Source organism: Lasioglossum baleicum, chromosome 6, assembly GCF_051020765.1.
Source record: "Lasioglossum baleicum chromosome 6, iyLasBale1, whole genome shotgun sequence".
In the NCBI taxonomy this organism is placed as follows: Eukaryota; Metazoa; Arthropoda; class Insecta; order Hymenoptera; family Halictidae; genus Lasioglossum; species Lasioglossum baleicum.
This window is the reverse complement of record NC_134934.1, coordinates 12,024,410-12,096,498: the sequence shown is the minus strand read 5'-3', so window position 1 is coordinate 12,096,498 and position 72,089 is coordinate 12,024,410. Positions and strand designations below refer to the sequence as shown.

The 72,089-nt window shown below is 47.0% G+C and overlaps 1 protein-coding gene across 2 annotated transcripts; it reads left to right on the top strand.

The window, feature by feature from the left end:
* Positions 1-33,150: 33,150 nt before the first annotated feature.
* Positions 33,151-71,478, top strand: Cph (BCL11 transcription factor chronophage). 2 transcript variants are annotated; one of them, XM_076424873.1, is made up of 3 exons: positions 33,151-33,286; positions 53,783-54,232; positions 66,235-71,478. In XM_076424873.1, the coding sequence occupies exons 1-3, from the start codon at positions 33,250-33,252 to the stop codon at positions 68,412-68,414; spliced, it is 2,667 nt and encodes an 888-aa protein (XP_076280988.1). In that variant the 5' UTR covers positions 33,151-33,249; the 3' UTR covers positions 68,415-71,478. The 2 variants fall into 2 exon arrangements, with proteins under 2 accessions (XP_076280988.1, XP_076280987.1); XM_076424872.1 differs by lacking the exon at positions 33,151-33,286 and adding an exon at positions 33,300-48,033.
* The last annotated feature ends 611 nt before the right edge of the window (positions 71,479-72,089 follow it).

Here is a 72,089-nt window from a genome sequence, read left to right as displayed (position 1 = left end):
TGACCAGTGGTTACAGAAATCCCCCTTTTGTCGCGGCGAAAAAAATCGGCAAAACCGCTAAGAGCGCAATCTGAATACCGCTTCGCCGCGTCACGATTCGGTCGGAGCCGTGGCTACACGAGGCGGCGCCGGTCTTCTTCAACGGAGCAAGGCGATCGTCGAGGAGATCTGCGTCGGACAGACAGCCTCGTGTGACAGGGATCACGCAATTTTCATTAAACATTGTGATTTCGCGTAATGTGCTTTGCCGATTTTTTCCGGCGTCGACGCCACCGACGCCGCCGCCTCGCCGTTTTGCTTCCTACTTCTATTATTCTGCCGGTTTAAGAGTTCTACGCCGACCCTCCTTGGCTCGCCACGGAGGATTCCGAGACGACGAATTCTGTCTTTGCGGCTCTCTCTTTCGCGGGACAATGCCGATTGCGAACACCGCCGGTAGGAACAGCTCCAAGGAAATTACTGGCCTATCAACGACGCCTCTCGCAACTGTCCCCTGCGTTTCGGACACCCTCTAGACCTATTAACACTCGCACGGCCGTTACCTGTCTTTTAGACCCAGAAATCACAATTTTGCTATCTACGCTTCTCTGTGATTTTGAACAACCTAATTTTTAGTATCTAGAGGCTTGGTACAGAAAAAAAACAGAGGTCAAGATTTATACCATTAATTACTCTCTTAATCCCCTTACATTCATCGAAAATGTTCAATTTAGTACACGTAATACTTCATAAATGAAGACATCGACAATCTTGGTAGATAGTTCAATAAAGCCATAAATCCCCGGTCTAATATCTCGGTAGAATCCTGCTTGAAAGATTATCTCCGAGCAACTTCATGACCAACTGAATCATTTTCAACGATAATACGTGTTCCGCAATGTAAAGGAGCAAATTAATAATCCAAATTGGGGAATTCCTCGCCTTTAATCAACAAGAACGCGTTTTCTCTTGAAAAATGCGGAAATGCCTCGCTATTTCACCGAAGATCCGCCGATCTTCCTTCGAATCCGTGCGCAACAGTGTTCGCTATCACACAGCATTGTGTTCATCATAAGATACGAGTGTTTCCTAATGAAGCTAATCTTTCGCTAAACTAATTAGGGACAGTATCAAGATCGGGAAGTCTAATCTTAAATGAAACGGACTCGCAAACAATGAGCTACAAAATTCAACCAAACAAAACGGCCGTTGCAATTACCGTCATTAAAAAGCCACGCTAAACACTCGAAAACTGTTCATTTCGGAAAAGGCTCCAACGAAATACTTAGAATCTATTCACGTCAGGGAAGGCGCACAAATGATGTACTCCAGAAATTCTCACATATTTATGAACTCAATAGATATAGTTCAATAAAAATGCTGTGATTACCACCGTCAGAAATCCAAACGCAAAGATAGCGTCTGTCGAAAGGTATGAATCTCTCCCAAAATGAAGGGGCACAGTAGCATTCTGTGTGTTGGAGTGTTGTGGGTTCTCGGAGCCAAAGCAATCTGTAGCGGGGGCATCGTTCAGCGCGGCCTCATCGAGTCGAAAAAGAGGAAAAAAGCGAGCCAACGCGGGGGGCGTCGTCTCGCTGACAATTAATCCGATAAATTTCGCGGTGAGATAGGGTTGCGGCGGTGCACTGGGCGAATATAGGAAGGAGAGCGAAGGAGGAAGAAGAAAAATCAGGCGAGGAGAGCCTGGATGAGGAGAGGAGCGGAGAGGAGGAGGTGGAGGAGGAGGCGGCGGAGAGTATGCAGATGAATAGCTCGCAGAAACCGTGAGACTCTACGGTTGCCCTATATATCGGGGAGCGGAGAGCTATGGAGAACTCGAGGCTGCTGCCGAGCGTTCTGCTCGCTCACGACTCTCGTGTGTTGTGTCGCCCGTGTTTTAAAACTCGAACTCGGTCGGTCTCTCTACGACGACCACGACGACGACGACGACGACGATGGTAGCGGAGGCTATGGTTGAGGCTCTGAGGCTGCGACGAAGGCAACGAGGAGGAGGACGACGTCGCTGAGAGGCAAAGAGCCACCGGCTGCCGCGAGAGAGACCCGGGGACTTCTGTTTCGCCGAGGAGACAGAAGAGGAACGAGCAGCTCCCTCCACAGTCGGGAAAGATCGGCGAATGCTCGAGAGGAGGACGAAGGAACGAGGACTCGTGGCTCGCCGTTCAAACCGTGAACTTTTGGCTCCAGGCATCGGGACGCGGGCCAGTAATGACCCTCGACGTCGATTCCGTGTCCCGTGACACGCTTCCACTACCCGTAATCAGCTCCCCGACTAATTTAACCCTTGCCACGCTCGATACTAATTATTACGATTCGACCTTATCGCGCCGACACACAAAAAACCAGGTTTATGATTACGCGTCAAGAGTCTCGTTTCACGCTGCGATTACAAGCCGATTTTTGGACACGTCCATGCAATAAGTATGCACTATGTCTGGAAAGCTTCAAGTCGTTTGGTTCATTAGTTATTCAAGTATTATGTTCACCAGGTTGGAAGAAGCTGTTTTGAAAAAAAATACATCTAAATTTTTAGATGTTGATTCTGTGCATCCATCAATTCCGGCGGTAAAATTCCATCGGCAAAATTCTGTTAAGATATGAAAATGCAACATCTGCAGCATCTTCCGAAACCGTGTCACAATGGTCAAATACAGAAAAAACTATTGCAGCAAGAAACGTCGGCGATAAACAGAACCGTGGAACTTTTTGCGGAGGGCAATAATAAATCTTCGCCGTTCGCCTAGACATTTAAGACAGTCCGGACAGATTCGACGTCAGAAAGCGAGCTTGCCCAAGCCTTTCTCGGACGGAACTGCAGAAGGGTTAATTGACTAATGCCCCGTGCAAACCGTACCGGAGGCTTATTAAATGTTGCCCGTTCGCCGAGGAAATTTGCTTGCTCTTGGTCACATATCGTTAATTGACGAGACCGGCGAGCATCCAACCGAGGCCTAATTGACCCGATTCGCTCGGAAAATTGAACATCGCGAGCACCGTGCACTGGAGAACCGCGACACGAAGCGACGCGACGACGCGACGGATCCGTCTCTGAGACCGGAGAGACGAGCCGGGGTTTTTGATGGTTTTTAAATGTTTCGACTCCGGGTCTCGGCTTGAAAGGGCCCCCGCGGACGACGTTTCGAGTGCTCGTCTAGATGGCAATCGGGGGCGCTTCTTGTTGCGCGAATTATCGGTTTCCGAGTTGTTCAACCTGTTCGTTTGCATCCGCCAGGAACAGCGCTGCTATTTTTTTCAAAGTGGCGCCCGAGGAGCACAATAATTGACTGATGAAACGATCGACTCGCGTTCCCATGGCGCTGCGAAATCTTCGCTAAAAATAAGAAGCCGAGTGATACTCGAATTTTATTAACTGGCAGAACGATCCGCCGATTTTCATTCCTTAAATATTCACACTTGTCCGGGGCTATCGTTCCTTGCGTATTTTTTATTCGAACCCTCTCCCTTTAGACAAGCAGTTCCTGTTTCCCATGTTCGTTACGAGTAATAATAGGTCTACTGTTGACGAAGTATGATCATGTTTATTGCAGTCAAAAGAAATCTAAAAGGAAAGCAAAATATAAATTTATTGAGCCTCTATACATCCACTTCAATATCGACAATGAAAAAAGATTAACATTCATGCTCAATAGATTTTGTTTGACGTTTTCTTCACCAGTCTGACTCGATGAGGCAACGGGTTGAATTGATATGATTTAGTTTGATTCCAAGTGCAAATTAAAGTGTGGAATTGTTGAAACGCGGACCACTGTGCCGGTCCAGGATCGAGGATCACGGATCGTCGTTTACGAGCGTCCCACGCGGATCGCCGGATCGCGAGCAGCCGATCGTCAAGCTGTCAGCGATCGCGGGCGAGCCTGGCGAAGGGTTAAAGTGCCTGGCCGTGGCGTGTTTTCACCTGGAAATACTCCCGTGCCACTTAGCGGAGGGCCTCGGTGCCTATGCGCCGCGGTGCCTATGTCCTTTGAAACTAGAACTCGGCCGACCTATACAGCCGCGAGCGGCTGTGCACCGGAGTCAAAGAGTCAGCGCGCGACTAGAACGGGGATAAGAAGACGGACGGCACAAGGAAGACGGTCACAGCAGAAGAAGAGACAGAGGACGAACCAGACAAGCGGAAAATCAGCGAATCCTCATAAGGGAAACGAATCCACACTGCGTCTTGCATTTAAAGAAATAGAAGCTAGAATGTGTATGCTCCTAATTATCAAAAATTTTAAGAAGAACCGTGCATTAACATTTGGATAGTATATACTACCTTGTTCTCTTAAGACTAACACTTCTGCGCCCACGCCTTCCTGGCAGATAATGCCTGAATTGCTATTCAAAGGAATCGAATACTGCAAGAATGAACGGAATTAGAAGACATTACAAAAATTATGCTACATAGTCTTGGTTGCAAAGAGAGATCTGAAGAATCCTTCATAAACAGATAGGTGAAGGAGTCGAATCTGGCTTGATCGTCACAAAGAAGTTGGATGACCAAGTGAAACATTTTCAGCGGAGGATCGCAGGGTAGAGAGTGTACGCGAGCGGCGTAAGAGGACGAACAGGACAAAGAAGAAGAAGAGCCGTGCCTATCCGTGCCGTGCCGTGCCGGTTAACCGTACCGATGAACTTTCGGCTCCCGGCGAACGGCGATGAGTAGTGACCGTCGTCCAGCTCTATCGCTAGCGTATGCACACGTGTGCATTGCCGGCGTACTTACACACAGCCGCGCGTTGTCCCGATGCGCGATGCACCGATGCACCGACGCGCGGCCAACGGACCCGGCAGCACCATCGTGAGCCCGACCACCTACGACACAGGCGAAACCTTCACCGTAGGTGCACCGCGAGAGGTCGTGCCGAAGGTGGCCCAGCATCGAGGATCGTGCGAATGCGGCCTAAGAGGGCCGCGCGGAACGGTGAACAGAGTCCGACCGACAAAACGTGAACAGAGCCGAGAGCGAGAGAGCACCTACCTATTCGCTTCTAGGAGGGAGGGGGGCCACTGACGGATGGAAAAGTGGGGACCTTTTATAGACGTCGTTTGTAGGACTCGATATATCGGACACGATTGACGATCGATCGGACGTGGCGAGGAGGTTGCGAGGGACGGTCCTCTCCTCTCCTCTCCTCTCCTTGGGACGATTAGCGGAACGCGGTGATTCATTTCGGACGCGAATTACGAGGTCCTTGGTCATGGGAGTTGCGTCGCGGACAGTAGCCAGTTTTGTGGGCGAATGATACGGTTCGCTGCGAAACTGTTTGGTCAATTGTGAGACCAGGACTGACCGTGTGTCGGTTGGGTTTTAATAGAATTTCTCGAGCTGGCTTTACCGATTTTAAGGTGAAGTGTTGAAGCCTTGCTTTATGGACTCGTCCTGGAACATGGTGATTAACCCAGAAGAGGACTTGACAGATCCAGTGTCAATTAGGTTCTGATAGAATTTTTGGAACTAGCTTTGACTAGTTCCCGTTTTACGGAGTCGAAAAATCGTTTATGATTTCACGAGTTCGGGAAGCTAATGGGAAAAGCTTCGTAGGATCGCAGAAGCTAATGCGGCTGAAAATCCTAGGTATCCTAATCGCGCGTGAAGAATTCGAGGCGGTGTTTAAAAAGGAAACATGGCAGGAAGGGAAACTTCGCGGTAAACAGGAGTATGTTTGCCCTGGTCAGCGGAATTCCGGCGGATACGCCGAGAAAAAGGTGGCAACTATGAGGGTTCGTTCTCCCTGGGCGAGAACGTGCTGGAAAAAGGAGAGGAAACGTCGGGGGCTGGTTAGCGTGGCCAATCGATCAGCATTGCCGGTTTTTGCGCTACCCATATGTCATAGTCGGCCTGGCCAGGAACATGCCGCAGCATAGAGAGGCCAGCTTGGGCCGTGTCCATTCATGATATGTGGGTAGCAAATTTTGTTGGGTGGGCGACGATCGTTTCCTGTCTCTGTCTATCTGTTCCACCCTTCGCTCGTTCCTCGTTTCGGATTCAAATCAGGAAAAGGCACTTTCGTTCCCCGACTACTATCGGCGAGGAGCATCGCTCGTAATTGAATCCAAAGAAAACGTCGCGTCGTAATTACGTGGTCCTTTGGCTCGGGAACTGTTCTTTGGGATATTTAAACCTGAACGGACGAGACGATGACTCCAAAGCGGCACTATCACCGGATTATCCAATCATTAACTATCTCAATGCGCACGATTTTGATAATTCTGCATTTCGTATAGTGATTAGTAGACTGCGGATCTTCATGCAAAATAAAAATTGTCTTCATGAAATTTCTTTCTTGCTTCGATCATTTTAATAAGCTGAAAATAACACATAGATGTTCTTAAATTCTTTTAATTTTCTTACCGTTTGAAGTTTCGCACACTCATTTTTTTTCATAAATGCATAAAATCCGCAGAATAGTGATCAGATTCTTTTACATCTTCATTTACAAATTTTCTGTACACTTTTTAGGAACCAAGAAGGTAGATGACATTTTTAAAGCTCTGGGCCAAACGGACACGATTATTGCAAACAATTTTTTCATTTTTAATGTCTAGGCAAAATGCTGTGGACTACGTCTCTTGCTCAGATTTTCCGGAGATATGAATTGGATTGTTTTGTTTTGCTTTGAAAGATTATTTTAGAGCGGTCATTTTTGGATAGTGAGCTTCGAGCACTTTAACGACGTTACTGTCAATCCGTAAAGTTATTTCCGGGACTTCGCTGGAGTTCCAGTTTGTATTTGAGCTCTCCTGGAATAAATTATATATTTTGGGACGTTTTACAAACCTGCCAACCGGAATTCAACAGTTGTTTAATCCCTACAGGTCGGAAAGCGTCATTCTTGGAGCTGCTAACACAATTCATCGATAATTGGTGGATTATCAAATACAGGGGTCGACAAGATGTTTACTCAAATTGGGACAAAATTAGAACGAATGAAATAGTAGTTTGTCTAGCATTGATTCGATTTACAGATGTTCCGTCGGGTTCCACACTTAATAACGACGGCAACGATTGGTCTGGATTGCACATTCAATGAAATAAGTACAAAACCGCAATATTTAATGTTTGCAAATTAATGGACGATTCGGTATGACGAATTTGAATAAGGAGAACATTAATTCTGCCGAGTAAGAGACTCCCTGTAGTAAAAATCCGATGCGAGTGCCATTAAAGTAACTGTGTTTAGTGGTATATAAATCTTCAAACGCTGTCATAAACACATAAAGATCCTCATGAACTCGTACGGATTCGCAGTCTATTAATATCAAAGCAGCTTTTAAACCGCACTATGGCGAATTCAGTTAGAACCGTACGAAAGTATAAATTAATTTTTCAAACCTGACCGACGAAAGCCACGAGGATTTACACATACGCACACAGAGTCGATCAGCTTTCGCCGGGGTCTAATCCGCGCGAGTGCAATCACCGTTCGAAAAACGTTATCTCGCGATCGAGGAGGATCGAGAGACACGGTCTCCGTTTGGCCGGAGGCGAAACCGATCGACGATCCCAAATATTTCCGGAGGGTTAGCGACTTTCCACTCTCTCTCCTAAGCGCTGATCGGATGTAGCAGCCGGTTCCATCGGCGCTGGATCACCGAATCGCGTTTAGGATCGCGGAGCCATGAGATCATCGGCCGCGAAATCGAAGAGCGGCGAGCAATCTCGAATTCGACACCACGTGACGGGACAATGGCTAGAGAGAATGACGCGGAGAGACAACGGTGAAACGCGGAGGGGAGGACAGCGGAGCGAGAGGATCGCAGAGGAGGTTCGCGAGAGGCTCGAGGAGGAAGGGAAAGAGGCTAGCCAGGACGCAGGGGCGTGTGAGGGGGCCCAGGGGGCGGGGGCTAAAGGGGGGCCGAGGCGAGAGTACGTGGGTGCAGCGCGCACACCGCTCCGCTAGAAAGTGTCCCAGACCGAAAGGAAAAAAAGAGTCCGGGTCAGTTTGAATAATTTTGACCACACCTCTCGTCAAAGCAATACACGAGCGTATGAATACATACATTTAAATGTACCCCGAGACGCCCGGGGAAGTATTGTCCGAATTTTTAAGCAGCCACGAGACGACGCCGAGCCCCTAGATTCTCCTCTCGGCCCTCGGGTGACCGATATTTCTCGGCCCCGTGCAACCACCTGACTGTTTTCACCAACCCTCTCCACACGATCCACCCCCGTTCATCCCCCGACTCGCCCTTCCTTCAGCCGACGGGCGAGTCAACGCGCCGGGTTTTACCTGTTTCGTGAAAGATGCAAATTTATGCGCGCCGCGGAAAGGGAGAGAACCAACCCCCTCTGCACGTCCCCGCGCGCACCATCCCTCCATCCACCGACGTCGCCAGTCGAGAAGTTGTCGAGACACGAGGGTAACCCGCGAAGTTTTCATTAAGGACGATCCCGACTCGAAAGAGACGCTCGCCAGGTGGAAATCTGAATTTTATGGCGACACCTGTTCGGCCGCCGCACAGCGGTGACCATTCTCGAATACGACTGTTTTATGAAATTTAAATTCTTTATTCATTCATTGTACGTTTGCTGCCACATAAAAATATATATATATATAGTTTTCTCATCGCATTATACATGGGTTTACAGTAGTGGTTCCCAATGGCGCCTCAACGGGGATAGTGGACTGCAAAGAAATCCTAATTCATTATAAAATATAAGGAAGAACAGAGAGATGAAGAGAGACAAAATGGAATCCATGTATGTCTAGAAAAGAAAGGGGGAATTTGGTCCGGATGGATCGGTTTTAGGGAAACGTCAGTCGGCTGAGGCGCAAACAGTCAGTTCCGTGTGCGGGGGCGTCGGGATCGCGGTCGAAGACAAATTTTTATCTCCCGATATGATTTTGGTGGAGCGACGGCATCGGATCTCGTACCGTTAAGAGCAGGCTTAGCGTTCTCCCGCGATTTGAATATCAGAGCGAGTCTGTTGGAGGAAGAAGGAGAGCCGAGGCGGATGGTGTCGAGGGGGCACCGTGTGCCCTGATCGTTGCGCGCGTGTGTGTACGTGAAGATCGATCGTGAAAGATCACCTCGTACGTTACCCGGAACGTTAGGCTCTTCTTGTGGATTCGATCGTGCCACGAACGCGAGCCGGCGAGTCCAGATCTCCCCAATATAATATCCACTCGGGCCGGCATTCGAGCGGACGGCCGTGTGCCGATTTTCCATCGTATCGGCGCAAAACACCGACCAATGGAATCCGACTAATCTCGAACCGATCGCCGCGCACCGCCGCGGAATCGGTTAAAATGCGTCGGTGTGAATCGTATGCTTGTTCGCCAAAGATCCCTGAAAGAAACGAGACGGTAGACGCGCGGAATCGCGCTGTTGTGGCACGATTTTCCTCTCGCGGGCGATAACGCTTCGCTCGCTCGCGCCAGACTCCGCGACCGCCTTTTGCCTGGCCGCGCGCATTCCTATTAGTGGGTGTGAATGTAGCGCGAATGTTATGCTACCCGGTATGAAGCTAGAATGTTACTCTCCTACCGGTAGACCGCGCGATATGACGCGGAGAAGTGCCTCGTTAACGGCGCTCGGTTATGTGTTAATTCAATTAGGTTCCGAGAATGGTGGGGCTCGATCTTGAGAACCCGCCAGGACGAAGAAATCATTGCTTTCTACTTGTTACCGCTTCCTACCGAGTGGACTAACGAGACCATGGAACCGCCACCGATCCGACGCTCGTTTTTACGATGATCCAATTTCCTACCATTGACGGTTTAATCCTTCCTGCTTTCTTTCGCACTCTTTATTTAGTCTGGCATCAGGAGGCTGCGTTCAGAGGCCGGAGTGAAATTACTGACAGATACTGCGAAGTTATTGATAATTGTATTAGCGACATTGCAATCGACGAAGTTTAGGCACATTCTATATGATTTATACATTTTTCGAAATTTCTAGAATTCCAAACATTTTTGTCAATCTGGCCATATTTAATCAAATTTGAGAGTACTTAATTGAACTAATTCTACGAATATTATTATTTAAAGTTGTAAGGTGCCGTGTAATGCCGTCAACGTTCGAGAGAACAATCAGATTCTTCTTTGTTACCTCCCTTCAACATTCAGAATATATAAAATTTAATAAAATAACGTAACTACAGAAACCTTACCAAAAGGAAGTGGTACAATGATAAATAGTGCGATGAGAAACACATATTAATCCTAGAAACGTAATGATTGCATTATTAAAAACAGTCGTAGAAACACAACGTATATATACACGTGTCATGGAGAGAAGAGCAAAAACGTGCGAAAAAACGCCGGAAGCCACGAACAACAATTCGTCGGACGATAATTCTGGTTCGAGAAGTTATTCGGACTTTTACGGTGCCGTAGTCCCCGAAGACATTATCGGTGACATTTGTCCGCGCCGGACAAAACATGTTCCGGTCCGGTAGGATGACCCTAACGCCGCGCCTTTTGTCGAGCGAAAGGTACCCAGCCGACCCGGCGTGTCTTTGTCATTATATAACGCCATTGTGGCCACACTTGCCCGGCGTGGAAGTCGACTATACCTTTGCATATTATTAAAATGACGATGATTGTCATTTTTCTCCCCTCGCCCCCGTCGGCCCCTCCTCCTCCTCCCTCTTCTTCTTCGTCTTCTTCTTCTTCTCCGGGGCAGCACCTCCTCCACGAATACCTTTCTTCTTCTATCCGCAGGTCTCGATTGCTCTCTCACTCTTCGGAACCAACGCGCGTTCCCTCGTTCCACCGTTCCATCGTTCGTTGCACGACCGCCACCAACGCTTATGGTCGTCGTTGCGTTCGTTTCGCAGCGATACTCCGAGACGACGTACAGCGGTTCAAGGGTTATGCTCGGTCTAGAGCGTGAAAGTGATTTTCTTAAAAACTGTAAAAGACTTTAGAAAATGTTTTTCTATTTGAAATGGTTATTACTAAGTACGAAGTTAAAAATAGCGATCATTGGCTGCTGGTTCATCTGAAATTGAGAACTCAATACGATTTGTGTAATATATCGTCTTAGTGATGTGATGAACAGCAAAGTCTAAGCACGTTCAATTGTTTATCAATTTTTCTTGGACTTCGATGGTGTTAACCCACAGCACTTTCTAATGTGTGGTTTGCAGTGTGAGTGCATTCTGAACTACCCTATTGATTCATTTATTAAAAAATTCGTACTAAATTAAATGATGATAGTCCAGAAAGAAATGATACTATCTTTGGCAGGGAATAAATATGTTTACAAGAATTTCATTTTGAGCGAATATTCCTCGCGTAGGGCAAGCAGACAAGGCGACACAGAGAAGAACACACTCAGGAATTTCTTCTTGTCCCGTTTACCCTCTTCCTTCTCGCCAGCCAGCCTCTTATTTTCACTCGGCCATCCTTCCGTCCCGTTTTCACCGTCTCTACAGCCTCCTACGGTGTCTAAACCCTGCCTTCGTCCCACCTGGACCCCTTGCCCTCGAGTTTTCGCACTGATACGCTCTCCACGCCCCTCTAATCCAAGCTACACACCTTTAACCTCCTCCTCCTCCTCCTCCTCCTCTTTCTCTTCCTCTTCTTCTTCAACGAGTACCACTTTCTTTCAGCTCGAGGAACAATCCGCGGCATCCGCCGTCGTAATGGTAACGTCTTCCTACGTGGACGTTGCGTGAGCCTACAAGTACGCACGAAAACGATAATCGTAACTTATGGCGACGATGATGGCTGGAACGATCCAACGCGCCGGTCGAGGTGTGCGCTACCTGGGGCACGCGAACCGATGCTCATTCAGAACCCACGGGAGGAATCGATGAATCGAAGATGTGCTTGGAGACGATTGATTTTGTATAAACGATTTGTTTGATGAAATTATGATGGGTGAACGATGGAACCACTGGAAGGGTGAAAATGGCACACAGACATGTTTTACGATTTTCGAAATTTCAATAATTTCATTTTTGTATAAATATACAATTAGATTAAATTAAAGAAAGTCTACTTTCTATGGAAGTATCAAAATTTTTATGTATCGTGTCGAACAAAAGGTTGCAAAAAATGGTTGAAATATTACACCATTTTAATTCATAGACGGAATAAAGAAGTTAAAGAGAAAATAGTAAATTGATTTTATGTTGTGATCAAATCAGATTTCCATTTAATTCGTGGCATAAAGAAATTGGAAACAAGGTAGTAAATTGATTTTACATCGTGATCCAATTAGATCTCGTGTCCGACATTTCGTAGCATAATTCGTGCAACAATTCCTCTCGTGGCTGTCCATAGAATACACAAAGTGGGATCGCTTAGCAAAGGGGCAGCCTGTATTCACGTCGGCTAATAATTTCCAAGAAGATCTCGATTCATTCGGGCCACGCGTCCCAATAATGCACGACCTTCTCCTTGTCGGAGAGCTCGGAACAGAAATTTGCATAATTACGTGTTTTCATGTACCCTACGGTCATGAGGGTCAGATCGAATTTATCTCATTGGCCCTCACCTGTCCTGCACGATGCGGGCCAGCCCGGGACACAACTGACCACCTGTACAGTCGAGGCAGGCAAAAAGGGGAAAAAAAGAGGAACAGGAAAGAAAAGAGCGGAAGGGCCCGAAGAGGCTGCTGATGAGAGCCACCGTGAAATACTCGACGACTCTCGAAGCGATCGTGGTTAATTTAATGGTCGCTTCTGACAACGGGAATCTATTTATCGGTCGTAAATTGAAATCAATCCGTGTAAACTTGTAAACCCTTCTCTTACCTTCTCTTACCTTCGCGCCCTCCAGCCGTCGAATCGAACCGGATCAAAATGGCCTCATTAATTAACGACTTGTTGCATCTGCGCTCCATTTTTCGATTGCACTTCCAAGCCTCGTAACTTTAAAAACGTACTAAAAAAATTGATTCGTGAAATATTACATTATTCGGGAACACTTTAAATTGTAGACTATTTATGTTTGTGTTTACTGAATTATATTAATAAGTTGTTCTTCTCTGAGAAACGTATCAAGAAAGAAATCCATGTAAAAATTGGTCGTGTGAAAAATGATAATACAAGAAGATTCTCCGGTGTATTTTGATAGTCGGAGCTCTCGTATCAAGAGTCGCGGCTCATTTCGAATTCAGTCGCATTAAAGACAATGAGGCCGGCGTTAAAACTCGGTTTGAAGTTCATCAGCGATGCGGCGACGTTCCATCAGGAGGCCCGTAGCAATAAAAACCTAACAATATAGCAAATGGATCGTCGGATGGTTAAACAAAGGGGCGACTCGGTGTTCCAGCGAGGTCATAACATAACGTTCTCCTGGCTGGTCTCCGGTCTGTCGTTACATCTCGAGGAAGGAGACACCGCTCCGCTCCGCGCGGAGGCTCGGCGCGATGCCCCATTCAAAAACGACGATCCCGCAGGTCGTAGCAGCCGCGCGAAACAATAGAAAAGCCATAACTTTCTCCGGCGCGGTTGTCGCTACATCCTGTGTGCCGGAGCTGCTACGAGACGTGTCCAAAAAATCGCCTCGCATCTTTCGAACGCTCTTACTGCGGTCATTTTTCCCAAAAAACATCGACAAAATTCACATCTGTGATCAATCCTGAGTCAAGGACTTGTTACCATTCCCGATGCTGTCTCTGATAAGCTCAGGGAATTTCTGGTACTTCATGGATCTAGGTCATACCGTTAGGAACGTATGAAAAAATTCTTATACATTTTCAACAATAAATAACTTCTAAATTTCATTTGAATAGAGAAATCGATAGCTAACTACTATATGAAAATATTGAACTCAACAACAAATTATGACCAGTTAACCCATGTGCTAATAACATTAATCATTTTTATTATATTTCGTCTATGTTTTTCGGCAAATTGACCTCAGCGGCACTCGACTAAAAACACGTGAGGCCCGTCACCGTTTTAGATGACTGTAGACGAGAGGCGAGGGCTGAAAGGAGGAGTTAAATTCGGTAGGCAACACCGTTACGTCGTCTAATCAGAAAATTGAATCGTCTTCTCTCGTCAACCTCGTCCTTTATTCTCTCTCTTGCTCCTGTTCTCTTTTTCATGGTAGCCCCCGGTCGGATTCTCGATCTGTTTTTTCTTCGTTCTGTTCCTTCTTTTTTTCACCGTTCGTTCGATGTTGGACTGTACCGACCCGCATGTCGTTACGAGACGAGAGGTCCCCGGAACGCGCGTGTCTCCTCGCCTCGTATCGTCCCGTGGATCGGCAGGCTACAATAGGGACACATGTCAAAACAATTGGCACACAGGTGTATCGAATTTACCGGAGAATCGACGGAGGCCGAAAGAATCGTGGCGGTGTTGCGTCACTTGGAACCTCCTTGCGTTGACGATGAGGACACGACGCCATTGTTGCTTGATCTTTGGTCAAGGAATCAATTCCACAAACACAAAATTATCTACTCGTGAATTTTTTCAAACTCGATTCCCTCTCTAATGTATCACTAAACTGCGATGACGAATGATGTGACGGGAACGAGCAAGTGATGTTTAAAATAGTAGGTAGATTTAAAAAGTTTCAAAATATTGGTCAATACAAAATATTGAAATGATTAAAAACAGAAATAGTTTTAGATCGACTCTTGCTTCTTGCAACTGTTCGTAGAATATTTTGATTTCACACGAAGATCAAGGAAATGATTACCCTGGTAATCGTTTGAGTAAAATTTATTTTTACAAATTTCTCAAACTCTAATAGACACCAGTGAAAATTTCAACAATCAATTCTCTGAGCCATAACCACATTTATTTACACTTTTAAATCCCGTGAACAATATCCGAGAAAGTCGAGATCCATTAACAAGCCTCTTAACGTCGTTACATATTTTAGGAGTATTTATTATTACGTTACAGCCTTGTGCATATTGTATCAACAAGAATTAAGCAGGATATAATTACGTTACCTCAGGTTGCGTTATTAATAGGCTACGCAATCTAAAGTATTTATAGCTTGCAACAATCTTCCGAGAATTATTACACAAGACACTTTAATAATGTTCCGATCGTCTACGAACAAAACAGAGTTCCATTTAATGCAAGTTTCTTTAAATTTCTCCACGAACTCGGCGAATTTGCATAATCTTCCGCAGTCTAGCCATTAGTTTCCGATCGCAATTTTCTGTCGTGATGGGAAAATTTATCAACGAGTTCCTGGCTGTTAATCGGGAGTCTTAAAATGCCTATTAAATAACTTCCGGTGGAAGATGCGCCTGGATATTTACTTCGCTGACCGTTTGAAGGTTGGGAGAAGCTATAAAAGCATGCTTCATCGCAGCCACCTCATAAGTGATTAACTTCTTACGCGCGAATTGCACCTTCGACTCGACGCGATACTGATCCAATGAATTATATGATTTTTATTATTGTTTTAGCTTTCCAAATGGGTTTATTGTCTTTGGATTGACTTACAACTAGAACACATTTATGCTTACGATTGAACGGACGCGCTAGCGGGACAGCTTAATAAACACGTAAGAGGAAAGTTTTCAAAAAATCCTTCAGAAATGCGACACCCTAAGTTCTGAAAAGTTCCAAAATCCGAGAGCAGGGGCAGGGAAGAGCATGATCCCCGATCGTTGTCTATAAATCACAGGTAACGCCTGGCCTTTGTGCCGGTATTAGAACGGGGCTAAGAAAAAAGGTGGAAAAAGAACAGGAAGAGGAAGATGAAGAGAAGAGAAGCGAAGCAGAGGAAGTGGCGCACACGCTGGTGGCATCGATATCCTCGCAGTTAGAGTCGTCGCCGTGGTCCCGGGCGAATCCGACAAATCGTCCGAGATAAATTTCGAGATTTCCCGGCCGATGCGTCGTTTCGCATCAATCCACGCTCGGCCTGGCATTCTTCCGCTTGATCCTCAGACACCGGCCACCCTTCGGATGAAAAGCCAACCCCCGGCGAGCTGTGCACGTGGAACGTCGGCGTCGCGGTGGCCTAATCGTTTTACGAGGTATAACGTTCGCGCACGCCGCGCCGTGCCGGCTCTTTCCTCCTTCTTCTCCACGGCCAAGGAAAGTACATGAACCTTGCGAAATTTTCGTTTACACAGCCGCCGCACAGGCCCGTGAACGCAGCGCCGCGCGGCCGCCCGTATATCAAAAGTTTAATTGAATTTTCGACCGAGGCCCTGGCCCCCGAGGAGATTAGGATCGTTCGCTCCTCTTTCGACGGTTCCCTTGTTCAACAGCCCGCGCCGACGACTGTCTCCTGGCCAGGCGATTCCTACGGCCCTGATGGTCTTCTTCCTCTTATCCTCTTTATCTGGACGGCGTACATCTTTACGCGAGTATTATTCTAGCTGGCCCCTTCAGACTCGCCCCTGGACCCCGGACTGATTTGAATCGTTCGCGTGGCTCCTCGTTTTAGACTCCTTGGCTTTACACAAGTTCGTCGAGCGACCATTTGTTGGCAGTTCCTCTCGATTTTAAGAGTCTACCATATTTAACCCCTCGGTTTGCAAGCTCTTTCGCTACTGTGCTATTCAGATATTTTATTTTTCGTGATTCTGGATTTGTAGACTTCTGGCCAGTGAAATTTTTCATCACTGTACTCTTCGAACATTTTGTCTTTAGTAATTTCATAGACTGAACGAGAATCTTGACTATTGACCACAGAAAAGAGAGATTTGGATTTTAGTAACATTAATACATGTTATTCCTAGTACATTTATTCGTAGACAAGTTCCGATATTCGAAAGGCTATATTAAGGTCCAGAAAAGTTCGGGGACACATTGCGTCGGTTACACGTACTGCCACAGGTTATTCTCTGCTCTGCATTATTTATGAGAATTGAAATTCCAAAATTCTAAAGGGGCTCATGCAAAAAGCATGGAACAATCTGTACATTATGCCCGCGTCCTTTAATAGCTGTCCGTATATTTAAGAGTTTTGGCAAATATTTATACGTCCGCGAGAAACGTCATCGTATAAAAAGTATATACGGCGTCGACACTTGGAAATTAATGCTATATTTACTTCAAATTACCCTCATTCCCTCGAAATATCCGCTTCCTCTCCCTTACTGTTTTCTTTTCTCTTCGCAGCTTCTCTCTTTCTACAAAAAATGATCGCTGACAGTTTGTGTACGCAACGTCATGAGAAGTTACTCGTACCTTAGCACGACCTACGCGGCCCGAATCGTTTCCAGCAATCTTCAATCCAGAAATTATTACAAACAATCTGGTCTGAAACCTTCCTACAACATAGTACAAAAAGACACAATTATAATTTTTAAGAATATTAAATTCCCGAAATCAATGAATCCATTCACTTATTCCTATTTACTACGAACATCTTCTTGGTGTAATGAAAACATGGTTCTACTTTTGACTATTGCAACTAACTAGTTTTATTAAAATGTCCATAAATACCTCATTCCGCCGTTCAATTTTTTGGTTAAAATAAAATGAACTCTATTGAGCCAAATATTTTACGCATTTACTGCAACGTCGTGTTTAAAGATAATGCTTTCTTCCTGACAAAGCCCATTTGCGTCGAGCCGCTCATTTCCAAATTTACACTGGCGAGGCAGCAGAGCAGCTTCCTTTCGTAGTAAACCAAAGTCGTGTTGCAGAGGTTTAGGGCCAGAAGAAGGGTGCCGTGGCCTCGTGAGCAGCGTCGCAGATAGGAAGTACCGATTCCGAGTTCAAATATAGAAGTGTCCAGATGCGGCGGCGTGTTTCGATCGGCCGAGGAAATGCCTCGGACGCGACACGATTTATTTTTCGACGCCTTGCGTCGTCGTCGAGGGGCGCGCGGGAGGGAAGCGAGGGAGACAAACTTTTACAAGGAAAAGGAGCACAGACGACGGGGGCAAAAAAAGGCGAGATCAACCGAGCGGTCCCGACCAAATTGGACTCGCTGATCCGAGGAGCATAATCAGGAATCGGTGTGGAATTGCCGAAATGTGGTGCGAGACCGGGTCCCGTTCCCAGTGCATTCTCTGAATAAGAAAACACGCTCGTCATCCCCGGGAATCTGTTTGCCGGTGTCGTTGAGTCCTTTCACCGATGAATCGTCCATCATAGGCAAATATGACAACCGGGCAGCGCCCCCTACAAAGGGGATCGGCACCGTGAAAAATTTGACAGAACTGACGGTGCAGATTCGGACCTCGCAATCGGGGCCCGTTGAGGTGACGCGAAAGGAGGTGCGCATTCACCAAGTTGCAGAGGAACGCGTTCAATGGGCCCCAGAACGCGTTCAGAGCAGACCGGAGACGATCTTTGGGAAACGCCGGAAATCGTGACCGGCTTTCTCGTCGACGAACCCGTTTCCTCGCTCTTTTTCCCCTCTTTCTGCCGCGCAGATGACCATCGCCATTCTCCCACCAGTTTTCCGCAATTAGAGCCTAGATTTTACGTGTTTGCGAGCACAATGAGCACGTGAACCACGGAGAAGTAGAAACTCCAAAAGAATTTGGGGACGAGATAGGAAACGAGTTGTCTACGTAACTCGCGCGTTTCTTGAAATTTCATATGCATCGAATGAGAAAATATTTTAGATAAATAAAATAAATTTTTGTTCAAAATCATGAAAGATGTCTTTCGACAGCTTAGGTGGAAATAGTGACAATCGGCGACGAATCGCGGAGAGGAGCAACCAGTGGTCCGCCGGTAGCCTCAGCATCGGGTATCCAAGATTTCAGCGTGATTCGCCGGGGAGGAAATTATTTTTTCCGTTTTGCCGGCTATTTTTGCGGCGCGGTGTTGCGCCCAAGGAGTGACTGACCTCTGGCCAGTTCGCGGTACGGCGATCGCCTATTTTTAAACGGGCGAAAAATGCATAGTCTCCCTTTCGAAAGAAGTCGACGGAACGAGGGTCGTCGGACGGGGTGGGCGGAGAGGGCGGCGAAGAAGCCGAGAAAGATGAGACGGACGAGAGCGAAAACAGCAAAGAGAATGGCGGAGAGAAAAAGAAAGAGAGAGAGAGAGAGTGAGAGAGAGAGAGAAAGTCTGTCGTCGTTGATCGTCGCCGATGCCGCGAGGAAAAATTTATTTCGTGGCGGGCGCATGCCACGGTCAAGAAAACCGTCTCCTTTTCCTGAATTCCTCCGGCTCTGCCCAGACGTCGTTTATTTACTCTTTGTCTAAAATATGCCCGGTGGCGTTCACGGGGAGACAACGGAGGATTTTATTAACTGTGCTCGCGGAGAACAAATTGGCCCCGGTTTCCTGAAAAACTCGTGCCTTGTTAACAAACGGCGGCGTCCGATCATCCCGGTAAAGTGGTGTCAATGTCGATCTATTTCCAGCGGTATTTTGTCGCCGAGCTGCAATCCCGTGAATGACGCATACCGCATAAAAAATAGACGTCCCAGGCCAGTTGTGTTGTCCGAGCGAAATTTACTGGTCCTCGTGAGATTTATCGTGGACAGTGTATATGGTAGCGCAGAAATTGTTGGTGGGACTTCGAGGGGATGGAAGTCAAACTGGTTAAGCTCGTGAATGTGCTCCGCAGCTTTTTGGAGATATTGTGCTCGCGTGATCTTCAGTTGAAGTCATTCCATTGTCTGTTAGCTTCGCGACCATCTTTTATCGGTATTTCTTAATATTTTCGAAGCTGCTCCTTCGAAACATGGTCACTTTATTATTGCATTTAATATGAAGATGAACATGTATTATATGTGCACAGAAAAATTGATAAATATTTCTCAATGATTCAGTGAAGTATAAGAAAAATGGAGAAAGCAGTCCCCAATAAATTAAATAGAGGAAGTATAAACAGAGTGAACCGAACAATTGCAAATTCGGAAAGGAATAGAACGCATGAATGTTTCAAGAAACAAGTGATCTTGCCAACGATTGTCGAAACCTCGTGGAATGTGGAAAAGTCGAAACAGTATCGTGGAGGATTGGAAAGATGGGTGTCGTTGATTCTCCGGGGTCGGTCGATTTCAGGAAACTAAAACTGACCGGTGTTCTACCTGTTAGGATGCATCTAGGCGGTGGCTCGCCAATTTAAAAGTAATTTCCTCGAGTCCCTTCGAGAAAAGGTAGTCGGATCACCTCTTCCCACGGCTGGTCAGCTGGCCTGCGCGTCCACAAGCGACGATCTTCTGTCTGTCTTTCTTTATCATTTCACCCCTGCACGCCCTACGTTCTCCGTTCCTCTAGGCTTTTTTTACGAATTTCGATTTTTCTACCTGAGATCTGTTCACGGGTCATCCGAGGCCGGGACAGGCCGCCACTTATGGTCCTTTACAGTTACGTAAAGAGATTGGTCGGGACAGATAAAGGGAAAAGGTTTATTATTCCATCCACGTGGAACGTAAATATCAACCTTGTATTTTGGCCAGTCCTGGAATGCCCAATTTCCAGGTCAGAAGCGCAAGAATAATGAGTCGATGTCCGTATTCTCGTAGAGTAGAGTTTTCAGTAACCTCTTGATGAAGAGAATATTTCGGAAAGCTGTGCAGTGTGTCAACGTCGCGAAAACGAAACTATGCTGTTCGCAGCTGATCGGAGTCGGTTTTTCGGCAAGCGGAGCGTCACGTGAGCCGCCATCGCGATCTCGATGCCGAAAGCGATACCGAACATGAACTGGAGCATATAGCAGGGACGGCAGAGGGCAACTGCAGAAGAAGGCCGATTGTCGAATCGATCCGATGAATGGCCGAAATTCGATCAAAGGACGAATCTCGTCGGACCCGAGGAGTTGACGAGCCGCCTCTCTCTCTCACGGAGAAATTTTCAAGAACACACGTGGTCCATCGCCCCCGGCTGTCCCCCCTGCCTTTTTTCCAGCCCGCTTTTTATAAACCTCCACCCTTCTTTTTTTTCCGTGGGCCCTAGGATTTTTTTCTTACCCCTTGGCCGGCCATCTGCCGCTACGGAAGGAGCGGCCAAGATGCAGGATCCGCAACAGGGGTGAAACGGAGGGGGACAAGGAAGAAGGATGCGCGTTCGACTCGTCGGACAAAGATGGAACTATGATAGAAAGGAAGAGATGAGTCCGAGAGGAGCTCCGTCACCCTGGGGTAACGGATTAAGTCCCAGTTTCGGGTCGCAGCGGTTCTAGGGCGTTCGTTGCGCAGTTTCCACTTCCAGCGAACCGGGAACCGAATGGCCATGGGAAATTAGGCGATCGGTGACGATGGGGAATGGAAAATTGCGCCAGATCGATGGTCTGGTGATCGGTGAATTATATTGTATTTATAGTCTTGTACTTATAGTCTCACGACTAACAATGACAATGTATAATATCTTTTATTTGATCTACAAGGAATCGTCTAGTCAATTTAGTCACCGGTGACCAATTTTTCTGCAACTTTCGGTCACGATCAAGGCTCAAGACAATAAAACGAAATCCCCGTTTTCCATCATAGTCACGAGAGTCCTGGCAACAAGACAATATTTCCAACGTCCACCCACCGTCTATCAACGCATCAATATTAAAACGCAGCAGAATTTCGAATTCGTTGTAAAGCTGCACCCCGCAGTAATAAAATACGGCGACTACACGGCTGGTAGTCCCGGCGGTGTGAGTTTTTAAATGAACAGTACCCCGGGGTCCGTTCTCACGGGCTCGCTCGCGAGAATTTTCCCCAAAATGCTGGAGGAAATTTCTCATCCTGCGTTTCCTCGCCGGGCGCGCACCAGTATTTTAACTTTTTTCTCTTGTCCCGATATGTTTTTTTCCCCGTGGCCTGTTCCGTTGCGGAGGAATCCGTGCCACTCATGGGGTACCGTAAACCCCTCCCCATCGGAACCTGCCCCCTCTTTTCGCTTTTTTTACATCGCACAAGGTGTTTCCGTCCTCGCGGCTGAGGTTCCGGCCGTTCCCTGTCTTCCTGGATCCCCAACCCCACACCCGGAGGATGGAAAAAAATAGACAGCCCCCTCTTCTCGACCTAGGAAGTCGCACGTACGCGATCGTGATCGAAGGAATCCACCTAGCCGCGACGTTGCCCCCCCAGGGACGTTTTTTTAATCCAGGGGCCCCGATCACCCTCCCGTTCTCGCAGCGTACCGCTACCTGGAGGGTGAGAATTTTTTTATGCAAAACTGGACATGGGAAAAAACGCGGCTGCAGCCTGTGTACTGGACCCGTGAGACGGAGGATGAGGTCGGGATAGATAAATCGCGAGGTGACCTGCAATCAGGCCCCGGGCCTTTTTATGCGGAGTCGGACATGAGAAAGCGGACGCCTAGGATCGCGAGTGGACTCATTAGGGACGCGCTGGAAAATCTGTGTGGGAAATGAACAGTCGAAACAAATGGAACACTTATGACATAAATATAATATTCTTCATTGCTTGTGAGAGCAACAGAATTTTGTATTCACTGCTAAAAGAGATCTTGATTACAGCATGGATCTCTGAATGGGTTGATGGAATATTAAGAAAGCAGCGGATGGTGTACTTATTTCTAGGAAGGTGGAAAATTGTTTTTGAATGCACTAGGGAGATTGAGAGCTGGAGTAATGAAGAATTTCCGAAGTGTAGAAAAATAGTTTTAGTCAACAGAGGAGATTCGTAAATGCTAATGTAGAATATCAAAGAAGAACTCACGATCCTGATGAAAACCTTCTTAGCAAACAGTAGATTTGTTTCTAAAGGAAGGTAATTTTAGTCAAAGTGGGTTTGCGAATGGCAATGTAGAACATTCGACACGAGGACCTACGGTTGCGATGACAATCTTCTTATCAAAACGTAGATTTACTTCTGAAGCACGGAGAAATAGTTGGGATCAATATAGAAGGAATTTATGAATGGATTTGTGGAATATTAAGGAAGAAGGATCTGCGGTCGTGACAATTTTCTTGTTGCGAGGTAGATTTACTTCTGCAGTGCGGGGAAACAGTTTTTAGCTGGGTAAAGAGGATTTCTAAGTGGGTCTGGTCTGTAGAATATTAGCCAACGTACCCTGTTTCTTCGGACTGGAGAATGCCGCAGTAAAATCTTTCCTAAAATTTAAAAAAATTTCAAGTGTACAGTTTGAGGCTACAATATTGAATTGCGAAGAGGGAGCTAACAATCATCTTATCAAAAGATGAGCTGTGAAGATCGACAGGATTCTCGAGTTCTCAGTCAAGCTAGCTCCAAAAGTGGCAGAATTGAGGATCGGTGGCAAACCGCGCAGGATCCAGAGTCACCCAAATAAATCGCGTTGGAGATGCAGGTCTAGGTGGACCGGTGGTTGCCGTCGCGGTGATTTAGAGTGCCGATGGATCATCGATAGAGCGTGGCTGCCAGTAATTCGCGAAACGGGAATCCCGGAAGCCACCGAAACGTTAATCATCAGGACGCAGGGAGGATTTATAGGGTCCTGGAGTCGATCTGAAAATTTTTCGTGGCCGCCGGTTGTGCCAAGGAAAACAAGGAAACTGATCTTTCTCTCCTGACGTTCCGGAATAAGACGTGTTCTCGCGGTTCAACGACCCCTGATGGACCGAACTGTCACCCGCCGATCGAGCAGCTGCAACCTTCCCGCTGTAAATTAGTGATCGGCCGCGCTGCAAATTTTAAAAGGAGACCGAGCCTTTAAATAGCCCCTGGTTACAAAATCCCGAACGAAAATATCTCCGAGAACAGGGAGGATTGAGCAAGAGAGAGAGAGAGAGAGAGAAAGGGCGAAGGAGGAAACGATCAGCCGGCTCCTAGGAGGACGATTTTCCTTCGTCTGCGACGCCATCACCGGAGGAGAACGTTCGAACGGTGCCCGAAGCAGGACCAGGGCTAACCCTTGCGAGGAAGATGGTCCAAACACCCTTGGCAAGGGGTCTGTCTCCAGTTATATTTGGTGTCTGACTCCTCTCGGGCACACATGCCGCATTGGCGTCGACATCCACGGTCCAACTCACCGGACAACACTGTCTGTTTTTTTACTGACGACTTTTACGTACTGTTTATTATCGATTTATCTGTGTTTTATAATGTGGGCAATTTTTTTAGAAGCTTTGCTCGACGAGTTTCATAACATGTTTTACAACTGTCGCTTATATCTCGGACACACCCCGGGTTCAGCAATCGAATTACACCCGAGCCCGATTCTCTTTTAAATTCCTACGTTACTTCGGATCCATCCTCCTTCAGGCGCCAAATCTTAATAATCAAGTAAACGAAGAACTTCCAAACAAATAACTACTTCTGCCGACTTGTCTGTGACCATCGTGTTATTCTGACAACTGCACTTTGACCTGCCACAGGACTAACAACTCCCCATCAGTTAAATTCAACCAGCCAACTTGGATTTTCAATTATTTAGGGAGCCAGAGACCCAATCCCTCAAACTCGAACGTACAACCAAGTAAATAAATAGTGCTGGAAGACACACTGAATAAATTTCAACATTTGCCACATTGTACAGAGCCCTACTGTACTCGAAGCTTTGATGAAATTAAAAAAGAGAGAGGTTCGATTTTTTGGATCGTGAGGATGATCTATCCCGTGAAGGGGTTAAGACCATAGCCATCGACAAAGACATTCGGCAAACCGTGCCCGGAGCATCGCTATCAAAGCGCCAAGAGTCCTAACCCCCCTAGGAAGTTAACACCTGCAAGAGATTATTGCATCCTGTACGATTCAATCTTTTTCCGTTAGATAGCCGCCGTACCGCGCCGGTGTCTGTCGCGGAAGTTGGAAACGGAGAGAAAGAGAGAGTGAAAGAGATGTAGAGAGCCTGGAGAGACAGGAAGCCTGCAGTGCGGTTTTAGGCGACCTCTTGACCATCTCCGGTCACCGATATACCAACGCGGCGCGCAGCCGCTTTGGAGACGGATGTTCGCTTTTATCTTCGGACCTCTTCGTCCCTCTGGTTTACGAGTCGTCCAGGGAGGGAAGAAGAGGGAAGACGAGGACCCATCTGAGCTGGGGTAGGAGAGAAGGAGAGGGGCATAGAGACAGAGGGAAAGAGACAGTGGGAGAGAGAGAGGGAGAAAAAGAGATAAACTCCCACGAAGAACTGGACACGGGCAACGAAAAGCGCACCGAAACCATTCGTCCTCCGGCGTCGTCGTCTTGGTCGTCTTCGTCTTCGCGGTCGTCGTCGTCGTCGTCGTCGTCGTCGGTGCCCGGCACATGTGCACGTCGCCGAGTCGCCAGACAGATCTTTTTTGTCCCGAAGTAAAAATAATCTTTAAAACCCCGAACAGGATGCGTTGTTAGGGGACGGGAGAGACTCGGGGAGAGAGAGAGCGTCCGAGAACGGCCCGGGCCGGGCATCGTCACCAAGATGGTCCACGCTACGTTTTTTCACCCTTTGGACGAACGCGTTGATCTAACGGGTGACGGAAATTCCGGATACAGCACTGCACATTTCAAGAAATGCATCTTCTTTATTACCCGGTTTTGAAAGACGGTTGTATATGTGCACATTATAAAAAGATTCATTTGAATATTGTTGTATTTCTAAAATCTTCCAAGCTCATTCCCCAGCGTCCAGAAGCAGTAAGCATCTGACGGAAGTATAACTGCGATCGTGACGTCCTATAAGATTTTCGGCTTTGCATGTCCCATCGTAAGAACGATGATCCCAGAAGGATCGTCAGAAAGGAGACTCGTTAGGTCGAGGATTGTTAAGCGATTTTTACATCAGTCATGTTTCCCGGGAAATTGGAACGTGTTGCAATCTAGGGACATGCAGTCGGTTGTAAATTATGTGACGACCGCCTGACTATGCGCTCCTCGCTCCGCGTTATCGCGGCCTGCTGTTTGACTTAACTAGGCGGCCGCGTTACTGAATGGCACACGTGTCCACACATGGCGCAACCGGCGGGGCTTGTAACGGACGAAATGAAGAAATCGAGCGAATTGTGTCTCGGATCGCTTTTGGGACTCTCGAGTCACTTGAATCATCGATTCTAATTATTCTAGGATGATTTGTGTGGGCGTAGATGGGAAGCGATCTCTTGGATTGAAAGAATGTTGAAAGAGCTCATAGGATTTGTTCGCAGAGCTCTATTGTAGAGCAACGTTTGAAGAGACTCAAACCGTAGTGAAGCATCCGTAATGTTTCTTTAAAAAATGCAAGTGAAATAGGAACATACGAAAGTCTGTGACTATATGTACGAAAGTGAGTAGGAACTCTTCTCGACTGGTACATTAAATGTCACGACGTTCATGCTGTTTATAGTTTTTGAAGTTTGTCACTCTTTTTACCAAAGAAATCAGACAACTTGTGTAAAATGAGTAAAATTTCCATAATAAAAGTTCGTAATGGAAATATACTCCCAGAATTTTTCCAATACAAATTGCAGGTTTCTTCATAGCTTTCGAATTTGTATTTTCATTGCAAAATGTTGGAAGGAATTTGGGTAAAATTATCACTTGCACTATGAATTAGAGACCATAATAGGTTTTCAGATCACGTTAAGGCCTGAAACAATTAAGACCTCAGGCCGAGGAACGAAAGACCCGTTACGAGAGCCACATTACTACCGGAAGATCGACAAAGAATGAAAATCGTAGCTTCTTCCGCGCAATTTGTGTACAATTAATAGTGCATTAAACGAGGCGGAAGAGCAGTATTACTATGGCGATGAGATCGAACTAGGAATTTCGTTGTCACGATGGATTCCATCGTCCACATCCGGCGGGGGCGTGATCGGTTGTCGAGGACTCGTTTAAAATGTTGGCGAATTTATAATCGCGGGTATTCAGCGTGCGTCGAATTTATTGCAGTGCCAGATAGATCGTATCGTCTATTTGGAATGCATAAGTTATCAAGCCTGTTTATTACGGACGTGCACGCTATATGTATAAGCGGTATATAGGGCCGGGTCTCTCTCTCTGTCTTCGCCAGGAGAAATTCCGAGCGCATCTCTCGCGTGGATCCCTAGAAAACGCAGCGATCCGTTGACCCGTGTGAAACTCCCACATTCATTACCGTGGGGGCACTGTGTTTTGAACGTCCGCAAGTTCATACAATTTTTCCTGGCGTCTTAACCCGTAGGTTTCTACGATTCCCCGCACAGGAAGAGGTCTTATACGGTCACTCCTCCGGTGTGAGTCTACGCTCGCCTGCGAGACCGTTGTTTCCATGGGTTTATGATACTTTTAAATGCGGGGTGGCGCACGCTAGGATTCACGGCAAAAACCTGCCGTCCCGTCGCTTCTGCACGCGGGTTGCCATCTTTATTTGAACATTCCCGCGAAATCCGCTTTTCTCTAAATCTCCTGATCATTCCTCTTCGGTCAACCTCCACAGAATTTCAAAAGACAATTTAAAACAAAATCATTAATACCTTGCCACATTCTCCATCTTCGATTAATTACAGCGTAAAATCAAGAAGAAATATTTGGTCCTCAGTTTCCTTTTAATTTTATACACTTACAGTATAAAAATTGTACATATGTATTTTATATGGCAGTAAATACACAGTAAATCTACAAAACTACAACATACAACAGTACACGTATACAGTCTTCTCAAACAATTTTTTTATCGCATTATACGGGAGCCTACTGTATACAATACAAACCAAACGAAATTCTATAAAACGTCTAAAAACCAAATGAAATTCAGTGAGCCAGAAAAGTGTAGAATTGATGTTTTACTAAGGAAATTACTAATGTTAATTGTACAGTGTTAGATTGACACGAACGAAGAAATTACCAAGTGGAATCGCATCGTTGGTTGAAACATCTATTAAAACAGGAGCGAAAAGATTAACGACAGGTCACAAAAACGTTGTCAACATCGGCGCGTAAACCGTCGGCTCCATTCAGAAGGATCCTCGGGGATCCGAGCGGAAGCGCGGTTCAAAGTCCGTGCAGTGCAGGGCGCAGCGCACCCAAACACGGTGTCGTTTCACAGATTGGTCGAGATATCTGGGACAGGTCCAGAGAACACTGTCCAGGACCCCAGAGCCTCTAGCAAGACCCGCAACAGATAATTTCTACGGTTAGTTAAAAGTCACTTGAGATCCTTAGCCGAGTAGAGGACAGTCCCCGCCGAGGCCTGGGAAACATTTTTGGCACTCGTTGCCCTGCCTCTTCCTAGTTTCAGGTCCGTAGGAACCCTCGAATTCTAGGAAATTAAAGGGCGCCGCCATTAGCCTGCTTTTCGGAGCAAATGATGCACGCGTAGCCTACACGATCCCTTCCATTTCAGCAGAATGATGTCGAAAGTGAATGTATAAGGACCGACGCTATTAATTATATTGACTCGTTAAACCGGGGAAACAAGCTAATTTATTCAGTTCATTTATATCTTTCGTAAGATGTCTAAATTGTCTGCATGGTATATGATGCAGAACTACATAGAAAATTATTTGCTGTTTTAGTAATTTTAGTAAGCTGGAAATAATATGACAATTTTTTTGAGTTCGATGGTTTTGTAATTGTCTTTCATCTTAAGCTGTGAACAATATAAGAATTTTCTTATATTCTCCTGATGTTTTTACAATTTTGTATTTCATCTGAAGTAACGAGTAAAAGTTATGATTTCTTGTGAAAATTGAAAAGTATATTGATTCAAGTCTGCCACGACTTCCATTGCAATTTATGTACGAATAAATGAATTTGATAGTTTCTTCCAAAAGTACATACATTACACTAGTCATTATAAAATAACAATCCGGAATGGCACATGTTCGACCTGCATCCAGCAGTTTCAGTGACGAATAATGTTTCTCTCCAAACGAACGGATATCCGGAAAGAAATTACACATTTCATATTATGCAGATAACATTACATATGCCATTTGCGACGACTCCACCAAAAAATTGATCCAGCCGGAGTATCCAGAATCGGTCAGGCTAACGTGGCTCTGCACTCCATTTGTTCAGCAGCAGACAAAGTTGCTCTCCGGGCTATTAAGATCCAGGATAATGCAAAGCCCCGTCGTCGTCTGCTCCTTTTTCCTGTTCGCCTTTCGTCTGGCTCGCGGTTGCCTTTCTGTCTCAGGATCTCGATCCTTGGGCGAATAATCCCGTGGAAAGATCCGCGACGCGGGTATCGATCCCACCGTGGATGAAGGGTTTAGTCACGGAATAATTAATGTGAGAGAGCAGGTATCTCTCGTCTTGCGTACACTCGTCTACTCCACTTTCTCTGCGAATCGACGGTGTACGTGTTTACGGGAAGTTCGAAGGGGACCCCGTGCATCGGTAATCGCGCCGAGATCCGCGCCAACCCGCGCCAACCGAGGATCCATAGAGGATCGTAGAGTGACGAGGAAACGACATGATCATTGTTCGTGCGATCCATCGAATGGTACCGGCTCGCATTTAACCGGCCCCGTTTTAAAAGTCCGATGAGCGCCGCGGTATAATCTCTTCGATGTTTTTCTCTTCGATGGGCTGGTTTTAATGTCTACCATCGGCCGCCAATCCCCGGTTTCGGTCGATGAATTATACTAATGAGTGCGACACCGTGCTGCCATTATTCTAATCTGAACCTCCGCGGGTTCTAACTTCAAATCATTTCTGGAGTAAATGTATCTCAAGATCACAGAGATTCTGTTCTGTAGATCGCGGATTTTATGTACAGAATTCAAAAAATGACTTAATCAATTGCAAAACATTTAGAGAACATTTAAATACTCTTGTATTGTTTCGAACTTTACACAATTATTCAAGAATGAAATAAGCAGTTGCTGCAGACAATTTTGTTTTGTAGAAAAATCCGCAGTATAATGAGAAGTATTCGCGGTTGCAGTATGTATGGCACTTTGTGATGCAAAGTGTTCGAAGAAAGTGGACACTGTGTCACCTATGTGCGTAACTTTGTTGCAACATTTAAATATTCGGAGGTAGACGCGGCTAAAGATCGTATAAAGAGATGAGTCTTGGAAATCTCTCGGCAAACGTAACCGAAACGCACTATAAAGACTTCGGTTGCATCGTTGTATTTATATACGAGATATAAAAAGCGAACAGTAGCGTAATTACCATCGACGCAACAAGGATAAAAAATTGCCGTGCGGAAATTTAGAACGAGCCAGGGTAACGGGAGTATAACAAATGTGACAGTGATCGTCAACAAAAGCCTGGCGCCGGTCCAAGCTGCATTAACACGCATAGAAATTACCCGGGGTAATTTAAACGCCTGACCATCGTTGATCGCATCCTCACCCCAAGAACACTATCCGCCACCCAAGAATATTTCTGAAAACACACACCGGTGGACTCTCACCATACGGGAACATGGGAACCGTTGGGACTGCGTCTGGAAAACTCGAGAACCGATCATCCTACCCACCATGGGCGCCGACAACTGAAAAAAAAGCGAGGGGTGACTTTCTAAAAAATCGTGGTTACCCCTCGCCGCTGTTACTTTGTCGGATTTTCTCCCTTGAGGAACTTTCGATCAAGGTGACTATTATGGGAATAAGCTGCAGATTTTTTGGGCATTGGTCGCATTTGCGAGTACGTTTGCTGGGAAACATTTTGGGTCAGTGAACATTGATAACATTTTTATTCGATTGTTAAATTTTTTGATGGACGAAATCGCTTTTTGCTCTGATTTTAATCAAGTAGATCATGAGAAGGAGAATTGCCACACCTATTTACACTACAATAATGGATTTCTCCAATTTTTCCTATTATTTTGAGTTCGCAGATTTTCGACTAAACAGGTGGCGTTTTGCCACTTGATATACAAACTGCAATTTGATATGAACAAAATGAATACGCAGAGCTCTTCAGTACAGTGACTAGAATTTTCGAAATGTGTGTAGAACTATGAACATTGAGTGTGCAACATGAAGTTATAAACAAAAGTAACCTTCGCACCATATTAGTTGTATGCATGGCAGGAACACGTGTACTCGAATATTAACATGTGAAAGAAACTGCACATGTCGCGCATACCTTCCAGTTGTATTCACAAATTCGTGCAGATAGCCATCACTCGCACAATACATTTTCGAACACTGTCTCATTTAATACTCTCCACACCTTGTGACCCTGAAATGACCCGCGGTATACTTCCAAGCAAACTTCGATTAAATGGACACTCATATCATTCTCCTATCTTCAAAGTTTCTATTAGACTGAGGTCGTTTACGCGAGTCCCAATTTTCATGGGCGGATCTCGAAAATAACTAGAATCGTTGTCATAAAAGTTTTACTTCCCACGGGGTAACAAACTTACATTTTTGAACATGATATCTAGTATCAGAAAATTGATTCCTCCCACGGCAAAAAATTCGTTCACCCTAACATCTCAGTCTGCCTATTAACACTAAAGCAACTGTTAAGGTTTCTGCCAATCCGAAAGCAACAATTTAACATAAACATCAAAATCATTCCATCCAGCCACCCCCGAAGAGCGGCGATAAAAATCGCCGGCAGCGTACAATCGGCAAACAAAACCGCAAAAACGCGTCATCAGTCTCTCGGCGCGTTTAATTCTCACGCGAGAGTCTCGGCGGCAGCGAGGAGCGCGTAAAGCCCCTCGAGGATGACCATTTCAAACACTCCTGGCAGAAAGTATGCCCACCATTGCCAGACGAAGAATGATCGAGGTGGGCAGAGGATGATCGTCCGCGGAAAACGCGCGCGGGAGAGAGCTACGAGGAGCGAGAGAGAGGGAGGGAGCAAGCTCACAGGGGAGAGCGGAAGAGAGAGAGAGAGAGAGAGATAGAGCGAGAGGGACAGGAGGGAGACGACAGAAGGCTACATACGGCGCACACAGCAGCGGTGTTGTGTACGTGTACGGGGGAGAAAGAGAGGGGGGACGGAGAGAGTCTCCGACAGATGCCGGTGCACTGAGAGAGACAGCGATCCGGGGACAGAGAACGGCGAGAGAGCCGAGTGGGAGCGAGCGAGAGGGGGGCCGCGTTACCCCCACCACGGGGGTGAAAACTACCCCGAGAGCGCGTGGGGTGTCCGGCCTCGGCGCCGAGGCGAACCGAGCGCGTCCGAAGTGAGCGCAGTGCCCGACACACCAGGTCCCGCACGGCACGACTAGGCGCACCGTCCGGCACAGTCCACTCAGAGATACGACCCATGCTGGACCATCGTCGCTCTGGTCCACGCCGGCATCAGGCATCCAGCATCCGCGCGACGTCGTCAGAGAACACGAGACACCAGGTCGCCAGCAAGAAGGCAGCGGCCAGGACACGTTGCGGTGCCGGGTACGACGACACGTTGCTCGGATTGTTCGTCGACGTGACCGCACTCGTTGGGGACCAGGGTCGTCTTCATCATCTTCGTCGTCGAGAATACACACTCGGCCGAGCGGAGATGCGTCACGTACGGCAACGACGATAGTCTCGTCGACCAGAGGAAGCCGCGAGTTCGAGCGGATCGCGGGATCCGTGTTGTCTCGCGAGGGAAGGATCATCGGCGGTGTGCGCGCGTGACAGACCGCGCGCGTCGGCCCCGGAACGGACAAAAGCTCGCTCTCTCCTCAAGGACTTCGTTTGTTTGTTTGTTTTCCTTTTTTTTTCTTCATTTCCCGGACTGTTGGTTGTACGTACCACCGAACCTCTCGTAGTCGTGCAGTAGTTCCACTCGGTGAACAACGGTGAACAAAAGTGACAAAGGTGACGGATCCCCGTGTGACGATCAGTGGTTACACACGCCGAGTTATAAATCTCGGTCACACGAAAAAGGATATTCTCGATGGTGGTCAGGGGATCGATCAGCCGGCAGAGACAGTGAAACACGGAGGTTCGCCTCCTGCGTGACCGGCGGCCGGCGAGCAGCTCACCTGTGTCACGCGGACCCATCATTGTCCCGCGGATCGTCACGGTGTCGTATGTGCGTCGCGACGTGTGCCGAGTCCACCTGGCCTCTCGCGTACGGTAGCCGAGGATCATGAGGACCGACGTCAGTTGACGAACAAGTGCGTTCCGGCCCGTTACTGTCAATCCCGTGGTCGTCATCGTTGTCGCGGCCAGGTGCGTGCACGAGTATCGCGCCAGTGATTCCGTTCTTCTATCGGAATAGTCGAGACAAGACTCAAGCTGTCCGCCGACAGGCAGAAGCACACCGGGGGGTTTCGTTCGATCAAGGAGAATCTTTGCCGGTCGTTCGCGATACCCGGTGAAGTTTCCTCAAGGTGGAAACAGGTGAAACGTTGGATGGACTTGTCGGTGAAAAGCGGAAGGCGGAGGTGAGGGGGAGGAGGGAAGAAACGTGACGACGATCCTCATCGTTCGGTTCGTCGGGCCTGAGGGTGTTTTTCGCCTGAAAATCGTCGGCCTCCCCCCCTTGTTCTTCTCGCCTCCCGGTGGAACAGCAGGAGAATAAAGGAGCCAGAAAGAACACAGTTCGTCAGAGGACCACGAGGACCAACGAGATTTCCTCGAAACCTTCTCCGTCCTGGACGCTCGACGGAAACGCAATCGCATTTCGAAACGCGCGACGAGCCACGAACATCGAAAAAACGTCACCATGAGGATCAAAATGCCCGCGGTCAGGATCGCGCAAGGTGAGTGATTGAGACCACAGACACGAAACGTTACACACACTGACGCGCTTCTTTTTCTTCTTCTTCTTCCTCTTCATCCTCGTGCGTCGCACGACAGGGAACAGACACCATTATTTTTGGATTTCTAGGCGGGTACGCGCGACCGCGTCGATCCCGCTGCACGCGGATGAACTTGAAAAGTAGAGGGAAACTTCGTGCACGGTTTCGTTAGCGCCCGCCCCCCGTTCTGTCGTGTCGTTGTCGAATTCCGGAGGATCAAACTTTCCGCAGCAATGTAACTTTTCCATTCAGCGCTCGAGCGCTTTTTTCTACCGCCGCGCGACGTCAAGTTACACGCCCCGTGTTTTCCTCCGCTTCGAGTTTTGCGCTAAACGTTGCCGGAATAATACCGCAGATGAATGTGAACAGAGAGGAATAAAGTCTTCTGTTCGACGGCTGAAGTGCGACACGTGAGAGCCTAACCAGGGAACCTAGAGTATCAATTGAAACATCGAGTTCCCTCTGCCTCCTGTATCATAATAGAGGCGCGAAACTTTCAAGTTTTGCGACCATGTTCGCAAAATCCCGAAAAAGCCACCTGTTTCTCGCGCGAACGTCGCCGACAAATGCCCACAATTTCTCTTTCGCGTCGGCGAGTCGGAAACCATCGGCATCGTCGATCGAATCGTAATAAATCGCTGACAACCAGCGTCGAGCCACGCTTCGTTTCGATCGAAAACGATCGTCCACTTCGCCGCGCTCTCCGTGGATCTCCGAGCATCGTCCTTAACCCGGAAGAAGCGTCCCCTGCGAGAACCGAAATAGAATCGTCAGATCTCCATTATCACGCGGCGACAAGGCTGAAAGTCGAAAGACAGAAGACCGCGCGCGTTCGGCGACGGGCACGAGCAAGAAACGCGTCGTGGGTCGCGTGGCCGGGCGGTTTGCGGGGAAAATAAAAGACGCGTGGATGTCGCGGAAGACGCGAAGAAGGAAGGATGGAAGGGGGCTGGAAAGAAAGAGAAAGGGAAAGAAGGAATGAATGAATCGGGAAGGACGAGGCGAACGAGGGCGAGCAAGGGGGAGCTCGGGGGCGCGGGAAAAGCGGGATAGCAGGCCAACGTCTTCGAGGAACTCGTCTGAATTTTTAATTAGTCCCCGACACCCCCACCCCTGAGGTCGGCGTGCCTCCGCCAGAAGGGTGGTAGAAAAAGACCAGGCAGAGGAAGGAGGCTTTCAAGGTGGAAGTGGAGAAAGAAGAGGCCGCCGAAGGGAGGCGGTGGGGTGGGCAAGAAGGAGGGGCGGCATTGTCATGCGCGCGTTTTTCAGAGACTTTTCCACCCCCGACGGTACACACCACCCCCCGCGTAGCCTCGAGCCTAGCCTCCGACACCCCCTCGCCCCCACGGGGAGCCAGCGGCGGCGGTGGCGGCGTCGGCGGCTCCGTTTTCTTAATTACAACTGCGATATTCTTTAGTTCGCGCGATGACGCCGCCGCGAAAAGATACCGGAATATTTCTCCAACGATTAACCACGTCGCTCGTTTCCGTGCCCGCGTCCGCACCATCTCGCGAGACGTCGATCGATGATCGAGATCGGTCAGCGGCGATCGTCCGGCTTCGGACAGGCTCGAACGACCGCTATGAAGTCCATCGACGACAATCTTCGATCGGGTATCTTTTACATCCGTTAGATCCCTTCGTGGACGTTCGAGACGACGTCCGATCGAAATATCGTCCGCCATGATCAATGGCCAGCCGCGACTGACCAAGGCTTCAGTGTCGATCAGTGGACCAGGCGGAATGACTTCGAAATGTACGCATGTCCGACACGGAATCGAAATCGTGTGACGTTTCGGAGTCGACAGGGGTGGTTCGAGTGCAAGACACCTCGAAAGGGGTGACAGGAAGCGAACGATTTGTGTGAAAGTAAAAAGTCATTGAACCGGGGTCGCCTTTCGAGCATGACGATCCGAGGCAAGTCTTGGAACTTTCGGCTGGGCTTCGACGAAGTGATACTTGACAGGTGATGTCCACGATTTTCTTTTATTTCGCTCGTCGGTGCTGTCGTTTCATTTCGGAGCAGTCAAATCGGGCTGAGAAAGTCGAAACACGCGATCGAATTTCCTCCGTTTAACGGACCAGTCGAGCGAAGTTTGACCGGCCGGAGCTTAAAATTTCTGTTTGCAAATGCGGATTATCCTCTTGGCCAAGACCGTTCGTACGTCTCCTGTTTACATCGCGATTATCTGCCTCCTCGGTCGTCCTACATACATATAATGAAGTAAATAGATCACGCGTTTGCCTCGCCGTCGAACGGCAAACACCACTCTCGCGCAATTACCTCCCGATTTGCGGCCGCGATTTCGATAAAATCGCGTCTTCGCCCGGGACTCAGGGGACGCTGACGACTTCCGTTGACAGTGTGACGCGTCAGATTTATAACTCGGCGGGCTGTCGATCTCAATTTTCCTCGTGCGGCAACAGTGAACTTCCGCGGATCTTATTTAACGTATGAATTTTAAACCATAGGGGAGAGAGAGAGGGTTTATTTTCAACGAAATTTATTTTCCGTTCAACCCATTGCACTACGATTTAACTTACAAATCCAGTGTGATTAGAACTTCTTTGTAGTTCATAATTCCTTAGAAGAAGAAACTATCCACAGTTGATTTAGTTTAAGCTCCAATGGCCCTGAAAAGGACTCGATTTCTAATTTCAATTTGCCTTAGATCTCTAAATGGCTGGTTCTCTAAATGGTTCTGCAACGGCTGTGCATCATCAACAACAAAAAAAGGAGATTAATGATATACATATTTATTGGACTCTGCTCACACAGAATCTTCATCGCAAGTCTAACTCAATATACAAGGGGTGAATCGATGATCGTTCTCGGAGTTTCAATATTCGGTTTCGCTCCTTGAATTTTTTTTTCCTTCGACGATCGAATTTAATACCGGCTACGTCGTAACAACCTCTTATCTGGATAAGCCAATTCCCAATTAAGATATGAATCGTGTGCTCCGTGTGTATACGCGGACAGCGTTCGCGGGGACACTTCTGTCCGAGGAATGTCGAAACAGCTGCTGTTTGAATACGAAACGCCGGTGAATTGAACGAAATATTAACAACAGACCGCCGGGAATAAAGTGTCGAACGACTGGCCTCCATTACACGAGGATTATTGTTCTTCTGTGGCGATATTGCCGTGTCTGTGCCGAGACACGAAATAAAGGTTGACGAGAGCGACAAAGGCGTCCGCCATATTAGTCGCTTGTTCGTTTGTGGCTGCGAACCACGTTGAATTTTCTGTTTTAACGAGGCTCGCCTAACGTACAAGCTTATTCAGAAAAACTGGCTGAGAATATCAACCGGGACATTAACAGGCTATAACTCCTAGAATAATAAATGTGTTGATTTACTAATTCACAGGTCTTAAACCTGGCACGGTTACCTGATATTAATTAACCAAGTCGAACATAAAATTTATAGTCAAGATTGAGAGTACAAGAATGCATTAAAGGGAAATTATTCAATGAATTTAGAATAATAATTGACTAGGTATACGTAAAGAGCCGTGGTAGAGACAGTGTTAAGCTGATAATGGGAAGACGTTCAATTTGAAATCTCTTTTTGAAACTTCTCGAGATGGAAGCATCGTACTTAACCCCTTGTCGTATTTTAACGAGTCAGCCTCGTGACGATGATTTGAATTATTTCTTTTTAGATGAAATAAAATTTGATTCATCGTAATCAATATTTAAGCATTAAAATAAATGTACGGCATTCTTGGAGATAAAGATGTTTTAATCACTATAACTGTAAAGAGAATGTTACGGCAAGGGGTTAATTTGGTAGTTGTGTAACAAATCCTTAGGGTGGAAATATGTAATATTAGTGATATATTTCTACAAGATCAATTCATCAACGACTAGCTTCTTCCGTAATTACGGTACCTTGCGGTACGATAAATTATATCTTTTTGAGGTGCAAGAGACCCAGTAAGAAGCGGCAGCAGCATCGACATACTTCGGATCTAGGAGTCGCTATCGAAACGGTCGTCGATGACGAGCAGTCAGCTCGGTCGCCGTTGAAGAACGAAGCGTCTCGCGCCTCGCGAAAGCAATTTTATCAGCGGCTCGAGAGCGTGACTGGTTAATTGACGCAATTACGCCCGCATAGCAGGACACCTCGCGGCAGCGGCGCGGCGCGGCGTCCTGCAAAGCCTCCCTGGGAGCTCGGTATCGGGCCGAGGCACTTTCGAGGATGTTATTTAGCAAACAGAGTGAGTTTTACGCGCCCTTGTCGGCACGTGCACGGCATATGCGCGTTTTCTATGCCCGCGCGCGCGCGCGCGCGTTAAATATTGTCTTTGATGCGGCCCGTCGGAAGCCCTTCTTCGTCTTCCATCTTCCCTCCTCGATCCCTAAGCCGTGTCTCTCTTCCTCTCTCTTGTGTGTCGTGGCGTCGCCGATCCTCTTCCCTCCCATCGACGCGATCGCAGTCGCCGGCAAAAAACTACTTTGATTTGATTTCTCAGATTAACCTTTCGGGCACGTGGCGAACCCTTCCATTCGGCCCTGCTGCCTCCCCCTCGTCCTCCTCGCACCTTCTATCTCTCGTCGGAGGGCCGAGCACGTGGCCAGGTAAGAACTCTCTCGCGATCGTGCACCGAGGGACCCATGCCGCAGGCCGACTTTTCATCCCAGAAGCACGCGAGCCCGGCAAAAAGTCCTCCTCGCAACACGAGGCCCGCTAATGGCGATATCTTTTATGGGTCGTGAGGAAAGTTGTCTCTCTCTCTCGATGCACACACGTGAGATGCGACTGCGAACGGGAATAAACGCCCAGCAGACCTCGAACGAGCCTCGAATTTATGCTCCAATCGCCACGCCGTTCGACAATCAGTTATCTATGTACCACCCCCGTCGAATTTCGAAATGAGATATTCACCCGATGCTAGGTAGCTACGATGTTCCGTAGCAACATTCTTGCCGATGAACGGTAAGTTTCGAGCCGGTTGCGTCACGCGCAAGGACTTTCCGCTGCATTCTTCCCTAATAGGTCGTGTAACCCCTGTGGGAGTCCTTTTGTTCGGTTTCTTGGTTGTTCCTGCACTTTTCCTGTGGTAGCGCTTGAGTAATGGTTGCTTCCGAGGATTTCATGGCTGGGTATACATACATTTTTGAATCTACGCGATACCTTAACCCTTTTCAGTCTTGTTTCCAGCCAGGTTCAACAGTAATAGATTTCGATTAAATTCATTAATGATGCAGGTCAAAAATATGTGAAAAATTGACGCGTAAAAATTCAGGATCACCCATCTGGCAAGTGTTATTGGTGGACCGAGCGGTTTCTAGTATTTACTTCCAGCGTCGGCGAAGTATGAGCAAAAATGTTCCACGCAGGTTGGAGTTAGTTCGTGGACGGTGCCCATTTTGTGGCGGATTATTGGATAAATAGCGTACAGAAGGAATCGATCAAGTTGTGGGTGTACGTGGACTTAGATGGCGCCACCTGCCGCCGGTGTCCGATGCCGCATTGACGCTCGCTACTGGATACCTCCGGAAAAATGCGCGAGATCTTCTTCCCCCGGCTTGAACTCTGTCGCAAAGTAAACACCGTGTCCCGACCATTAACCGTGTCGCGGTTGCTTGCAAAGCGTGGTCGAGTCGAGTCGTGCCGAATCGAGACGAGCCACGACGACGACGACGTCGCTCGCGAAAATAGTTGATAAGATAAGGAAGAAGCGGTCTCGGTAGTTTCGAGCTCCGGGGGCCTTCTCCGTTATTTCTGGACCCGACTTAATAACCAGCGATCGCGTAATTCTTTGCCAAGTGTATACAGCGACGGCTCCAACCGTCGTTCGCGGTCCCCGGACACCGTGAGCAAAGACGTCACCGGGAAAATTCGAAGGCAGAAGTAATTAAATCCATTACGAGGAGGAAGAAACGGCGACTACCCGGCAGGAGTAGAAATTAATTAGCCATCCACTCCCGGGACTTTCCTTAAATCCTTGTCCCAGCCACGGCCGGGACAGACGATGTCGATACAGCCTTCTCGCCGGCTATCTTTCCCGAACTCGGCTGTATATCGTCCGTCCAATCTGCCGTTCGGCAATTTCGGCTGAAATACGATGTCGTCGGGATCGTTCCCGCGAACGCCCGACCGTACTGCCACGCTCATTGGTCACCGTGAGACGATAAAACGGGGCCAACACCTTGCACCCACCGCTCGCGATTTTTCTACGATTAATATGCACTTCAACACTGAACGTGCTATTGCCTGTTAAAGGAACATTTTTAGCCAAAACGGTTCAATGACTACAAAATTTTCCTTAGATCGAATGAAATTATCAGAAGTGCAGGGAAATTGAATTGGTTAAAAAGAATTCTTGTACATGAAAGCTTTTTCAGGCCACTGTCATTTTCAACAAGAAATGATTTTTTGAAGCAACTCAAAAGGAACAGGGTATGAGTTACAATATCATTGTACTCTTGAAGAATTTAATGAACTGAAAATCGACTTCGAAACCACTATTCTTCCGACGTTGCAACTGAAACCATAGAACAGAGTACAATAAGTATCGGTAAAAGCCCAAACAGCACATCAAGAAGATGTTACCGTAGGATCAGTTTCATCCGGGTGTTATTCGAATGACAGGGAGTTCGTCCTAATCAACGCGACGGCATTGAAATCACGACAGTCTGAAATGGGAGTGGGTTCCTGAAGAAGTATCGTCGACTTTCGGCCGGTAATGGGTTTACAAGCACTTCAGAATAGGCTTTTGGAAAAACCGGCCGATACCTGAAGAATTGTACGATGTTATTCTCTCCCCCGAAAAAAAGAAGAGGAAAGAATGAAAGTGTCTAGCCGGTGAACGGACACCGAGTCCGAGAGCCACGGCATAATGCTCTCGGTGCCTACAGAAAATTTATGTTGTTTGCAGTCTCGATTTCCTAGGCCATTGTCCACCATTGTCCGAGTCCCTCCTTCCAAGGTGCGAACACCCTTCGGGGCGATAATCTGCTCGCATTATTATACGCTTTGTCGGCCGGTTCACTTGTCCGAGGAGAAGGGGGTCCGACCAGGCTACCTGACCAGGGGTCACTCAGGGAGCGCCTTCTTCACTTGCCAAGGTGCGATTCAACCCCCGGACGGAAACTGTCTCCTTGTTTAGGGTGCATCGGCGACGAGGGTCAACCTGACCTCTCCTCTCGCGGTCCTGATCGTCCCCCCTTTGCGGTCGACGATCTGCTAATAGCAGAAAGGTCCACTTGTCGTGGTTTTTTGCCTTGCGAGTGGACAGGTTTGATCGAGGACCTCTTCAATTCACTTTTCGAATTTTTATAGTTAAGCACACACAGTCGACCCTTCTTATCGCGATTAAGTCGTACCAGGTTGTAAAACTCAGAATTAGTACAAATCAAATTCAATAAAATCTTATAAAAATCAAATCGAGATTTTTGTTCTGCGTTGTACGAGAAATTTCTGCGAGAAATGGTTATCATAAATAAATTGCTTTTCCTTCGATTTCTTCTATTCAAAATCTTCATTCTCAATCCGACTTGATGTATAGATGGGGTTAAGGGATTGATTAAGATCCTCCTTTTCAAACTTCAAATTGTTCGAGCGTGAGCTCGCTAGATCAGGATTGTCACCGAGTTTGATAGACATTAGAGGCTGCATTGCTTCTTTGTTTGGAGTGCAGCGCCAATGAGGATCAACATAGCCTCTCCTCCAGCAGCGGCCTGATCGTTCCCTTTTTGCGGTTGACATTTTATCAATAGCTGAAAGGTCAACTTGTTACGCTTTCTTTCTGCTCTTTTAGAGAACTGGCTATCGAGGTTTGAAGGATTGATTGACCCATTTGCATCAGGGACGGACGTATTCGCTCATTTCGCCTGGCCATTGTCGCGGGGCCGGATAAACCCTTGCTTCCTCAAGGCTGGTTGTAGATTATAAATAATTAGGCTTCTCGTGCTATTCCGAAACAAATATTACCTTGTGAAAATTACGTAAAAGAATTGTGTACCTCGTACAAAATCTGTCGCACGAATACATCTATAGAAATTTGTCTGCTTGTTACTTACGAATTAAGATCACGTTGATTATTTCCTATTTCACTCGTCTCAATTCGTCAAGAAAGAAACAGCCCTTCAGCATCAATTCCCGCTCCACCAAATGATCTTGCAGTACCAGAAACTACATTCTAACGAGGGCCGACACCCAAGGCATGATCCAACAATTATTTATTTCGCTCGCAACTACTCCTATACACTTGCAGAGAGTACCCGCGAACTCGTCGCATCACTTGTCGCAACTTGCGCCGAGCTAACTTCCCCGACACAAGGGACTCGCGTTCATCCTGGAGGACGGTAACGCGTCCACACGCCGTCATAACCTAATCGGGCGAGCATTTCAGCATTTAGAAAGTCAAGCCCGCGGAACCTGGCAGGGGTCACCGTGGGGCGCTTTCTTCCCGGAATTAAAGTATTTTCCCGGGCGATCGATTATCGACGAGTTCCCTTCCGGCGTCGAGCCGGCAATCACGTCGCCGCTCCTCCGACCATTATCTGGAAAGGGTGTCTCCGATAGGAAGCGGTCTAAATTCCTCCTTCGCGAAAGGTCTCGTTCAAGGCTCGCCTGCAGCGGGTCAGGTGGCGTCTTCTCTCGAGCCGACGTCGTTTCGGATATTTTCGCCCGCTGCGTTTCCTTGGCCCTGGCCACAACCGTTAAACCCCCCACACACGTCCAGACACGTCGCGGTGCACTTCAGAACTCTTACCACTTAAAAAATTCTTACAACTATAGAACGTGATGACGTTTAGGACCATTCAGTACTTTATTTATCAATTTTTTGAAACATTATTTTGGAGGTACTTCTTGTAGACACGTTAATCTTTCGTTCATTCAATTAATTCGCTAGAAATTGGACAATCGAATGATAATTAAATGATAACTGAGAAGAAAAATTTGCTTCGAACGAGGAAGCAAACCATAGCCGCTGCAGCAAAGCCTAGATGCCAATGCATCGTAACATGTTTCGACGTGTACAGGAGGCTTTATGGTGCAATGCGCGAGCGGAGACACGCGCGTGCATTCGGCCCTCCTATAAATAGGATCTTTCTGGAGACCAAGTTCAGAGGAACAGGGTGGACGCGAGTCGTTTTTAGATTTTCCGGCCGTTTCCGAGTCGACTTGACTCTCGAGTCGAGTCGAGTCGAGTCGAGTTGCTCTGCACGGCTCGGAACGCCCGCGAGCCAGTTATACGCGCTCGTTTGGGAACGCCGTAACTTTGGGAACTTGAACGCTACTTCGGGGTGCCACTTTACGGGGAGCCTCGCCCTCCTAGCGGCGTGTAATTAAATGGGAAAGAGGAGACTCCGTAATGGCGTAGCCTTGAGGATTTTCGTGGTGTTCGATGGATTCGGTTTCCCCGTTCACGAACCAGTCGCTTATGTCAGGGAAATGCGGAGACTGTGAAGTGTGTCGGAGCCTCGGTGTCCTCCGGAAACTGGTTTCATTAACCCCCGTGCGCTCCTTCGGCTAAAAATCTACCCATTTCCGGATTCTGTTTTGGTTCAGTCGAAAATACGGGTTGCTTCGTGTCACGGGATAATGGTCAATTTTTAAACAATTGTGGTTAATATCGTATGATTTAAGTGGTTTTAAATTGTCTACTCTGCTGTACATTGCAGATGGATCAGTTTATTGTTGCCACAAAATGTTCGTGGGATCTAGAAAACTGTCAAGTGAAAGTTTATGCGGCGTCCAGTATCGTAATAGCTATCGTTGTCCATTTCTACCGGATTGCGGACTTCCAAGCATCTATAAATTTTTATCGAATAATTTTAAAGTGTGATTGAAGAAAAATTTATTCATCCTGTCGGTGGCTTTATTAGGCTGTAATAAAGCAAAGGCCTCGTTAAATTCTCCTAAACTTTCTAATAGAATGTGTCATACGTAGGCAGTCCATGCTGTAAATGCATAAAACTAGCAGTCTACCGATAACATAAACGCTTGCAAAAGAAAGGTCTGAAACGAGCCTCTTTGACCAGTCTACTATTTATACATATAGTAACAAGTTTGTAGAATTTTCACCGATGATTTAGCAGTAAACGTGTTAAAAACTAAGCTAAGCGTACGTCATCGAAGACAATGCTCAAACAAGCAGAAACAAAGAAAAAGCAGTCGATTATCCGCGGAGTAACGAACGAGAGCCGACTCGCTTGCGCAAATCCCGAGGTGCGGTCCACGCTCGTTCGGCAGTTTCGCACCGGAAGCGGAAATGGCGATTCGAGACGCGATTTTCGGGTCACGGCGACGGCGACCAGCTCGCAGGATATTTGCTTTGACGAGCGACGGGCACCGAGTAGGTGAAAAGTAACGGGCGAGAGGACGCGTACAATGAGATAAAGGTGACAAAACGCGGGACCGTTCGGAGTCATGTCCGGCCATTGCTGATCCGGAAATTGAATAAGAAGAAGAAAAACCGGCTGTGGAACGTCGTCAACACGCCTGGGCTCTCTCGACCAGTGGCGTGCCGGTTTTCGCGAGTCGTCGTCTGATTGGCCGTCGCCGGTAAAATTGCTCAGCGGGACGGTTCTCTTCTCTCTCTTTTCTTTTTTTCGAAAAAATCGACCCGGGGTTCGAGGAGAGTAGGATTGTCCGAGATAATTCATTGTGCCCGGCTGGACCAATTGCGTGGCCGATCCGCGGGACGCTGCGCGACGGGATCCCGAAGCAACGGTGTGAAAAAAAGAAATTAGGGGTCACGAGTTTTTCTGCGACCCGCATCGAAGCCGAGGTCGGCCACGATTGCGACTATGGCGACCATTTTGACGTTGTCGTCGAGGACGAGGAAAGATGTTGGTTAATTGTGATGAATTATTCATCGGGCCATGTATCTCTGAATTCATAATTCATGTGTCTATACATTTTTAATGCTCCTCGTGTGTGGAATTAAATTGAAACTGGATGATAATCGGAGAGCCGGAGTTAATTTCGCTTCTTCTTATTTAATCTTCATAATTGGATGATTTTTTAAGCGCGCTTGAAGGGAAGTGTTCGCAGTCCTTTAAGAGATCTACTGAAGTAAAAATAATTGTATAGAAGAACATCGCTGAAGATATGGCTCAGATTCTAGATAAAATGCTTAATAACCTTCGGGAGATTTCATCTGCAGATCTAAATACACGATTTTTCATTACGATTTTAAAGTAGAAAATTCAACAAATATTTTAATGCTCGACGTAGCACAAGTAGCTTCGCGAGTATTCTTTACGTGCACGAAACACTCGATGACAAAGGGATCTCGGAATTGATACGATCTGTCATAGATCGATTTATCGCTTGCGTGATTCTCGAATTGATGGTTTATCGAGTGGAATGAATTTCGTGTAATCGCGGTGCAGCTCGGGATGCTGTTCCCCGTGAACAGAAAAAAAATTATGGTTGCTGCGAGACGAATTGGCCTAAAGTACTGGCCTTCCTTTTCTCCATGAAACAAGACTGAACCAGCATTTTCGACTTCAAACTCAACATCAGTATCCTACAAATCCAAAGCAAATATATCTACATCCATAGAAGACTCAATTAAAGCATCTCAATGATCTATCTGCAAATAACATCTCCCCTGCACCCAATTTTCGATTCCAGCTTGGAGCGACACGTTTCAAATTCGAGCAGCTTTCCTGAAGCATTCCGCATTTTGCGGGTGCCCATCAGATAACCGGGGAAAAGCGTGTGTTTCCCACGACGCAGTCGAATCTCATTGTAGCAGGTAAATTGACCAAGGTGGCCAGACAAAGCGTGTCCGGCGCTCAGGTGGCCGATTCCAAACAGACGGGTTGAGAGAGATCGCGTCGGTTGACCGGGGCCCGAGTTTCGTGTCTTTATCCATCGAAAAGGATGCACACCGGCTAGAAAACTGCGAGGCTCTATCCGTTCCGCGGTCGGCCGGACGGACGGTTATGAGAAATATGAAATCTGGTTCTCACGGGCTGTGAATGGGTATACGGTGTGCGGCGTCTTTCTCTTTCCCCGGTGGATTCCCACTCGGCCGGGTTAGATCCTTCTCTCTATCGTCGCTCCACATGCGTATCGTGGGAGGATCTCTAGTCCCGGGGGTCCTTTGTAGCCGGGCAGCAGGACATTGTCCATTGAGAAACGGCCAAACAGGTCCTAGAGAGTTTGACCTGTGTCCCGCGTCCCCCTTTTCAATCGCGGCACGGTTTCTTTCAAGGAAAACCCCTTTCCTGATTTTTTCATCAAAATAAATCATGTGGGTACAGTTAGAGAGGGACGCGCCGGGTCCAGCTGGCGTGCCAGCAGCAGCGTCTACCAAATCCACATCGGGACATCCTGTCACGTCCCTGTCGACGTTCCACGACCGTGCGTGGCCTTTGCCAGCCGAGCGAGGCGAGCCGAGTTTTCACCTTTCGTGGGAGTCGAAAACTTCGACTCCGGCGGCGCAGCGGACGCCTGGGAACGTCTCGACGCGACGCGGCCAATCGCGGAAATCGAGTCGCGCGGCGCCGCGCCATGAAACCGAAGTCAAGAATCCGACGGTAACGTTTTTCGCAGCGTTCGCGAATTGTCAACCGTCTCGACTTCGCTGGCGAAATTATTTTTTCGTCGACTTCGCGAACGAGCATGCACACCTTTGTGTCGCGCTTTTTGAAGTTCAATTTGGCTTCCGGCGAAACGCAAAGGGCTTCCCGAAGCGGATCGAAGTCAGCTATTCTCGATTCCGCGAGCGTAAAAATTTTCCGGTAGCCGCGAAACGGCACGCGTCACTTGCCGTTCCCGTTCTCGACAATGACCGGAAAACAAACGATGAGAACCCGCGATAACAACGGCCGCGCGGGATCGCCAATGGGGAACGCGGCGACGAAACACCATGGAGGCCTCTTTTATTGTCCGGCACGGGCACGTCGATGCGTGTTTCGCCGTCTCTTTTTCTTCCCCCCCCCCCTTCCTCCCCTGATCACCCATCCCCTCGATCGTCCCGAATCCGTTCGCAGTCTCTATCTTGCTCTCGCTCTTCTCCGGACGCGTTTTCTCTTTCGCCACGGCCGGCCTCGGTTAATTAGAAAGTTCCGTGGTAAAGAGAGGAAAGAGGGGAGTAGGCGGAGGTGGAGGAGGGCCAGAGAGCTTCGTTGTTACATTATTCAAAACGTCCCCCGCGAAACTCGCTGCTCGCTCGCCGCAAAACATCCGAATGCAAACTTTTGACAACGCGCGAACGCGCCAAGTGCCGAAGCATGTCACGCGAAATAATTAACGATCGCGCGAATTTTCTCGAGCGAGAATTAACGCGACCGTCCCGCCCGGGTCCTCCCCGCTGACTCTGCCACACCACCCCTGTTCACCCCCCTCCCCTCTGCGACCGTTGTTCCGCCGAATTTCTGCCGGCGAAACTCGAGTTTCCGAAAACGTTACCCAGAATCGCGACCGGGCCCGCGAAAGGGCGCTTGTTTCAACTTCGAACTCGTCGGATTCGTCGGCGAACTCGATCTACGCCGACGGGTTTTTCCGTTCATGCTTTTGCGAATCGGCTGCCTGAAGCCATCCGCGCAATTCGTAATTTTGGCGAAAATTAAACTGCAACAAAACGGTTTTTCATCGCGACTTCTGCGATGAACCAGTAAACAATCTGGGGCATTTAACCGTCAAGAACAGGGATGAAATTGTGGAATCTCTGGTCAATTACTTAAATCAATAATTATTTACGTGTATGTATCGCAAATGCAATTTTCAGACATTATCTGCCGACGATTATTCCATAATCTTTTTAAGTCTACTACAAAATTCTATCGAAGAATACTAAAATACAAATTTCCTGCCGCTCCCCCTCCCCATGCATTCACCCTGATCGGTCTTGAGGACTATACATCCGTGACCCCGATTCCATTCGAGCGCCAGTACCCGTTAGGTCTGGTCTCGTGTTCTAAGGACTTCATAGGAGCGTCCTTTAGAAGAGAAAACGATCAAAGATACAGAAGAAAAGCTTCCGTAAAATAGGCGGGTACAAGAGAGAGGAGCACACCTAGTAGTCCTACAGCTCGATCCACATCGCGATCCACAAAACGGCTCTCTAGATTTTTTCTCGATCGTGAGGGTCAACTTTTTTTTCTTCATTATCCTCCCTTAGGCGCATCGAGGCGCGCAGCGTTCCCGATGCAGGTAAGGGTCGTCGCCGAAAAAAACCATGTGCACGATGAACGCCATTTTGGATCCTTTGTGGGGTAGGTTCGTTCCGACGGACCAGCGAACTCGTTCCTCGGGGTTAAAAACTGTTCACCCCTGGAGGAAAGTCGAAAGGGCCGATGGGGTTTCCGGGCGCGGAGAAAGGGCGAAACGTAGCGCAGGGAAAAAGGGAGAGAAAGATCCCGGGAAAAAGTGGGGGTTTCGTATAAAAATTTCCCCCACCACAGAAGGACGCGACGAGCCGGTAGGTCCTTTCTTTCCTTTGATATCCTGTCGGGGCCCTTGGCCCCTGGCCGGCCCCATGCGTGCCCCGATGCTCCAGTCAGCATCCGAGCATGGGAGAATCCAGATCTCGCCGTTGATGCTACCTTAAATTCGTGTCTAGCCGGGCGAATCTCGGAAATCGACCGAAATCGAATAATGATCTGTGCTCGGTGAACTTCGATCGTGTATGCTCGCGTTCACGTGATCGTGATCAAGATCGTTGACGATCAGTGTGCGTGAAGGGCTGGATGGTCACCGTCGGATTCCAGCCACGCTCAATGGCGCCCGAAGGTAAACAACACGAACGGAACGACTGCCTACTGGATAATTCTCCGTGTTTTGAGAACCGTCAGCTTCTAGACGTGATTGGGAAATCGGCTGCAAACGTACGGACGCGTTACGAAAGCTCGCGCGATAATTCTCGTTAGAGATACGCGCGATGCTACGGAGATCGTTGCAGGCAACCTAATTACCGATTGATGGCGGTTGATGGCTTCAACCCTTAGCGGTAGGGCTATGGCGCACGGTTTTTTGGACGGCGACAGTTCCGAGAGATATTCAAATTAACACTGTATATTAATGCGCTTCTGATGCACTGTATTGCACAAAACGATAATACAAAGTCTGTCTTTTAATACGAATTCCGAAAGGAGTGATTAGATTGTTACTTCAGGTGGTTTGTTGGTTTAGGACTGAAATTGCTATCGAGCCAATTTACTTAGATAAATCTTTAGATGTAAATCACAGCTGTTTCTGTTCAAAAGATTCACTAAAATCAATTCTTAGGTATCGTTGCAAATAACACTTCGAATCTTCTGCACGATGTACTAGAAATAATTCAAACAAATAAAGTGTTAGTACATCGATTCCAACTACCAAAAAATAGAATTTTTCGAAATTCATATGATTATAAAGAACGAATTTTGTCGTTCTGTTATAACAAGAAATTTTACAACGTTTTACAGTGAATTGTTTGGGTTTATCTATGCAGAGCTCGGCGTTCGGTTTCGAAATTTTGCGAGCGTTTCGGGCGAAATGACGCGAAACGAGACGTTTTTCGGTTTCGAAATGACTCGACCGACGGGCCCCTATCGCCGTCGACGTCGAACGGTTCGATAGTTTTGTGACGTGTGCCAGGAATCTATCAGTTTCTTGATCCGTTTCTATATTTCGCGTGGTTCGTGGCTGCCACGTACGGGGCGCGTTAGATGCCTCGGTCGGAGAAGGAAATTGCTGCGACCCAATACTAATGGATAATGGAATTATTGGTTACGGTCGGAGCTCGCCCTGGGGATGATCGTAATTCAATTGCTTCGATGTGTCCTCTGGACGTTTTGACAGGACGGATGTCCTAACAAGGAAACCGCCTCGGGATATCCGTCAGTTTATCAGTGTTGGCCGCGTTTGTATCGCCGGTACAGATGTGTTGGGAAAAAATCATTCTCGTGTTTCGCCAACGTTCGTGACATCGAGGTGCATTTTTGTAATTCGATGTTTGATTTCTGATCATTTCAGCGAGCCATTTGATTTGGGAACTGTTTAACAAACAGTATTTGTATAGACATCAAATCTGTAAATTATTTAAGCCTATACTGTTGAACACGACTTATTTGAAACTATGATCTCGTATAGTACTTTCGCAATCAGAATGTTTTCTTGAAACATGTAATGAAGCAATGGATCAGTGAGATATTTCAATAATAAATTGACTGAAATTGGGATCGTAAATTCCAAATTTAATTTTCAGTAGAAATAATTTTCAGAATAGTTTTATTGGTATGTAATGCGTTTAGAAATGAACGCGAAAATAAAGCACAATTCATGCCGTCCTCTACTGTATTAATATTCAATATAGAGTTTGCTTGGAACTATAAAATAACGAGAAGAGAAGGGAGTGTTTAGAAAAGGGTGCAAATAATTGCGAAGTGGACTGAATTCGGGATTGACGAGTCGATGTGAAATCGATACCGAGTAATTGGCGTCCATCGTCAGATTCACTGTTCCGGACGTTTCGTCTTGCATGGAGAGCGGAGGAAAGAAAATTAATGTGGAGAACTAATAAGCTCAGGACGTGTCCTTCAACGATTCCCATACGTATCTGCCCCACTCGTAGATGGAAATTACGAAGTCTGTGGCAATAAGGGAGCCACGCGGGTACAGTGATCGAGGCATTACAGATGTATGGGCCAATTTGTAAGCAATCCAACTTACATTCGCAGAGCAATATTGTATTTTTATGTTATCTTTTCTCGACTATTCGCGGTCTCCTATACACGATACACACTCCTCCCTCCTACGTATCCCCGTGGCCACTCTGTTTCTGGTTTCTGCCAGATAAGGGATACGGAGGAATCGAATCAAAAACAAGGATATTAAGGAGCTCTCCGGGAGGCAGTGCAATTCTCCCGATCTCTCAGAAATGTACCGTATTTCGTTGCAGTTTACGTTTTAATTTGGCCACTAAAACGCCATGATCTCTTTTATTACAAAACATTGTGAGACTAGCATTCGAATAGTTAATCTAATGTTAGATGAGGGTGAAGCTGGGTGGCTGTGTTACTTACCACTCCTAACAGAAAATCAAACGTACCCAATTTCAGGAAAGTTAGATCATCAAAATGTGAGATGAGGGTGAAGCTGGGTGGCTGTTACTTGCCACTCCTAAAAGAAAATCAAACGTACTCAATCTCAGGAAAGTCCTATTATCAAAATAATTAAGGAATTGTTTTATAACGGAAATATTGAAAGGGAGGACCACTAGACAGCAAAGGCCACGTTTCCACCCCCACACCAGGTATCTGTTAAATGCTTGATGGGGAGCAGAACGTTCCGGATTTTGCAACAAACGGGAACGTGCCGAGCAGGAAGCTGCTAAATGAATAAGCAGCCGACGACACCCGATTGGGGCGGCGAGAGTATATCTCCTTTCGACCGGTTTGCGGACAGGTTACAAGGAGGAGAGACACGGTTCGCTCGAGAGCACAAGGAGAGGAGAGGAGAGACACAAGCGCACACGCGTCCGCACACGAGAGGGAGATCGGCGAAGTGACGAGGAGACACGTGTCGGTCCTGGGGTCCTCCTTCGCGCACCTTCGAGGCCCGCACGGGCCCCGAGGATCTCTGAAACGGGGGTTGCTTCTCTCTCTCTATCTCTCTATCGCTCTCTCTCCTCTCGTACCCCGTCGCAGCGTCCCGTGCACTCAGATCCAACATCTGCCCCCGAAAAAACAAAAGCCCATTGTCGTTAACGACCGGTCGCGCGTCTCTTGTTTCTAACCGAGCGCTTTTGAATCGTAGGCGAATAACGGACCCGAACGTCCATTCAGAACCGGGTCGCTGTCTCGTTCTTTTGCCGTCCGCGGCCTCTACGATCGCTGTTTTTGCCCCCCTCCGTCCTTCTCTCTCTCTCTTTCTTTCTCTCTCTCATCGCCTCTTGGACTTTACTTTCCCCCCTTCGCATAATCTGCGACTACCCGAGTTCGTGTACCCTCTGTTTCGGAATTTCTCCTTCGCTGCTACTGTGCACGACGTTACGAGACACTTTAAAATTGTTGGGCTAACGGCCTCATACTGTCTCCGCGCCAGGTACCCCGAAAATCCTGAAGTCAATACTCTGTGCTCGTTCTCATGCTTTTTTTCAACAAAAAATGCACATCATTTAAAAACTGTCTAACTTTGACACTTCGAGTACCCACCCAATCGTTAATGTAAATAACAATAGGTTGTTTGTGCCCGGTCCCCATCATAAAAATACTTCAGTGGATACTCTTCTGGGTCGTGTCTAACAATTTCGTGCACCGGCGTAGTTTGTTGGCGCTGCGAAGCGTCCCTTTTCTCGCTGATTTTTCCAGATTCGATCTCGCGCTGCATCTCGATGGATCGATCTTTGGGCGCAATTGTGTCCGAGGATTTATCTCGCTTCCTGTTGCACCCAGGTACGCGTCCTTCCGGTGACAGGCAGCTCGAGGCGTATAGAACGACGATGCTTATCTTGATTGCTTTTGGGAGATGTTGCTCTATAGACCGTGCTTTTTTCAGTTATTATTGTGCCACTGGCGATCCGTATCGGTGACTAATAATGGGACACTGTATAGGACTAGGCTAAAAGATGTGTACTTTCAACTTTCATAAAGGAATCTCTATTCAAACGCATTGATCAAATTGATTCAGGAAATTCCAGTCTCCCAGTCTGAATTTTCATTTCGGATTGCTTCAATAATTTGATTTACTTCACATATCTTTCGGTGGATTGCGAAACGTATTTCCTCGTGTAAAATCGAGTGCAAGATTATCAGCTAGTATGTCAAAATAATGGAACAAAGGCGTCGACAATGGAGGTTTCTAAAATCGCTAATAAATTCTCTTACATTGTACATTTAAAGCAAACCGTGGCCACGCTCGTATTAATATTTCATATTATTACCGTAATTGCCATCGCCATTCATAAAAACATTTTCCACGACCAATATGCGATTAATTAAACGACGGAATACAATGCGGCGCGTTTACGTGGCTTCGAAACGCGGCGGGGGGAAAATTCTGACTCGGCGACCGGGATGAAGTAAAATCCGGGGTCCCCGCGCGGCGTACAGAAAATTTACAAGCGAACAGAGAGGAGATGTGCTAGAAAGATCGCGGATCCGTTCCCGAATATTTCCCAGCGATACCGGGTCGCCGTTTCATAATGAAATCACGGCTCGCGTATAAATCCGTACCCACGGACTCGATTCGCGCGCGCGTTCGCAGAGCACGCGCTCGCGCGTTCACCGGCCAAACAACAGAAAGGGAAATTCGGTTAGCTTTCGGAGGAAAGCGCCCGCGGCTGATATAGAGATCTAATTTCCTTCTACGCAAGTCTTATAATTCACCCCCGTCGCCGGCGAACGGGAGTGGGCGAAGGTCCCGGGGTCAGCCGCAGACGTAACAATTCACTTTTAAGTGTCCTCGAGCAGACCTTCTGCCGGAGATTCTTGCGGCTCTTCCGTGCCCCCGTCCTCATACTTCGGCCCATTAACATAGAGATTGGCATGGTTTCATACATCGATCTTTCCCTCGACTCAAGCCGCCGTCGAGATATCGAGAATCACCCCCTCAAATAAGAAAAGCGTTTATTGTCCTCCTCGTTTCGTCTGCTACCCGTGGCAGCAAATAATCGATAAAACTCATGAATATCCATGCGTTCGTAGCATTTTTCATTTAATCAAACCAGGTACAATGTTCAAATAAGCTTCATAAGGTTTTGATCTGCTTTCGAATATTTTACAACCCCTAATGAGGTAAAAAATATTTATATTCTTGTATATGTTTCTGAAAATTCTTAATTTCACCAGACACCTCTAGAATTGAAAGTATTTTCATGCCATTTTATGAATTTACTTCTTTCCATTGTGTCTTGCTGTCAATACTCGTTTTCCTCGATCGATTAGGCTTTTCTGTACGGTGTTCAATTTCGACGCGGTTTTCCGTGGACAGTTTTCACTCTGTGCGCGGACTCCGTTCGATTCTTTCGGGGCGGAGCTTGATTGACCAATGGCCAGCGCGCAAACGCGAGTCCTCTTGACCGTGCAAGCACCGCCATACTTCACACCGGGTGAAAGAATTAGATTCCGGCGTGAATTGTGTCAGGGAATATTGGATTATCGATTTTTCTTGCATTTAATTGTTAATCCACCCCGTTCAGATTCCCATCTGTCATTATCGAATTTCTCGCCTTATCCCGTAGAGGTTTATATACAATTGATTTCATGTAATTGCGTCTTGTATATTTCAACACGGTTGGAAATCGTCACACTTTATTCATTTGATAATGTCCCTAATTCATCTCTCATTAAATCGTTCAAATTCGATATCTTAATTTTACCCAAGAAAATGAACATTATGTCATAAATAAATATACGGTCATTTTGACCGGTGGTGGTTTAGCGTAAAGTCCAGATAAACTATTAATGGATTGCATGTACACAGGATGATACAACAACATCTGATTGAAAGATTGAAGATAGGGTTGTCTGAAAAGGTTGTTCGACTTTTCTGGTTGCAGCGGAAACCTCGCAAGGTACCACCTCCCCAGACACCGTCCAATGCGGGGGTTGCAGGGCGTCCTACCCCCTCGGCGAGATCGTGCGGTTCATCGAGCACAAGGTGAACCACTGTCGCAGCACGCTTCAGGGTTGCCATAGTCCATCGGCGACGGCGGCTCCGGAGGATTCCGATCCGGAAGACGCCCTCGCCCTGAAGACCGTGGATCAGGACTCGAAGCTGAACTCGGTGCCCAGCATATCCGCCCCCATCAACAAACGAGGCGGGGGCAGACTGGAAAGTCCACCGACCCCTCAAGGGTCAGGACCGGATGCTGGGAGTCCGATCGAGCTCAAAGCCAGCGCCAGCTCGACGCCCAAAAGACGGACAGAGACCTCCGAGGACAAAGAGGACCTCCCGAAGAAGCAGAAGATCGAGTCCGTCGACGCGGACACGAACACAGTCAATTCTGGTGAGTCCCCGTCTGTCTACTTCGTTATCTCCGCCGAGGTTAATTACTATCGCGGTGCTTAACCCGTGACCCGTTCGCGTTTCCTACCCCCGACGGAAAATCCTCCGTCCAAATTATTCTCGTGGTTCGCTGACGAACGATTCGCATGCGTCTTCAAAAACAATCTTTGACACTCCAAGATGATAGTCTGAAGCAGTTGATGATGATCCAGAAATGTTGACGTCGCTTTCGTGGTTTTATTAACCCCTAAACCATAAAGGGTACGGACGATATCGAACAGAGTTTGCAAAATTTCACGTATTTCGGTAATTTCATTTTTCGTGTAGAGATGGCATTGCTTCCATATGTTATTAATTATCCTTATTTTAAATCGCAAAATCATGGTATATCTTGACAGCTGACATTTCGGACATCATTTTCTATATTCGAGTGATGCCAATTTTTACGCATTTTCTTTATCATTGATTAGAGGGTTTTGCAAAGTCAAGTTCCATTTCAATGAAATATTATTGTTATCTTCGCGCGAAATCACATTGCGTGGACATTTTTAAGGAAGTAAATATTGCTCACGAAATAAAATGAGTCTATACAATTGCGATTAGCTTCAGATTGTATGCCCTGTCAATGCATAAAGACGTACAGCCCGGTCGTGAATCTGAAATGATTGAATGGGGTTGGGCATACATACTGCTACTCATACTGCGACCGTTAGTGGTAACATATGCGCCATGACTATGGTTTTATAATGTCCATTAAAAAGTCGAACAAAACTTTACCACCTTGATGCTTAAACAGATTAATTAGACTAAAGTTTTCACCTCTTGCGCGACTGTTATTACCTGCAATTAAGAAGTCGAATGGGATGTACCGAATGTTTAAAAGCCACTCTATGACAAAGTCTTCTAAAAACCGTAAAAACGTTCCGCTACATTTTATAAAGTACGCTTAAGTTAAGCTCATCTCAAGTATCGAAAGAACAAGCGACAATAAAATGACTATGCACCTGTGGCTAACGATCAATCAAAAGCTTCGAGCACAAAGCGATTAGCCGACCGTTCGATGTTTCTTAGTAGTCGAAACAAGAGGTGGAAATTAAACGACGAACTTTAATCCTCCGCGTGGTTTCTTGAGTTTACGATTCTCTGAATTCATTGAGGATCGTCTGTCCAACCTTTCTCTCGGTTGGAATCGTTATTTACCTTTCCACGGACGGTCTCTCCGCGTTTCATTAATCACATTCCGATCAATATTTCATAGTTTCGCATTCCGCGGGATGAATGAGCGTTTAGCCCCGGAGTACTTTTAATTGCTGCGGGTTCACGTCGGGAATTTAATTGACGCCGACACGCAATGAAAGCTCCGGGGCACGTGCTACCAAAGCGTTGTCGTGATGTTTTGACATATTCCGCTTTGAGTTCTGCCGTGGGTCTCCCGAGTCAAGGCAACCTCTATAAATATAGCCGGGTCTGGGTTCCGGCAACAAATGCTCGCCGCGACTTTCATATTCTTATGAAGCGTTCCGCGGCCCACGAAACGCTCCCGTGACAGGAGCAATTCTCGCAAAAATTCCACCATAACCGTTCAAACTGTGTTCTAGATTTTTATATGTATATCGCGCCCTGTCCATCCCCATTGTTCGTTCGCATTCTCCCAACGAAACATTTTCGTAAATTGAGCTGCGTAGAAAAAAGAGAAAGAAAGTAGAACGTAGGACACACTGTCATCTGCGTCGGAAACTACGGTTTCGAATTCGCCGGTCGAGAGGGGGTCTCGACAGAAAGAACGAGAGAAAAGGGAGTTTTTAAAGTACAGTTACTGGCTGCCATCTGATGTCGATCCTGGTTCAACGAGCACGAACAATACAGCGGTAGATTCGATTTTTGAATTTAAAGAGCCCGCTCGGGGATTGGGGTGAACCTGCCCCCATAGTCCACCTACCTCTCCCCCCACCTCTGTTACCCCCGTGTCTGACCCCTTTTTATCGCTGGCCACATTGTCATATTCCAACGGCGAGAACGTCCAGGCTGCGCTTTCATACTGTTGAAGATTAATAGTTTATTTTTAAATCTCTTTATTGCTCTTACTGGCCTTCCCGTTCTCCTATTCCACGCACGCTGCGTTCGTATGGTCTCCAAAAATTAGAAACGGTCAAGGATGGGACTAATGACGGCAAAAACTTTACCTGCGAACGATCGTAAATCGAACATAGAGGTTGCTCCTGGGGAAGTCCCGCAGTTACGTGAAGATGTGAAGATTTATGAGAGGAGAAGTTAGGATGGAGTGTTTATGGACCTCAGTGTTTTTCTCTCGTCACCTTTATGTCTAGAGTCGATGTTTCAGATTTTAGCTCGTTCTTCGATTTTTTTACTCGAAACGTGATTCTAGCTTTCAATTTAGGTGTGTCTAGAATCGATTTCCCAGATTATTTGATTTTCAATAGGACATGGACTGTGTGTGCGTTGTTCGTGAAAATTCGATGAGGCAAATTTACGTTTGTTACGTGATTTTTATGGTGCGGTTTGATCGTCCAAAATCGATTCGTTAGCCCGTTGTTTGACTTCGCCGCGGTCCAGGAATTTCCGGCAACAATGGTGGCGGGGTTTGCTGGTCTGCACGCGGAATTGCGGCTCATGGGTACATAAAGGTGGGGGGGACAGCTTTAATTTCGCACCCACTCGTCGACGAATCGACACCGGAGCGCGATCGCGGCGGTTTACTCCGATTAACTTCAAAGAAACGGCGCCTGCCTCAAACGAAATTCATGCGGCCCGACGCCCTTGATGAATTGAAAGCACAGCCTTTGAGATTCTTAACTCAGTGCTTACCTGTGCAAATTGACGTGGCGGCCTGCTTTGCATCGCAGAGAGGAGAACAGAGTGAGAGAAGGGAAGGGGAGGAAGAGCGCGACCGCGCTCCAATGAGAGTCACTGCCCTCTCCTCCGCCCCCTCCTTCTTACAATTAGCGTCTTCTCACTTTTGTAAATATTATTACGTTCGCCGGAATGACCCCCTCCCGGTTCTCGAGACTCGTTCAGCCTTAATTGTCTCTCGTTCGAAAAGGTTTTGCCGGGATGATAATTTTATTAGACACTCGGCCTCGGGTACCCTTTGTTCGTGGATTCACACGTTCGGATCACATTCTCGGCTTGTCCACGATGAAGTTTATTTTTTCGTTCGTTAAAATTAATTGTAATCCCAAATGAAAACGATGATATAATTGAATACTTTATCAAGAGAATTCGTTTCTGTCCAGCACACTGCCCATTGAAAGAAGTTGTAACAACGAGAAGATTGTCTGTGAACTAAACTAAAAAAAAAAATTGTCTGAACACCCCTAATCTATACTGTTCGGTGCAAACTTAGCCGCAAACTCAGGCTCGAACGAGCCCTCGGTAGTTAGCCGGCAAAATCGAGTGGCTTGAAGCGTGGATAAACCGTCGAGAGAGTTTCGATCGCGGCCAGAAAGGAAAGCCACTAAAAAGCCGGATAAAGGACGGTCCATAGGGGTCGCGTACCCCGTGATCGTTTCTGATCCGTGTTGCTCTACCTGGACACACGCAACGAGATGAGACGAGTTTCGAAGCAGATATCAACGCGGTCGCTTACGGAGATCCACTGGTGATGCGTCCGTGTGCACGGCTCGTGCGGACCACGTGGCCAGACAATAGGACGATTCTAATTGGGCTTTTGGACGTGGCCGGTCGATAACAAAAAAACACGACAAAAAAGGCGACGAAAGGGGCTTATCTGGGGAACAAGCCTGACGCGGAGTCCGGGGGATGAGCACGAGCCGTCTCTGTCTCTCTCTCTCTCTATCTCTCCTTCTCTCTTTGGCTCTGTCTCTCTTTCTAGCTGGCCCCGGATGGGGTTAACTGTCGACCCAGCCACCGGGAGGGGGGCTGGAACGAGTTTCACGGACCGTGATGAAATTTTAAAGAGACACCGGTGCTCGCTGCATCAACAATCTGTTACGTAATTATGATCGTTTGCATTAATCACCGGCACTGAAGCGGGTGGCCGTGGCTTCGCCGCGACCCGAATTAACCCGCTGCTCCGGTACTTCTATCGGGAGCTACCATCTTCTTGCGAGACTGCGCCTTTGCTCCCCGAAAATCTTGCGTGCCGTTGGTGACCACTTTTCTAGTAGTATCAATTCTTTGTTCGTGCTTTTTGACCTTGTCGCTATAAAATTTCAGCTGATACATAACTATTTAAAGGGTTAGATAGATTTCAACTACATTAATCGAGTCGTCGCAATTTCTCAAGTCCATACGCTGTCTGCAGAAAAATTGTCCAGATTGATACGTCAATCGTGACTCCCAAAACTCATGAAACATTCGTAGACCACGACTTACAACCACGGTCTAACCAAAGAGGCAGTAAAACGCGTCGAGTCGGAGCAGTTCGCGGCCGCAGTTGTAAAAATTCTTCCATCGACGGGACTAAAGAAAGGTAATTCTCGGAGTCGGCGAAATAAAATTCATCCCCCTGGGGGCTAACGGGGTCGAGAGGAAAGAAGAGAGGAGAGATATCATTTCCGAGAGCACGCGCGGCTGTCCCGCGAGCAGCTGCGTTAAGACAAAAAAAAATAGAACGGAGAGTGACGTTATGGGAGATCGCGTCAAGGGGGCGAAGAAAACGGGGGCGAGAAAAAGAAAGCGAGACGCGAAGCGATAATCCGTCGAAATTGACACCGGCGCTCCCGGTGAGATGCAGATTTGATCTATCTGTCAGGTTTGTCTGGAATATTAATTCTCGTTCGCGGCCGATCCTCTTTCCCTGGACGATTTTCTATGCCCCCTTTCACCCCCTCCCTCGTAAACTACTCCTCTCTCGTCTCCTACACTTTCTTCTTTCTTTCATCCCCCGTCCGGTCTCGTCTTCGTGGACCGCCCGAGGCGCGTCGAGAATTGCTTGCGAATTGGTTGTATCTCAGGGTTTCGAGGTCCTGCAGCCCTTCCGTCCTTTTTCCTTTTCTCCCTTCGCCCCCTGCCACGTCCTCTTTCCACAGACCTTCTCACCCCCGCGGAAGGAAGTCAACGAGGATGACATAAAAGTGATACACAGAGCGACCGGGAAAGCCAATACACGTTACTTGCACACACGCGTTTCTTGCCGCTCTTTTCCTCGGGATTTCCGACGTTTCCTTCTTCAGCCTCGTTTATCTCTGCTCGATGAGTCCTGCGAGCCTCTCGGACCTCGTCCGTCGCGGCATTTGAGGAACGCGAAATAAAGCCTCCGTCAACTTCAAAATCTAACGGCGCAAATATTTTCTTTCTCTATTCCTTCTCTCTCTCTCTGTCTTCAGCCCTCCAGTCCTGCAAAATTCGAAGATACAATTGGACAATTCTTTTTACAATTCAGTGTAAAAATGAGCGCATTCGTTATCTACGTGTTTGTTTCTGTTAACTTCAATTTTAACAGTCTTCTCGATTCTATGGTTCAGTCTGAAGAATAATTTAATTATGTTCCGTTTCGGTCTTGCTCTTGTATGACTTGCGTAAAATGTAAGGATGAGAAGCTGACAATGATCGCTAACTTCTAGCTCCATAAATGTTTTAAAGACATTTTAAATACATTTCGCAGCACGTTGCTTTCATACTTCATTCTTCGCAGCGGCTAAAAGCGAAGAATGTCTTAATTTGCTAGACAGAAGTTCGACAAGTTCGTTTTTGACATTTTAACCCAGCACGTTTCTTCTTCCTGCATGAAGACCAAGACTTTTTCGAAAACTAGCTTCGGAGACTCCCATTTGTCTTCTTCTTCCTCTTCGCGAAAGGAGATTCGACGAGGACAATGAAAACGTCGCTCGAAGAGACAAGAAAAAGCCGAAGTTTTAATATACGGTGCTCCCGGAACGTTCCAACGCTTCTAAAATGCCAAGACAAATGTATTTTTCCTTTGTTTCTTCCTTCCACTCGCGACGCAATGGGTTTCCGAACGAGGATGAGGTCGAGGAGTTTGTAAGATGAAAAACGTGTTCGAGTATTAGGAGGAAAAATAATAAATGAATTAATAAGAAAGTGGATATTTGTGTGAATATAATTCTTCATTTTATTAGCTTCAATGCTATTGTGTTTTTGACTTGCTTCTGTCGTTTATGTTCGAGTCGAAGAACACAGAGGCAGATTTAATGGGCAACGTCCAGTCTTGATACTTGCGGTTGAACTGGGCAAGGACATAAAAGGTCCTCGAGATCCTTCTGACCAATGCGGTACGATTACCAATGCGGACTAGTGACCACAAGCATTTTGGTCGTTTCAGATCGTCGCAGATCTTGAATAATATTTCTATCTCTCTCTCTCTCTCTCTCTCTCTCTCTCTCTACCCTTTCGATAATAATTGATATGCAGAGTTCAGTCGATTGCGTATAAAATTGTAACAACAAACTGGTAATTTGGCTTTACGATCTAGTCATTCCAAAACATAAATTCTGCCCAATAACACGGGTCCATAATTTTAAGAATTGCTGCGCAAAAAGGCCTCTACAAAGTCCCCCGGTACTCGAGGGATAATTTTACTACCGGTAACACACCATAAAAGTGGGATTCTCGAGGGACGTTCAACCCATAAGCCTAGGTTTGACCATTCTAACAATTAGCTACCTTTTTCTGACTTCCAGGAAACCCAGGTCAACACATACATATGTGCAGGAAAGAATGTTTTCTCCGTGTTGAGGCTCTCACTTTTATTCTAGTGTACAATAACATATTATTTTCTTCATTTTTTTTCGAGCCAATAAAGTAAAAATTGTACGTTTATTTTAAAAGAGAAGATATCTATGCGTCGAGAAAATAAATATGATTGCTTGTTGTATGCAGAAAAGAAGAGAATTTTAAAGAAGTCTCATCCATTTCACTTTTTTCGAATAAAGATGGCGGGCTGGCAGGGAAAAAGTTTATCCACGCGAATTTCGCAGCAGCTTGGAATTCCGGCTCGAGTTTCAATCGGTCATTCTCTCGGATAATCTGGCTGACGGGGCTGATTAAAATCGCCCACAATCTAGCTACCTGGATGCGATATCCCGTGCACGTTGTCCCTTTTAAGTGCAACCCTTGTACGTAGGACAAAGTGCATACGCCGCATACGTTGGCTAATCGATATTTTAATATTGTCACACGCCATTCTGGATTAAAGGCCTTTGTGTGTCTCGTGACGTCATAGACGGGGCAGATGTGCCCCGTTGAAAAGCAAAAAGATTTCCTCGGTCCAACTATCATTTTAATAAACCGTCGGCCAGTACGATTGCCAATAAATCCTTGGTTCCATTGTTCTCGTGAAAAAATGGTTAAATAGATACTTCTCTGTTAAACAATTCCTTTTTTTGTGGACTTTGTCTAAATGCGTCACCGGAAGTCGGCGGAAGTCGGACAACTCAAATATTCAATTCAATCGATAATCCGAATTTGCAACAGTAAAAATAAATTGATGGTTGCTACTTTTAGCTACCTTTAGCTGGATTATAACCAAATTTCGTAAATAAAGGTTTTTCACTATTTCTGAGAGGTCCAACTAGCGGAAATAATAACCACGCTAATTTCACATCGCGTCGGTCGGAAACTCATTGATGAAATGTTCTATTTTTCTAATTAGGATTTCCATTATGTAATAACGCAAGAACAGGAAAGATAAGATTCTTACACGTCATAAATTTGATGTACATACAAGATTCTACTAAAAATTGATTTTCATGTTTAATAGAAAAACAGTGATGCCATTTATTTATGATTAATGTAGCCGTGAAAGTGTTAAAGACGCGGTAAACGGATTTGAAAGATGTTAATATCAGGCGAAAAACAACGTCTCGGAAAATTCTTTTTCGGAAAGTGTCCCCTCGTTGAGAGTAGCTGGGTCTCGTGTGAAATCTCCCGTGAACGGGTTGGAAGGAAGTATCCGTAGGATGACCAAGGCTTGGCTCGTCGTTAAACAATGCCATTCCGAGCGATTTGCCCGTAAACGTCGCGTGGGCCAATTTGACGGGCAATTTCTGAGGAAAATCGTTCGGTCACTATCGCGAGCACCGGAGGACCATGATCCGTGTGTGGCCATATTGTGCATTCGATCCCTCGATATCCCCGCAGGAATTCAACTTTTGGTCCGTCGAGCACGTCGAAAAATTACGGAGCAATGCGTCTCTAAAACACGGATCTTTTTCTTTCGATTTTTCAAACGTGAAACCCGCATCTTCCGTCTTTGTCTGTCTACTACTTTCCTTCGTATCGGCGGAACTTTTCTTTATTTCCATTGTTTTCAGTCTTCCCTCGCAGTAGCTACGTATTTTACCATTTCAATATCTTGTTTATGACATACTGCTATGATTTCATATTTTTACCAAGAAACTTCGAAGCAGACTAAAAATTTCAGAGGACCCAGAATTTATTACGTGAAATTATATTAGCAACTTTCCCAGAGTTAACTTTAATAGAGTGAACTTAGTTATAACGTGTAATGATATGAATTAAAATTGCTAATACAACAAACTGAGGAAAGTTAGCTGTTGTTGTAAATATAAATTAAACCTTGCGTCAATCCTTTGCCCCACAAAGAAATATGCATTGGTACAAATATAATTCGTTGCGAAGCTAAAACAGGAATAAAACTCTATCTAAAAGGTTTGCGCAAGTTCACTTAATCATTGTTTCTCTAAACTAACAGGGTGCTATGGTTTTCCATAAAGGTGCCAGTACCGCAAACGTTCATTAATCAGACTGGTTCGCGAAGCAGATTCACTCAATCGCATTTATCACCGTTCATTAATTTTCGATTCACGGGTTATTCAGTATACGTGTTCCACTTTTTACCGCAGAAATTTCGTTCCATAAATCATGATCGATGCGTCCCACTATCGAGGGGGTGTTTCCCCATGGAAGATCGCGGAAAATCTAAAGAAATAATCCTAACGGATGGCCGCCCGCGACGCGTTTGCATATGAAAAGCGCGTGCGGTCGTGAATCGATACACCTTTATTATGCTCGGAGCACTTGCTTATCTCGTCGCGGTCTACGGGGTCCCCTCTTTTTTTTCCATGACGGAGGGAACTCGACAATATTTTCGACTTCCGGACCGGAGGTCGAAGGACGAAGGGCGCCGCAGGGCTCCAGGGCGCGTGAAACAATATGCCAAATTTTCACGGTTTGCCACTCGATGACCCTCATTTGTTGCGTGGCTCGTCCTTGGAGGCCCGGGCTTTCTAATTTTCTTCGTCGGTCAGTCCGAGAAGACCGACTTAAATTTACCGCTCGGAAAGAACGAGAATCGATCGCCCGCTGCGAATTACGTGTTTTTTCTGGTCGGAGTTCCCCGTTCGAACGTCTTTCACTGCCCGGGCCTTTTGTCTCGGCAATCTATTGTCTTCTTAATTCTTACGGGGCCTGGTGGTCTTGCGGTGACTCGTGAGATCGGTCTGCTGGACAAGCACCGGAGTTTTTCACCAATTTCGAAAATTAGGAATAGGAAACTAGAGATATGAAAAATGAGAACCTCTTCAAATCATTACGAAACTTTACTTTTTTAATTTTACGCAGAACTTGATGAAGATTTAATACAATTAACTGATTCTATTCTAGTCTTGTTCAAATGAATCAAAGAAATTAATATTTGCGACTCTAATTATGAAAGTGATCTAAGTCATGTATTTCTTTTTTCGAGATATTTAAGGGAATGGAGTATTGACACTAAATGAATTCATTTTTCACAAATAATGTGATGTGGAATAACTGATAAACTCATTTTTTACACCATCGTACCATCCACGACCTAGCGAACCATTGTGTCTAAGCATTCGAATGAGGAAGTGTTTTCCGTTTGAAGGTCCTGACAGTCATTTTCGGGTCCATTTTCAGGACGAACGTATGGATTCATCTCGATAGGATTATGGCATTTTCCCGTCTAATTCCGCGCGCGTTCCTCGCCTTGACGCGTAAACGCAAGCGTAATCGTGGTGAAAGGTCAGCGAGGCGGGGAAGAAAAATCTGTCGCCCACCGTCAGCCTCGTTATTCTACTTAGCACCTTGTTACAACCGGCGATATGTGTTCCATTGTGTATTGTCGCGTGGTGTCCTATCACTTATAAGCCTGACGTCTCCGACTTGATTCTAATTTAATTTAGGATTCATTGTTTACGTGTCCCATTGTCGCTGGCATCCGAGGAAACGTGATTCATGTATCGGGCATCGGTTTGCGTTCTCCAGGTGTCCACTGGAAAAATCCTTCCCCGAGAATGTCATAATTAAAATCGCATTCTAGAAAAATTCTACGATCGACTCTACCGACGATCGTCGACTCATTGTTCTCTCGGAAAGCGAACCGTTCCGCCCGAAGTCGAAGAAACTCGCGTAAACTCCGATTTAGCGGAAGCTCAACTTTAAGACGTTTCGCCGGTACTTTCAGGCGCAACAAAGATCTCCCCCAATCTCGAACGGCCATTTAATTAGGAGTGCTTTATTTTTCCGACGCCCTTTGTTTCCGGTCAATCTTTCTTTTCCGTTTGTTAAGTCACTCCCGGGACGGCATAATGTGGAGAAACGGCCCCGAACTTTTTAATCTTCGTCCAGACTGCTCTGTTCGCGTCGCTGTGCGTCCGACTCGACCGGAAACTTTTAAACAACGTCTAGACTGTGATGCTGTAATCGCCGAAGGAGAAACTCGTCGATTCCACGATATCTTCTTTTGTGATTTTTAATACCACTTTAACGGAACCTTGAATACAACTTCCGGTCGGAAAACTTAGAAAAAGCAAGCACATAGCTCTGCATCATTCGTTCAAAGCTGATTCTTTTTCTCTGATTCAATGTCGGTAAAAGACAATCCTATCAAAAAATTTAAATTCGTAGACATTGTCGTTTCACGAAGACTTCAATTGTATTTAGTGTAACAACAAGCACGACAATTCAAAATTAGGAATGAAGCGCGAGGAAGAACGTTTCCAGACGAAACATGAAATAATCCGTAGCAGTCGAAGAAACCATACCGGCGCTGAAGGCCATAAATTATGTAGTCGGCCGTTTCCTTGCGTAAAGTGCGAATGGCGCAGTTACTTGTCCGTGACCGCGAGACCGGGTGACGTCCGAGAAAAAAAAAGGAAAAGAAGGGGAGCTCTTGAAAATGTGCATGGACCCCGGACCACGTCTCGGGAACGGTGTTCCTCTCGAAGACGTAAATTTAAGTCACGATCGCCCCCAACGTGTCCGGAAGCGTGGCGGGGTCTGCGAATATGTTCCCGAGGTTACGTTCGACGTCGTTTCCAAGCCGCGAAATAAGGGTCGTTCTTCGAACACATGGCGGGGCCATCTCGTCGAGTCTCCGTCGTATTCTTTCGGCCCTCTTTTCTCGGTGGCTCGCGGAGGGTGGCCTCGAATTAATAAAATCCCACGGACACCCCGGGCGGCGAGGCGTTCGAATAACGGGGCACCGTGAAAAATGGCCGAAAATCTGATATTCCGGATTAAAAACATTGAAATTCAAAACCCGTCCCTCTCCGCGCCCCTCGTGGCGCTATGAGGGAGGCTCGAGAAGTCGTTAAGGGTCAGTTTCAGCAGCGGTTTGCGGCAACCGATCCCCATCGACAGGCTGTTCCGCTCGGCTCCTCGCGCCCCTCGGGCGATCGGGAGGAAAGATCTTCCTCGGGGATATTATTTTTAAGCCCCCACCGCGACGGAGCCGCAATTTGACACAGGCGCGCCGTTTGAATTCCGAATTCAATCTGCCGCTGTGGACCCGGCCGATTTTCAATCCCGATTCCGCGAAATTAAGGGTGCCACGGAAATTGATAGTGGGGCGGCGACTACGTGTCCGTGTCTACGTGTTCAAACGTTGCGTCGCGTCGTCGCACGATGTCCCTCGTATTTTCGATGCACCGTGCTACTCAGGGGCCTCGACTATAATATATCATCTATCCGAGCGATAATCCGACTGGCTCTCGCGTTATCGCGGCTTTCGCGTCGAACCGCGACGAATCGAGATGGACGTGTAAATAACCTCTCGTGGGTTTCCGTTTGTTCCAGAACCGAGATGGCTACAGTGCTCCCAGTGTTCCAGAAGACTGTCCTCGGCGTGGGAGCTGCTGCAACACGTGCAGAGCGTCCACGGCGCCAGACTGTACACCTCCCCGTCCTCGTCCACGAACTCCTCGTCGAACACGCCGGCACCGAGCCCGCCGACGCCCACCCCGACCCACACCCATCATCTAACCCCGCCGAATCACCTGAATCTCAGCGGAAAGTCGACAGGAAGCTCGTCCACGAACTCTTCCGGCGGCACGAACTCCAGCGGCAGCAGCGGAAGTCGACAACAACTACAATCATCCGCGTCCCTGGTCGGCGATCCTCTCCACAGCTTTCTGAGGCTACCGCAGCACCTGGAGCGAAGCTTTCCGCCAATGTTCAGGCCAGACTTCTTGGCTCTGAATCCGTTGGCCGGCTACAGGGGCTTGCAGGAGCTCCAGACAGCCACCAGGAACCTACAGAACCTTGGTGACCCACTACGAGGCATGGACGGCTTGAATCTCGGGGACCCTCTAGTCCGCAGCTCCCTGGACTCGCTGAACAATGCCCGCAACCTGGCGAACCTCGCCGAAATGTCCCACGGTCGTGGTCTTGCCGGTCAGGCGCATCCACCACCGCTTGAGGCCAACCTGGATTTTTACTCGGCGCGCCTAAGGAGCCTCGCTAACCCGTCCTTAGGCGCGGCTCCACCAAGTAGCGGGAACTCGACAACGAACTCTAATCCCCCTGCCCCGGTACCAGCTGTACCGGTGCCGAGCACCGTCCAACAGCAACAACAACAACAGCAGCAACAACAGCAACAGCAACAACAACAACAACAACCGCAACCGGCGCAGAACCACACGCAGTCGGTCGAGTCGCCGAGTCCGGCGTCCAACAACACCACTATCATAGCGCATGTAAATCATCAGAAGGAGAACTCGCCGCCCTGCTACAACCAGAGCCCGATAGGTCACCACAACAACAACAATTCGACCGACAGCGAGAAAACTAGTCCGCCGGTTGCATCGACTCCCATCATCGCAGACTCAGCGTCCGAGACGCTCTACACATGCGAGATGTGCGACAAGACGTTCCGGTTCCAGTCGAACCTGAACGTGCACCGGCGAAGTCACCGGGACAAGGAGAGGCAGTACCATCAGGACAGCGTGAAAGACAGTCAGACGACGCCGGCCAGGTGCGAAGTGTGCGAGGTCGAGGTGGCCAGCTTCGGGGAGCTGAGGAAACACATGAGGATGGAGCACCAGGAGAATCTGAGCGCAGCGAGTCCGCAAGGCAGCGTGGAGACTGTTCCCGACGACGGGTCCAGTTGCGACGAAAACATGGACCTCGACGAGGTGGAGGAGAACGAGCAGAAAGTCAAGCGGGAGGACATCGAGGAGAACACGCCGGAGGATCTGAGCACCACTCAGGGTCAGAGCGGAGAAGAGAGCGGCGGCCGCGTCGACCAGAAACCTGTCAGCTTGGTGGGTGACCTAATGGAGAAGTTCGGGTTGAGCAACATCGCGCAGTACTCGGAAGCGTACCGGCAGGCGTTGCAGGAGAACCATCGGGGCGGATTCATCAAGACGGAGTCGCCATCGAACCTGACCAACTCCCTGAACAATAACAAAGAGAAAGACAGCGCGCTGTCGCCCACGAACTTCAATTCCTCGACCACACCCAACATATTCTCCGGTCAGGGTTTTCCCAGGTCCTCGGGGCCTGACTTCGGTGGCCTTTGGCTACCGAGTCCCCATTACCTGGAGAACAACGAGTTCCGCAAGGTGACCAAGGCCACCACGTCCAGCCTGGCGCTCCAGGGTCTGCCGAGCCCGTTGCTGAAGAAAGAGCGCAGCGGGAGGAACGACACGTGCGAGTACTGCGGCAAAGTGTTCAAGAACTGTTCGAATTTGACGGTCCACAGGCGGTCGCACACTGGCGAGAAGCCGTATAAATGTGAGCTGTGCTCGTATGCGTGTGCTCAGAGCTCAAAGCTGACCAGGCACATGAAAACTCACGGTCGCCACGGCAAGGACACGTACAAGTGCCGGTTCTGCGAAATGCCGTTCTCGGTGCCAAGCACGCTCGAGAAGCACATGAGGAAGTGCGTGGTGGTAGTCCAGCAGGGTCCGAAACTCGGCATGCCGTATCCGGGTAGCCAGGACGAGGACTCCGCACTGAGCACGAAGGACACTTGATCTTGGAACGGAAGCCTACCGCCGATCCCGCCACTGTGGCCGCACAGACCGCCCTACCCGGTGTACTGAACAGGGAGAAAACAGACACAGCAGTCGGAGAGAGAAGCAGCGAGGCTGGAGAACACGTGGGTGTCCGATAGAGAGACTGGGTCCTAACTGCGGACCGAAGAACGTATCGATAAGGAGACGGCGCCCGCTTCTTGCGCGCGAAGATCTTCTTGGCCTGTCCAAGGTCGCCTCTCAGGATCAGGAGAGGTGGTAGATCGGTCAGGAAAACAGCCGATCGAAGACGGACCTGGAAACGGTCCCAAAAGAGGAGTACGCGAACAACAAAGCCCTCGAGGCCCTCGAAGTCGACAGGGCCCTGATAACGAGGATCGTACCATAGGCACTGCATCAGTGGAGGAACGAGAAGGTACTCGATAAAAAGACCTACTCCGCGTTCTTGATTCAACTAGAAACGAAAAACGAATGGTTACCACTTTGCGAGTCTCAGCACAGTTATTTAAAGTATATCCTTATACATAGTTATAAATAAAGACACTATAAATATGAATATATATATATAAAAAATATAAATATATATATAAATATATAAATATAAATATGAGATCTAAAAATGCAAATTATACAGAATATAAATATTATACATAGGTATAATGAACATAGTGACTTTATTATCGCATTTGAAGATTATTTATTTAAATGATAAATCTATTACCGCATACTGTGTAACGTAATGCACGTGTACACACACCCCGGTGTGTATGCTTGCGTGTGTTCACGCATGTGGGAAGCATGTGCGGCGTGTGTACGTGGATTATGTTATGTACTATGGAGAGACCTGCAACCACTCTGTATGTATTAGAGACAAATGGGAAAAGACACGAAAGGAAGCGCGACGGGGGAGAACGGGAGAAAACTTTTTGTACATTATACCGGCGTCGTCGCTGCGCGTCGATCGACATCGACGCGGCTTTGTATTCCTTCTTTTTACCTTCTTTACTCTCTTTTTCTGTTCTTTTTTCCGTTACTCTTATACTTTCTCTTTTCTACGTCCACGAAACGAAACGTTTCTATCCGCGATGGGAAAGAATAATCGGCGACTCCGACGATCCTGCGTGTACATACTCGACACATCGATATCCCGAGGACTCTGTTATCGATGATTTAGGATACCGTGAGTACTCGACGTACGTTAAAACCATGTGTAAAGCAAAGCTGCGTTTTAGACTTTAAGCTCTAGCTCGATCCTATGTAAAATGTATTATATAGTACTTTTATTGACTTTATTGTCCACTATGAATTATTACCATTTCTATTATCGCCTATTAATATTATTCATTATTATTGTCATTATTACTATTATTATTGATACTATTATTATTATTATTACCATTATTATTATTATTGCTATTATTCATTGCCACTATTATTAACGCGGTTCGCAGCGACTGCGAGTACCGTCTTCATTATTTTATCCCGATATTAAATTATTATCGAAAGCTGTTTTAAATGGTTAAGAAGATGCCAAAGTTGTTTAGGTTTATCGGCGCAAAGCGGCGTCGCGCGACGTGTCCGTCGATCATCAGTGATTTCCGAGATCCCGTTGCTTGCATGTAACGCTAAAAAAGAATATAAATATCAATCATTGGGTTGGCAAGAAAGTAATTCCGGCATTTTAAGGTGAAATGAAAAACCGAATTTCTTTATTCACACGATGAACTTCGATCAATAAGATATTTTCTTATTTATTCTTTTTAGCAAAAGATCATCGAACAAAAGGGAGAATATCTTGTTCATTAAAATTCATTGCTTGGATAAAAAAATTGCGCTCTATTACACCTTACAATACCAAAATTACTTTCTTGCCAACCCAATACAAAGAACAGGCTTCTCTAGAGGAGCGATTCCAAATGACAGTGACGTGAAACGTACGGCAAAAGTTCCCGATTCCGACGGTCTCGAAAATCATCATCGACGACGGCCAGCGTCGCGATCGAGCCGACCACGCTATCGTTACAATTGCGCGTTTGTTCGTTGGTTATATTTATTGTCGCGACGCGAGCGCTTGCGCGCGGCTTTCGCAGGATCGAGATCTTTTCGTTGTTCCTGCGAAAATCGCCTCGCGAGACGCACCCGCCTGCCGGTTGGTTGATGATTTATTATTTTTTTCTGTTCTTTCCTTTCGCCCAAGACTGAGGTAAACGAAAACGAAAAACGGGCGGGCGCGAACCGTGGTCGCCGCGCCTCGGATCGATGTATTTTATTTTTCCTTTTTCGGTTCCATTGACTGTATAGTTTCTGTTCCACGATAGTCTTTTTTTTCTTCCTTCGACTTTCCTTCGTTCATCCTAAAACGCCTCGTTGTAAACGTTTTCGAAGGGGACTGTTCCTAAAAAAAAATGATCTAGGCAATAAGATAAATTAACTTCGGAGACAGAAGACCGATGGAGTTAGAAGATGCGCGGCCGACAGCGCATTTTTCGATTTCCGTGCGAGTGCGTGTCCGTATGTGTGCGTGGATGCTCGTTAAAAGAGAAACTGCGAAGAAAATGCGTGAAGCTCGAGCAAATGCGAAAACGAAATGTGTGAATGCGTTCGAGGATGGTTTTTTTTCCCGGTGCGAGAAAGAGAGAGAGAGTAAGAGCGAAGTACTTAAATAAGAAAAAAAAGGAAACTCATATCAACATAGTTGTCTCGGTGTTAGACGTGTACGGCCCTAGATAAAAAATCTCGTTATCTAGTTTAATGAAGCGGCGAGGGAGTGCGCAAGTTTGTTAGATCGATTCCGAAAATACGTACATGCAAGGCTCCGTTTATACGATATTGTAAATAATGGCACTGCCCGTAGCGAATGAAAGGGAGCGAGAGAGAACGAGAGAAAGAACGATCGAGAGAACGAGAGTGCAAGAGAGAGAGAGAGCGAGCGAGAGCGAGCGAAAGAAAGAGAGAATAGAAAGGAGAGACACGGTGATGAGGAGGTGGAGAACCGGGCGGAGAATAAGGCAGACGAATGTCGTCGCTATTCGAACACGAGAAATAAATAAAATCATCACTACTATCAGTCGCATCAATTTTTTCATCGTAATCGAACGGCTCGAATCCTCGTTCTATCGTCTTCGGATGGGAATCGAGACGCGCGTCTCTCGTCCGACGAGGAAACCACAAAAAACGTATTGACCGTTCCATCATGGCCGTCTTTAGTCGTGAGAAACACGTTGTTACATGATGGAACCTCGATGGTTGCGTCTGTCACAATTATATCTTGTTTATTGAAAAATAGATACCGTTAAGATTCATTGACAATCATAATAGCTAACCGTCCTACTACAATTTCGTAACACAGTGACTGGAGTAGAGTGAGTAGCTATTGTGATGGACAATCCTCTTGGTCATAAATAAATGAAATGAAACGTCGATAATGGGGGAAAACATATTTTCTAATTTTAATAAAAGCTTAATCGAAATCGGGAACTCTATTGTGTGCAACTATCGAGGTTCTATTATACACATTGCATAAAAGAAATCGCTGCTGAAATGTGAAATTTCACTTGTGCGACAAATTATTTGGTCTCCGCGATCAAAAAGAAATAGAGTAAAACGAGGAGTTTTGAATATTTATAAAAATCTAAGTGTAGCTGTAGTTTTGGTGGACCTTAGCGACCATGGTTG

Coding starts and splice junctions, on each gene's coding strand:
- Cph (XM_076424872.1), top strand. CDS start 47,991: ATGGTCACCGTCGGATTCCAGCCACGCTCAATGGCGCCCGAAG. Junction 48,034..53,782: donor ACGCTCAATGGCGCCCGAAG/GTAAACAACACG, acceptor TTCTGGTTGCAG/CGGAAACCTCGCAAGGTACC. Junction 54,233..66,234: donor CACGAACACAGTCAATTCTG/GTGAGTCCCCGT, acceptor CGTTTGTTCCAG/AACCGAGATGGCTACAGTGC.